General features: G+C 26.6%; 4 protein-coding genes across 5 annotated transcripts; 1 reads left to right on the top strand and 3 right to left on the bottom strand.

Annotated features, from left to right (window-relative positions):
• Positions 1 to 26,325: 26,325 nt before the first annotated feature.
• On the bottom strand, positions 26,326 to 30,976 carry LOC145834803 (uncharacterized). The gene is made up of 6 exons (XM_082942314.1): positions 30,714 to 30,976; positions 30,226 to 30,411; positions 29,676 to 29,776; positions 28,483 to 28,617; positions 27,707 to 27,802; positions 26,326 to 27,328 (listed from the first exon to the last, which is right to left on the bottom strand). The coding sequence occupies exons 1-6, from the start codon at positions 30,961 to 30,963 to the stop codon at positions 27,128 to 27,130; spliced, it is 969 nt and encodes a 322-aa protein (XP_082798440.1). The 5' UTR covers positions 30,964 to 30,976; the 3' UTR covers positions 26,326 to 27,127.
• Positions 30,977 to 31,668: 692 nt separating this feature from the next.
• LOC145834504 (uncharacterized) lies at positions 31,669 to 33,247 on the bottom strand. The gene has a single exon (XM_082941949.1). It carries the CDS (start codon positions 33,227 to 33,229, stop codon positions 32,012 to 32,014), a length of 1,218 nt encoding a protein of 405 aa, XP_082798075.1. The 5' UTR covers positions 33,230 to 33,247; the 3' UTR covers positions 31,669 to 32,011.
• Positions 33,248 to 33,605: 358 nt separating this feature from the next.
• LOC145834383 (uncharacterized) lies at positions 33,606 to 34,386 on the bottom strand. Its single transcript, XM_082941800.1, has one exon. It carries the CDS (start codon positions 34,369 to 34,371, stop codon positions 34,024 to 34,026), a length of 348 nt encoding a protein of 115 aa, XP_082797926.1. The 5' UTR covers positions 34,372 to 34,386; the 3' UTR covers positions 33,606 to 34,023.
• Positions 34,387 to 48,698: 14,312 nt separating this feature from the next.
• On the top strand, positions 48,699 to 64,693 carry LOC145834568 (exocyst complex component 3-like). Of its 2 annotated transcripts, XM_082942024.1 has the most exons (20): positions 48,699 to 48,874; positions 50,546 to 50,715; positions 54,213 to 54,342; positions 54,686 to 54,817; positions 56,026 to 56,135; positions 56,412 to 56,525; positions 57,694 to 57,883; positions 58,230 to 58,305; positions 58,462 to 58,555; positions 58,835 to 59,003; positions 59,394 to 59,481; positions 59,729 to 59,853; positions 60,112 to 60,203; positions 60,572 to 60,647; positions 61,214 to 61,398; positions 62,271 to 62,379; positions 62,667 to 62,750; positions 63,169 to 63,261; positions 63,577 to 63,710; positions 64,129 to 64,255. In XM_082942024.1, the coding sequence occupies exons 1-19, from the start codon at positions 48,740 to 48,742 to the stop codon at positions 63,682 to 63,684; spliced, it is 2,280 nt and encodes a 759-aa protein (XP_082798150.1). In that variant the 5' UTR covers positions 48,699 to 48,739; the 3' UTR covers positions 63,685 to 63,710; positions 64,129 to 64,255. The 2 variants fall into 2 exon arrangements, with proteins under 2 accessions (XP_082798150.1, XP_082798149.1); XM_082942023.1 differs by lacking the exon at positions 63,577 to 63,710 and having other exon boundaries at positions 64,129 to 64,693.
• The last annotated feature ends 7,396 nt before the right edge of the window (positions 64,694 to 72,089 follow it).

Genomic DNA, 72,089 nt, shown 5'->3' with positions numbered 1-72,089 from the left:
AGTGACCGTAGTAAAACATTTAGAACTTTTAATTACTATGTAGCTTTCGATGCGTACTTAAAAAAATTATACAAGTTTCTGATTAATGGTTGTATTTTAACCGTTATAATCCTTTAATTATTACATAAACAACTTTTATTTTATAAAATGTTGACTATTTTTTGAGATATACCTTTAAAAAGTTTCAAAAGTTACTAAAATGGAGTTATTTTTAGTAGATATCAGTTCTCTACTTTTATCTATATGTTTTTGATTTTTTTTCGCCATCATAATATTATTTTTTAAATCTAAAGGAGTGTTTTTATTTTTCATTATATATTACTTTTTTAGTTGTGGCCCTTCAAACACTGTTTTAAGAATTTGAATTATTGAAATTTGAAACTTCACGTAACTGCTTTCATCAGATACGCAGTAAACAATATGTCTTCTTCTATACCCATATCTACCTGCATTTTAGTGTTTATAATTTTAAATTCACTTTTGTTTAGATATTTCAACTGTTTGTAAGCTTACCTAATAGTACACTGACATAAAGTTGTGAAATGTTGTAGACAAAGTAAAAGATCTACAGTTTTTGTTATGAGTTTAAAATGCTTTGATAAAAAGTTGTTTAACCTTATTATAAGGTTTGGAACTAGAATGTTACAAACCAAAAATATAATAAATATCAATATAGAATTTAGCATTTCACTATACTTTTCTTTACTGATTTTTTTTCTAATTGTAGTACTATTAAGCTTGATTTAAAATCTCTTTAACTAGATGTTATTATAGATAAACTTCTTCTAAATCCATATCTCTCTCCACTTACACAAGCCTTTTCACTCTAAAATCACTTTTGTTTTTATCGTAAACTTACATAAAGTACACCAACATAAAGTTTAAAAAGTACTGCTAATTGTAGTAGTGTTAAATTGTTTTTAGAAACTCTTAATTTAAAATTTAGATGTTGTCATAGATGAAATAATAGAAGCAGTATTAATTTTTATATAATTTTGATCATTGCCTAATTAAAATAAAAGAAAAGAAACAAATACCAGTTGTATAAATTTTATTAAGAAATGCATTATATTACAAATGCATGAAAAACAAAGGTAAAGGACATAAAACCATCAAATTTAATCGTCTTCTGCTTTTGTAAGCTTTCCTTACATTATTGAATGAAATTCTCAGTCCTTTAGCAAAACTCGAAGCCAGCCTCTTTGCCTTTGACTTAGTTTTAACTTCTGGTTGCAGCTGGTCGGGAGAAACTCGATTTGATCTAAACCACCTGAACTTTTTAGATTTAGGTTTTATCTTCCGTTCATTGCTAACTTCCAAAGTCTTCGATGTTTTGCTGTTGATATTTTACTGAGCTACAGCTTTTAATGTCTGGTAGTAACTTTCAATACCAGGACTTTTCGTGAGAAAAAACTCACTATCATCAGACAAGCTTTCGTAATCTGGCGTCAGTTCTATTTCGAGTGAGCTAAAACTAAACACTTCCTTAATATTTTTGTCTTTTTCAGATAATTTATTATCAGTTAACATTTCTTTTCCAAGTTTCATTACCTCATTATTTTTCTTTACAGAAACTTGTGCATCGTTATCTCCCATGTCAAAGTTTCTTTGCTTTCCCAGCTTCGTAGAGACTTTAATGCTTTTTTCTGTTTTAAAAGTCATTTGACAGTCTTTTGCTGCATCAATAGAAACAATGTCATATTGTTGCTCTTTTTCAGGAATGTTGCTTTCCACTTCATTGTTTTCAGTGGAGTAAATCACCATATTGAAAGAAGCATCATCATAATTAACTTCATCAAAGTTCTCCGTTATAAGGCTCACTTTCCTTTCGTTTTGTACCAACGATGGAATATTTAAAAACTCAAACTCATTTTTTAAGTTAGACTCAGTTTTGTTTCCACTACAAAGCTCAGAAGTTTGAATTGGTACATCATTATTATGTACAACAATCTCATTCGCTTTTTCAAAGCTAGTTTGCTGCTGAATAGCATTGAAACTGTCAGCTGACAAGTTTTCTTCTACTGCAGTCAGCATTGTATTCATAAGATCATTTATAATAAATGCGTTTTCCATTGCGTTTTCTAAAACGTGATGTTTTGAAAAAAGATAGTTTGAAATTAATTAAAAATTATACATCAAAATTTTATTGACGTAATAATTGGTTTAAAATTTTATTCTTTTTTTCCTCATAAAAATCATTAAATTATTATTTAAGATTAAAGGCAAATACTTTGCATTTTTTATTTAAGTAAAAAGTTTGAATCACATTTTTTAACTGTCTTTGTGTACAATTAAAGCTAAAATAAAGAATTTAAAATTAACGTTTATGAAAGCTTGATAAAAGATATGTCATAACTAGTTTAAATTATTAAAATGTGAAATAACTACTGTTTAGTTGATAAATCGGTAAGATTAAGTAAACTATACTTTTTTATGCATAAATATGTAAATAGAAACTTAAGATTGTTAAAGGATTTAACGATAATATATATAAATATATGCTTAAAAATTTTATAAATTAAAATTAAAAATCTGCTATGAAAACGTTTGAAGTAATATATTACTATCAGAATTTAGTTGATGTACACATAAAAAGTAATAAAGCTGTAAATATAAAAAACTTAAAATTTCTGATCAACTACAATAAAATATGCTTACGCATTTAAAAAAACCGTTTTTAAACTAAACTAACAATAAAGTTTATAATATATTAAAATTGAAAAAATTAATATAAATATATTACAATTTATGCAACTCAGTGGTTTAAAATTAAACAAAGTTTTGTTAACACAACTTTGTCTTAAATGTTTTGATAAAAAGGGATTCTTATAACTGAAGTGAAATATAATACTTACTTTAGTTAAAGTTTTAAATATATTATCATTATAATGTTTTGAGCATTCCGTATACTTAAGTAAATGATCTCCAATTGCCGAAGGAATTTTGGTAGGCTTACTAGCAGAAGTAGCACAAAAAAAATAACAAAAATATAACATATGTTTCTATATTTTTATTATTATTGTAAGTTTATTGTCCATATGATGGACCTATGCATCAAAATCTAGGCCCTTAAAACAGAAAAAAGACACATAACGAAAAAATTTAGAAATTAAACCACAAAAATAACACAACATGTTCATTGTGTTTAAAACAAAGAAAAAACATGTTTTAATATAATGTATACAAAATTTATACATTAATATATAAAGCAAAATTTAAAAAAACAAATTTATAGTTATTTATTACTACTTATTGTTAATTGACTAATAACAACATAAACAAAAACCTAAAGACCCAAGCACTATCAATAGACTGGCCTGATAAAAAATCATTAAACTCATTGAAAAAGTACTCATGATTAATAGAGGAAAGGTACTGCTTTAAAAATTGAACTATGGACGAAGCTAAATCTCAAAATTAAACCAACGGTTGATTAAATTACTTATTAGTTTTACCAACAAACGTTTACCAAAGTTTCTTCTAAATTTCAACTGACCTATAAAAAAAGAGATGTGTCAAACCTCATTATTAAATTGATATGATTTATAAAAAAATATAGTTAGTAAAATACAGTAAAAATGTTTTGTGATGTTTTTTAAACTGTCATCAGATAAATAAAGAATCAATGATTGTTATTAAAAATATCCAAAGCTATTTTTATACTTTAAAGTTTATAGTACTTTCGAAAATTTTACTCCAGGTTAATTGAGGATTAGAGTAATACAGTAACCTCTCACTTAGGTACTCATTTTGTACACAGCGCAAAAGTGCGTACCCAACCGGCAATGCCTACTGCTTACCCAATAAACTTTGGTCTTTAATTACCTTTAATTAACCTAACACAAAAATATTAAAAGCCACTAAAGTTTACAGTTGACTATTACTTCAAAATCCTCCGAAACAAAAACTTTCAGCATAATTTAAAGATTTAGAAGATTTGTTTAAAGATTTAGCAGTTTTCAGACTTTATGTATGTAATTTTAAGTGTATATTTGTATTTTAATCACAAATTTTTTTAGTGTATCTTTTATTTCCTTGTACCTTTAACAATTGCATAGTATAATTAGTTATAATTCTTGAATAAATAAAGATTTCTGAAAATATTGATTATGTTTTTGTTAACTTGTGTTTACTCAAAAAGATAATTTGAGGTATTACAGTTTTACTCCTACCTACTTATCATTATTAGTATTTTGCGTCTAAACTGTTTGTCTAAATTGTCTACACAATAGTAAAGGATAAAATGGTGGTTGCTCTGAAGAAGAAAAGGTGATTATTGTATATTGTGATTCCCATAGCGAGCAACAAAAAAATTCTGCTAAACCAAACGACAAGCTAAAATAATATACATGTTTTAAAAGCACTTAGTTTTAAACAAACTTTAGTTGCTGTAGTCTTTATTTTCATAAATATCGTTTTTCATATGCTTTTTACATTTTTTTTTCAATCATTGGGTATTTAAAAATTATTTAATCATTTTTAAATCTAAATTTTGTACGATCTTTAAAAAACAACTTTTTCATGGTTTAATCATGGGGTGTGCAAATTTAAGTTGCACTGTTCCTCATTTTCCTTAAATAAACTGCACTAATTTTGTTTTAAATGTTTGATTTAGTATAAACTTTGTAAGTTCATGACTTTTTTCTCGCTCCTTTTCTCGCTTTCTACAGTATAATTAATTTTACAGTATAATACTTTTAGATTTGTTTTTTAATTTGAAAGTAAAAATATTGCATTTTGAACACAGCAGTTTCAGCTAAAAAGTGCGTACCCAAGTTATTCGTACCTAAGTGGAAGGTTAGTGTATTAGTTTATAACAAGCTATTTCTAACTGAGTTTAACAATATAATTTATTGTTGTACTTTTGTGTAAAATAAGTATGATTATTAAGCTTCATACTTAATTATGTTAAATATCAATGCTTGATTATGTTCAAATTTAGTAGTTAAAAAGCTCTTAGAAAATGTTTGTTTTTAAGTAATGAGCAAAATTATAATACAGTGTTAGAAGAATGTTTTTGTTTTAGATTTCAGCATTAATAAAGATTCTAAAAAAATTATATGTTTTACATTTTTAAATCTTTTTAATAAAGCTTTATAAAATTTCAAAACAGCTGTTATGTTTATAAAAATAAATATATCAAACTACGTAAAAATTTTAATTGCACCAACAAGTTAGTTAGTTAAGAGATTTTCAAAAATAGTCAAGCACTAACTTAAATTAGTTATTTGCAATTAGTCATGAATTTCATAAGTTATATTGTATAATAAAAATTGAATTATTATTTATTGAACGACAAAAAATACGCTTAAAAATTTTGGTCCAAGGACTTGATGTACAAAAACTTGTGCAGTTTAAAGAATCTAAATAGAATGAAAAGTATAAAAACACTTTCATTTATCTAAAGTTTTTAGCATATTTTTCGCAATTTAGCTTAAAAATTTTTTATTTGCTTTGAAAACTCGCAGTTCTTTTTATTGTAGAATATATTTTTGTGTTTTTTATAACCGTATGTAATATAAAAACATTGTTAAAGCAAAATTAGCACTTAAATAAGCTTATTAAATTTATTATATGACTAAGAGTATAAAATATAACACTTTAAGATGTTACATAACAAACTAATAACAAACTATGTAAACATTTTTGTCATTTTACTTTTTCAATTTAAGTTTTGTTTAAGACTAGGTTGCGGTCCTCTGCCCATTAAGGGTTAAATGCGGTCCACATAAACGTAAATTTTTAAAGTTTAAACTAGGTATAATTAAAAAAAAAATCAGAAACCCAAGGTTAGTGTAAGTTAATCAAATCTTATTCAGGAATAATTTAACTCGTTTTAATACATGACTATTTAACCAAGGTTTAAGTTGTTCGATAAATTATTCAATTTACATTTAAATTTTTGTACATAATAATTTTGAAACATATAATTATTAAATCTTTTCTAATAAAACACTAATAATATGGAAAAGAACTAATTAAAATTAAAATTAAATATAAAAATGATAAAAAAGTGAAGCATAAAATAAAACATAAAAGAAGTAAAGATATGATACAAAAATTCTATTTTTACAACATTTAAATATCATTTTTAGTAAAAAAATAATAATAATAATTTTTGTGTTAAAAAAACAAAAAGACCGGACATGTTTTGAAATTTATAAGTTGCTTAAAAATTAAATATACTGCTAAAAAAACCTCTAAATCAAAACATTACATTTTTTCTACTTATGACTTAATTCTATTATAAAAATTTATAATTATCCAAATGTTTTTATTAACATTTTTAACTGTATTCTAAAAAAATGTTAACTAAAACTTAAAAAAAAATTAAATGATAGTATACAAATTGATTAAAGTTTATATTTTAAAATATACTCTTTATTTAAAAACTTCTAAACACTTTAAATTTTATTATGTCATCAACAAAAATCTCAATCATAAATTACTGACAAAGATAAAGTTTATTTAATGTACTTTCTACTTAATTTTTCACTTAAATTTCACTAATGAGAAACACTCATTTAAAAACTTTTCCTAATCGTATATAATCACAAATTGTCAATAGGTAGGTCATTTCCGAGTTCACTCTGAAAAAAAAAAACAACCGAAAAGAAAATATTTTATCTATTGACAAACATTCTGATCGTGATTTATAAACTTCTACTTTAACAGTTCACACCATCCAAGAGTCAGTCGGTTGCCAACAATAAAACAGAGAAAATCAATATGAATACTTAATAAAGCCAAGACAAGTCTTTGCCTCAACATGCAAGAAAATTCACGTCTTCACACTTTTGTTTGTTTACCTTAATCAGTTGGAAAAAAGAAAAAAAAAAACAGCGTGTTTTAAATTTCAACACGCTTTTTTTGTTCGTTTTAATTATTTTTTGTTTAAACTTTTATCACGCTTTATTTGTTCGGTTTAATGATTCTTTTTAGGCGAGAATTTACTTTAGAGTAAAACTGGGTATAGAAAGTTTTGTGTTTTAGTACCGATATTTTTTGATCGCATGAGCTCAGTTTCTTTTTACTAACAAACTGGTAATGAATTACAAGAATTGAAAATTGTTTTATCTGAATATTGAAATATAATCATTCTAATACTAGCTTTTACGTTAATTTCAAAACTTTTTGAAGTTTATGATTATTTTTTGTATACAGACTTATGCTTTATATACAAAATAAAACTACAAAATAAAACTTAGACTACAAAAAAATCAAAATTACGCTACTAAACATTATTGAAAATGTTTATAAAAGTAAGCAAAACTTAACTGTGTTAGTTTTTAGCTGTAATATTACTTATCTATACAAAAACTTTTGTTTTAAGAATACTTTTTTCAAATCAAATCTTAGTTTGTAAACAAACATCAAAAATTCAACAACAAGAACCAAAAAGTTATCGTTACAGAGAATATAGTTTATAAATTTGTTCACTACTTCAATTAAACTACTAATATTTACAGCATATTTATTTCGGTGATTAGTTTTTTAAAATTAAAATTTTAAGTCAGTGAAGATTTAGAACATTTTAGAATTAAGCTTGCTAAGAAAACATCATTTAAAGCGTATAACTTAAAAAAAGGGATTTAAATAAGCCGCTACGTTACTTCTTGTAAAATCAATAGTTTAAACTCTCAAGTATTTTGATGTGTTTACAAAATCACAAGTTGATCTGTCTTGCAATGTTTAGAAGCATTTATGTTAGTTAAAACTATTTGTTCAAAGCTATGAAGTGTTTATTTTTTTCATTTGAGGTAAATTGAGTACATTCTCAGAAAAGTAGTTATTTTTTATGGTTCTATTCAGATTGAAAAAACTTCAAAATTTAAACTTAGTTTGAAATATGTTATAGCGGAATGCATATAAAAACCTTAATTATTAAAGGTATAGTTTTCAAAATTATCTAAAGTAAAAACTGCTTATTACAGCTTAGAATACATTCTCTTAAACATGAAGTTATTTGATTATCATGTGCTGTTCATTTTAACAAACTTGTATGTAAAGTTTTGTGAATCTTGCTTAACAAACTGCAGGTAACTTTTTATTTAGTTTAACTGTTTTTATTTATCTGTTTATTTTAAGCGTATTTGGATATTTTTAGACAGTTTTGAAGTCATATTAAATATTTATACAAATTTCCCGCCAAGTAGAAAGATATATCGATTATTTTATTTTTTTAACAGTTGTAAGAACTATTCAGAAACGGATACAGAAAAAGGATTTTATGTCAGTTGCTCTGGTTACAAAAGCACAAACTATCTTAAAGATGTTCCGTCAAATGTGACAATGTTCAGACTGAGACAAGAAAATATGAGAAATTTAACTGCAAATGTAAGTATTTTTTTACTTGATCAAGTTTTATTTACTCTAAGAAGCTTCTTTTTTAAAGACTTTCTGTTAGATCAAAAATTTGTTCGAATAAACTTTATCTTTAAACATGAAATAAAATCTCAATTTCAAAGCGATTTATATGTAATCAGAATTAGTTTATGCCCGCAAATAGCATATGATTAAAGTTTTTTTAAATAAGAAAACTCGATGATAAAATAAATAAAAACTATTAGTTTAGTTTTGCCAAATATAATGTTAAAAAGAAGTATGTGTACAAAATCGTAAAAATAATAGCTTTACCGAAGAAATAATAAGTAAATCCTGTTTAGACAAAAAATAGCGTTATTTTGGCTATTCATATATTGTTTATTGAAGGACAAAAAAGGAACCGCTCAAAATGTTTGGTCCTTGGACCTGATGTTCGAAAAAACCATTCGCTAATCGAGTCGCACACCGCGGATACTTTATAACGTCATGTCCAGGATATTTATTATTACTTGTTAACTCGATTATTTTTAATAGAATGGAGTGTTATTTTTTACATAAATTTCACTAAAAAAAAATATTTTAAATAAATTAGATACAAATTAAGTGTAACAGTAAAATAAAAATTACAGATGTTTAAAGATCTGCCAAATGTTCTTATTTTGAAACTAGAAGACAATCAAATAGTCAGCATAAATGAAAGTGCATTTAAAAATCTTGGCTTATTAAAAAAGTTGGTTAGAAGGCTTGAATTTAAAAACAGTGAAAAATAGATATAATATTTGAAAATTAATGATATCAAATTCATTTAAAATAACTAGCTGAATCTTATTTATGTTCTCTGGATTAGTAATTTTTCTAAATCTAAGTTTTAATAAACTTAATTTTAATACATACATTATTTGATATTTTATCAATACCGACTCAGTTTCAGTTGGTTAAAATTTTATCCAAGTCTACAAATTTATTGTTTAGGTTGTACCTCACCGACAACTTAATCGAACATTTTCCTTGGAGCTGCCTCGAAGACCTCCCCAATCTCACCCACCTCAGCCTCAACAACAACCGCCTCCTGACGTTGCCCGGCAACGATGACGTCGTCATGACGCGGCTGAGTCACCTCACCGATCTCGGGCTGCACCCAAACGACAACCTTCGTTGTGATTGTGACGTCATTGCGTTTGCCCGTTACCTAGCAACGAGCGACGAGGAGTTCGTCGCCAGGTGGACGAAACTGGGGTGCAAGAGCAAAAACGAGAATCTCCACCCCGAATTCCCGTCTCTCAACCACTCAGACGTGTACGAGAACGGTGTTTGCTACCGCCCCCGAGTGTACGTAATATTCAAGAAGGGGGAGAGCTTGGAGGGGTGGGGGATCGTGAACCAGACCCTGGTTGCCAACAGCAGCGTGACCTTCAACTGCCTGGTTGACAGGAGGCCCCGGATGGCCGATACCACTTATCTGAAAATATCCGTGTTCGGTTGGTTTTGAAAAATGTTTAAAGTTATCATTAATTGTTTAAAAGTAATAATTGTATGAAAAGTTAGTTTTTAGTTTGATTTCAATTATCAAAAAAAGTTAAATATTTTGTTATTTTGCACCATGAAGCTTAATAATTTTTACAATACAATTTTATTACAACAATTTTTTCACTGCTTTCAATTCTTAAAACTAAGCTGACCCCTGTAATAATTAATTGAAAAAGGTGTTTCGTTCTCGATTGGAGTCACTGAAAACTACACGATTTCAAAATCTACTGTGACAGTTGAAGAAGAAAATTTGAAAAATGGAACAATATCTTGTTATGTTGAAGATTTTACAGGCACTTACTATGCTAGTATTCAATTGGTAAAACGTTAGTTACTAATTTTATACGTTTTAGTAATTAAATTGTTATAAACACTATAAGAACATCGCTGTGGTATAAATCTTTGTAGTCTGTTTTTGCAAGTTATGTTTAAACAAACTAAAAGTATTTAAAATATACAAAGTCTTTTTTTGCTTCTTAGACTTACGTATTTAAAACATTTTGTTTTATGAGATTTATATATGTTTAATTATTTTGCAGAGGCCTAAACACAAAAGAAAGAGCTAGTTAACTATGATTCAATTGTTAATAAAAGTTTTGTTTATTTAGCATTAAAATCAAAGCGGGTAAATTTTAACGTTAATCAAGTAATTAGTAAAGCAGTTTTATGCAAAAACCTTATGGCTTTGAGGTTTTCAATAAGTATCTATATGCTGCATTGAGCTAAGATTGTAATCAATATTTACTAAATTCCTATTTTAATAAAATTGTAGTTTTAAAGTTTTTAATGAATCATTCAATAGAATTTTTATTAATTTTTATTTTCTATTTATGTGCAATTTCAATTTGTTGATTTTATAAACGATTTACATTCATATTTATAACATTTCAGCTGTCAAACTGTCAAAGAAATGTAAAAATTAGTTTTAAATTCTAAAGCTAAAAAGCTTTTGTTGTTTATTGTCTTCAAACTTATTAATTATTCATTTTGTTTAAAAAACCAAAGATGATTTATTCTATTTGCTTTGAAGCATTTCAATTTCATGTGATATGAATTAATCCTTTAATGCACAGACATCATAGATTCTCAAACCAAAGCCACTTATTATAAATAGTTAAATGAATTTGGTTAGAAAAATTGACGCTTAATTTAATCTTTTCACAAAAGCAACGACTAACACTGATATGAAAATAATAAAGTCAACGAACGTCATCGAATTTACAACGGAAAACACAACTTCATCCAATGCTGATTGCGTTGAAAGTTCAAAATCCATTGACGTCGATGTTCTTGCTAACATTGTGAGACTCGATTAGCATGATTCGATTTAATTTTACAATACATAAGTATTTTACTCTGTTTTGAAACTATTTATTTATAACATCAGTTATTTTAAATCAAAATAAGTTTACATATTAGAATTTATAAGAAAATAATTTTTGAATACAAAAAATTAATCTTTCAAAACGTTAAAACAATTTATTTTATATAATGAAACTAATTAAAACAACAATTTTTTTTTCGAATTAATCATGCATTAAAGTTTAAATTGTGTAGGTATTTATTTTTTTGTATACTTCTATCTACTTAACAAATCGTTTTAATTTTGAACCAATGTAAAATAAAACACTAAAAAAGACTCAGACCTCAAAGAAGTTGGCTGAAGAGCATGATGATAGAAATAAAAAAGACAAGGCTGGCCATGCGGTGAAACCAAAGTACACAAATTTTTTCAACAAAGCTTGTGGGGCCGAGGACGATTTCAAAATGGCTCTTTATAAACAGACAAACACAACTCATTTCTCGTAAGTTATTTGAAAAGAAAAGTATTATCATGTATGAATATTATTTTTAATATGTTTTAATTACGTATAACCAAATAAAGTTTGTTATAAGCTAAAGATAAAACTATGCTATAACTTTAATTTTAATTTTAATATTATTAAGAATTTTTATATTTTGAGACAAAAGACCATATATTGATGTACTTTTTTTACATAGCTAAAAGTTGTAACAACAATAAAAAAAATATTTTGTTTCAACCTCAAGAAAACAGTTAATCGAATTTTTATACTCGTTTACTTACTGTTTGAGAGAGTAGTATTTATCTCAAAATGTAGTAGAACAAAATATTATTAAATTTTACAACTTTTAATTGATAAATAGTTAAAAATTGTTTGCAATAACACATCTAATAATTTTAAAATGTTTTAATAAACATACATCAGCTATATCACCTTCGAAACAAGTTTAAACTACATTTAATTGAAACAATGTTTGTTACCACAATTAATATAAAAATTTATACACAACTAAAAAACTTATAGTAACTCGTTTTTATTTTAAAGCATATAACAATTATTTACTAGGTCTCTTACATTTTTACTATCGTCAACGACCTTAATTGATTTTTTCTAGTTTGTTCAACTTCGTTAGCTAATATTTAATCAAATTCATTTTAAACAGTTACAAGTTGGATGAATATTTAAAAGTTTCCATGCAACTTCATAATGAGCACAATGCAGTAGATGTTGATTTTTTCAGATCAAAAGTTTTAAAAAGAGAGGTTAAATTATTAATATTTTGTTTTTAAGGTAATAAAAAATAATTTTAAGCCAATAACTTGAGTTTAATTTGATAAAATATGAGTTTAATATGAAAAATATTTCTAAGACACATTAGTAAATAAGAAAGGCTCTAATAATTTTTTTTTTGTTTTTTTTTTTATACATTAGAGTAGAACCGCAGCATTGAGCTTTAAAAGGTTCTTATTCCCAGATGGTTTATAACTACTTGAGTATTTTCTTAAAACCATACTATAAGACACATACACTAGTCATATTTTAACATAAGTGTTAAAATCTTATCTTTTGAATTTTTATTTACTGTGGGCGACTTTTTTGTTTACAAATAACTTAAGCTTAATGATACAAAAATAAGTTTATATTCAAACAATTAAATTGTTTTTGACCTTTTGACAACGTTTAAGAAATTCATATTAGCTAGTTTTCTAGTAAGTAAACTACATATTTGTCAAAATAGAAGTTATTTTGTTTTAAAAATAAAAACAATAAAGTACTAAAGCCGGGCGGAATCAACCTAACCTTTTGATCTTGTTTAATATACACTTGAATTAGTTACTATGGTAACTAACATTAAAAAAGAGAAAATCATTAAAAAATTTACGTAGCGTATAAATCATTCATAACTATCATTCCTTTTACCGGTAAATTTTCTCCATAGTGTTTATTTTCTTATATAAATAACGTACTAATTTTAACCACTCGTTGAAGCAAACATCGATAAAAGTCTTTACAACTAATTACAGGTCGAAAAAACTTTTCGTGCCATTTTTCACAAGATTTTTACTTCTATTTACAGATTTTGAAAAGTAAATTATGTATATAAAGATGGATGTACTCTAAAATATTCGTTCAAGTGTAACTTTTAAATAAGGTGTTACAAATATAACAAATGTTACAACTTACTTTAATATTACATCTACTTAAGGATTTTATTAGAACTTTTTCTATGGCAGCTTAGTATAGTTTGTAACTTTATTTTTATTGACTAATTAAAGCTAAACGCACCAGATTTTTGAATTTACAACTACTAGTTAATAAAAAATGCAAAATGTATTTAGGTTTACATAAACGTTTATTAGACCAACTATCATCCAAATTTAGCTTAGATTTTTAAATTCGATAACTATTTATAAAAACGATTATTGTACTGTAACTAAGTACAACACATTTTCTATACTTGTTTATCAATTCTTTGATCTTTTTAGCAAATTAAACATCTGCTCGGTCCAATTTTTTTCCAAGCAATCAGTTCAAGCAGTTTACCATTTTCTAAACCAAAACAAATCCCATTAAAGAGATTGAAAAGTGAATTCAAACTAGAAACAAATGTCTGCAGCAAAGTTAACTCGGGGTAAAAATCAATCGATGTTTTTTGCGTTTTAATTTTCAACTAGCAACTTAAATTCCCTAGACGTTTTAGAAACAAAACTGCTGACGCTTGAATATTGGAAACGCTATTCAAAAAAAAACTATTATCGTTAAGTTGACGAAATTTAAGGCATGAATAACCACTAAGTGCAACACTAAAAGCGTTTTAGACAAGTAAAACACTGGAAATAAATATTTGTCGCTGAACAAACTTTTAACCTCGGCAATTGTTTGAAAGTTTTGTTTTTTAAAATTATTCTAGGGTTTAGTTTTAGTTAGTGGAATTTATATATTTATTTATATATATATAATTTAATTTATATAATTTATATGTTTTTTTTTTCGTTTAGTTTATATGTATAGTGTACTGTAAATATTCACAAACTTTCTAAATTACTATTGTTAGTTACATATAGTGAGAAGTAATGTAGTAATTTAACTTAAAAACAATATTTTAAAAACGTTACCAGATTAAAAAAAAAGCTTCAAAACTATTTGTACTTTTCAAAAAAAAAATTTATAATATTTTTTTTAATTACTTGTTTTTAATTTTATGTACATACTTATGTATTAAAAATTGATATTAAAAAAAACTAAATCCAAGAAACTAAAAGATTTTTTATAAAAAGTAAAACTTTTAGTCAATTTTTCTTTCTTTTTACTACCTTAAAGACGTTTTACTAATAAATTTTTACGTCAATTGCATTTAACATTAAAAATTTATAATTTAGCTGGGAAAGATATTTACTGATCAATATAAATATTTCAGTGCCTAGAGACTTACATAGGTTTTGTCTAGCCTGAAAGGAAAATACTTTTACTTAATTAAATATTGATATTTTTTAATCATTAAAATGCATGTTGAAAGCTAAAAACCTCAAAATATTTTTTAAAACAAAGCTAAACTAAAAAGATATGTAACTTAAATATTTAAAGATAACGGATTATGTTTAAACATTTAGTTAACTTACTTATATAAACATAACGGATAATGTTTGTTTTCACAATGAAAGTGACTCGAAGAAAAACTTCTACCCAAATAACTTTTCTGAACTATATTAATAATTAACAAGTATTAAAAAACACACTATCTATTAAAATAGTTTTTATCCAGCCAAACCTTTTTTAATATAATTTTATACCTTGTTTGAACATTAAAAGTAGGTATGGTGTCATAATGTACGTAATGTTACAGATGACAGTTTGCCACACATTCGGATCTAAGATGATGAGAGTGAACCTGAAAAAAAGGAAGAAAAGACAAATTTATTCAATAATGATCAATTCTCACTCATCTTCGTTCATTTGTTGCGTCTTATTACCTGAAAAGAAAAGAGGGGTATTTTTGTTAAATTTTATGCCAATCGTTATTATGTATTCTAGCAATTATTAAAGACCCAGTGTAAGGCTTTAATATCTGTCCATGATTTCGAACCATGTTGTTAAGTATAAAAATATTTTTATGTGAAAAACCTATAGTGAAATTTTGTACATCTTAAGTTAGTGAAGACTAGCATTTTAAATTTTACAGTTATAGAACTTTATTGTTCATTACTGTTTATTAAAGTTAATAAATTAAACATTTAAATTTATTTCATTCTTTTTTGTTTTTAAAGGTTTTAAAGAATGAATTTCTTGTTGAATAAACCCTTAAAATCTAAAAAAGCAGTCAAGAAGCACGATTAAATGTTTTTAACATAACAATGCTTTTCTTTTTTAAGTTGTTTAGACCTATTTATGTAACAAACTAGCACTAATGAGTAGAAAAAAATAGTTCATTTCTTCAAATATTGCCGTGATGAAAAAGATATACATTTATTCGATCAAAACCGAATTTTATCTTAAAGGTTTGCGGCCAGTTCAAAGTGCAAAAGACTTCGACCCACGACAGCGTCTTCGTCATGTTCGTAGTAGGGGGTTTTTTGTTGGGTCTCGGGGTTGTGCCGCTGGCCGTCGCAACTTCCTACCACGTGTGGGACAAGAGGCAGCAAAGAGCCAAGACTGCAAGGTTGTTGTAAATAATTAAAAAAATAAATATTGAAGAATATATAAGGTTGCTGAGTTTCAGCGCGAACGGATTTTCTAATTGTGACTCTTGTTCAAATAGATTGTAGATAATAGTCATAAAATATCAATAAAAGTAAAAAATTATTAAGTGATAAAAAGTTTAAACTAATTGGAAATGTTGTGTTTTAAATTCTTGCTAATGACGTTCATATTTTCTAGCTAACACTTGAGCTTCATTCTCCATAAATTTACTTGCATTGGAACAAATAATCATACTCGAACATAGCAAGTATTTAAACAAAAGTATTAAAAAAGATCGCTTATAACTTTGTTATTTATATAGATATAGAAAACTTACAGTACAATTGTAAAAACCAAAAACTAAGAATTAAGTTATTTTTAAATTGCTAGTTCTCAAGTCCGCTTAAAAACTAAATCGTAACTCTGCAGAGCCTACGAAAGAAAGAAAACTGAACTGAAGAAAACTCAAAGTCTAGGAACGAGATCCAATCTGCAAATATCTTCATGCAGCTCCAATGAAGAATTGGAAAAACTTCATCAGTCTTTTTGAGTCTTTAAAACAACTACAAAAATGTAAAAATACTGCCCATATTAGCTTTAAAGTACAAAATTTCGCTCTATCTTACATTTTTAGGTTGTAAAAAATATTTTTGTCAAAATTTTTTTCTTTGTTTTTCAAAAGTTTTAAATTTTATTAATATTTTCCATAATTTTTGTATAACTTTACTACTAAAACATATAAAAAGATTAAAGTTATTTATTATAATCAAAACTTTTTTTATATTTTCATTCAAATTGTTTTGATATTATTTTTAGAAAATATATAGATTTCAAATGTTTAAGTTGTTGTTCTTATCCAGGGGTCGGCAAACTACAGCCCGCGGGCCGATTATGCGGCCCGCAAGGTATTTTTTAGCCAAAAAAATCCCTATTTTTAAATATAAAAGTAAACGGTTTCGCAATAAAAACTTACAGTTAGGCTATTAATTTAATAAATAATCTTTAAAAGTAATATTTTACTGCTTATTTTGTTATATTTTTGGTTAAAAATAGTATTTTTCTACTAATTACTATATTTGTATTTTAATAACTGCGGCTCTCTACGACTTTTTTTCAAAAAGTGCGGCCCGCGAGCAATTTTAAAGTTACAAAAGACTGACGACCCCTGTTCTTATCAAACAATTTTAAACCTATTAAGTTGCACAATTTTTTATGGATAAACTAATAAAAACCAAATTTTATTGCTTTTTGACTTAAAAATATTATAATTAATAATAGGCTTAATTTGTTTATAAGCTTAAAAACTAAAACTTAAACTTCAAAAACTATATTGTGCCAAGGCATGCATTATTTTAAAGTTTTGAGAAAGAACTTATTTTAGAACTAAAAACAGCTATAAAAATTAATATTCTTTAAGCGTTTACTAAACACTTTTCCCAATACCCAAAACAACATTGTTCACTCGAAGGAGTTAATTTCTTTCCTATACGTATATATCGGCGTTTGTCTTCAAATACGCGTTATAGTTTTAAATTATATTAAGCTACGATGAAATTGCATGATCAACGAATCATCAAGACAAATTCAAAATCTAAAACGAGTTTAAAAACATCGAGCATCTAGTTTCGAGATGAAGAATATCAAAAAGCGAACATTAATTATTCTAAACTGACAGTATTCATAAGCTTTATGATTTTTGTTACAATTCATATTTTTTTACTGTGTAGTGGTTAAAACAGTCCTTCAGACTTGTTATAATTAATGTGTTAATTATAAAGTTTTTTTTTAATGATTTAAAGTGTGTTATAATTTATAACTTGGGAATAAGTTACTTTAAGTATTATTAAATTATTTGTAACTTTAGCATTGTAAGCTACTCGTAAGTAAGTAAGACACGTAGTTTATCTTAAGTACTTAGAGACCACATTTTTTAGACCTAAGTACACTTAACCCCATAAACACAAACAAGTGTATACAAATATATCTTGGTGGTTGTAATATAACTAATGTAAAGTTGAGCTTTTAGAAGCTTGATAGTAAAATACATTTATGTTGTTTTATAAGTATATGGGTAAGATCGTTTAACGTTTTACTATTTTTATCATATACAACAACAAAAAGTCCGTTAATATAAAATATTGTAAATAGGCTTATCGATATAACCAAAATGACATACATCACGTTAACAGAGTTAAAATTTGAGTTGATACTAAAGATTACAATGCTAAGCAATAAGTGTTTTAAGCTTAAAATATCTAAGAGATTTCTTTTTTTTTAAGGCCGACAAACTGCGGAACATTGTGTAAATTTCAGTTAAAACCATATATATTTTAAGATGTGCTCCGCAGGTCTTTTTTTTTTCATATATGTACTGCGGCCAACGTGCGAGTTTCCCTAAAAAAATGGTCCTGTTTATAAAAGGCTGCAGACCTGTGGCTTAAAAGAATAAAAAAACCCAAAGTAATAATATATAACTAGCATGCTGAATTTAGTTTTCTTTAAGTGCAATGTAACAAAACATTAAATTTTTACTAAATAACAAATTTTCTTTTCTATATATTTTTATTGAACGAAAAAAAAAGCGCTCAAAAATTTTGACCAAAGACCTGGTGTACGAAAAGAACCTTTTGGTTATGGAGTCATACACCAGGATACAGTTTAAGTCCAGGACAAGTATCAGTACTAACAAATAAAAAGGTACTACAAATTACTGCAAATTCGAAGTTGGAGTAACAATTTTTTTTAAATATATTGGGCTTAATAATTATATAGAAAACGAATAATTGTATAAAACAGTTTAGTAGTTCTTTGTTAGGAGAGTAGTAAAATAAAGTCAAATTACGGTCGAATCTCATAAAGTATTGTAGTATTTGTTGTAAACCTGCTAATGTTTAGTTGACTTTTTTTTTAATCTAATTTTTTAAAGTAAACGTGAGTTTTGAGATATTTTGAAACATGTTTATGAGTTAAAGTAGCTTTATTAGTTTGACAGTTAATATAGTAAGAAAATTTCAAATATATTTTTGATACATAAAAAAAACACTGCGTTTTTAAAACCAGCAAGAATACAATTAGGTTGAAAGTTGTTTGATCAATGTTTTGTACAAAGCGTGTTTTTATCTATTTAAGTTTACCAACTAAGATTTGTAGTCAGATAAGTCCTTTTTATTTTTTGTAAACATGTATTTCATTTTAAAACATTCATACAACTACAGAATTCTTATATTCTCCAAAAAATAAGTTTTAAGTAATGCTGCAGTAAACACATGACCTGCAAAGCTGTAAACAAAATTTGTTTGCTTTTTAAACTTATTTGCTCAACTACACATTCATGTTTACATAAGTTTTGTTTTACGTGGGTTGATTTTGTGTTTTAAAGCAGTTGAATTGAAGTTTTTATCTTAAGTTTTTGAAAGTGTTTAACTGAATAATTCCTTTTTTAAGTAATTTTCAAATGAGTATTTGTTAATCAAAAAACTAATTGCTTTGTTTACTTAACTTATTTACAATGCAGTGCAGACATATATTTTTACTATTTTATACAATATCAAAATTTTAGTTTAGTTTTTTGATTAGAAAGTTTAAAATTTTTTACAATAATATGGCTACAAACTTTGCTGAGAACTGTATTTTAGATAACATGAACCCTACTAAAGACGATGTAAATCAAAAACTAGAAGATAAGCGGTATCTTTCAAAATTGAAACGTTAGTTTAAAAACTTAGAAACATTCTGTAATTTTCAAAACTTCAGTTTGAATTAGTAAAAATGTTACTACTTTTTAAACACCTTAACCGTATAAAACTGTTTTCAGAAGAAAAAATTCACCGAGAGCATAAAGCAAACAAAACAAGAAAAGATTATTTTATCATTAAGGTATCACATTGTTTTGGCAGTTTATTCTGAAAAAGAGAGAATGACAACTTTTCAAAAATAAAAACAAAGGTTTTACTTTTCTAAAGTTTGTCTTTTAAACAAAGTTTATTATCTGTAATACTTTAGTCTCAGTTATCAAACACAATTCATTAGGCTTAGTTTTTTTCTTTTATTTTATTGAAACATCTTTAGAATTATTTAGTTATTTTTGAAATTTTTTTTTTGACAATGAATACCTTATTAATCTTATTCTTTAAATACCTGTTTTACTTTTTATTTAATTATTTAATACTGTTTAAAACTAATATTGAACTGTAATAAGTTTATGAAGTTTTATTGTAAACAAATGTTATCTTTTTTTTATATTGTTTCAGAATTGTAAAGTTTAAAGAAATTTGAACTTTAGTAAAAAATGTATAATTTTTAAGTTTTAGCTTAAACAAATCTTTTAAACTTTTACTTGGTTTATACTAGAAAATATGTTCAATATCTGAAACAGCTAGAACACCGTGTTATTAGAATATATTAGAAATATAAAAAACTTTATTTGTACAAAATAAATTTTGATAAAGACACATATAATAAGATGCTCAAACATTTACTAAAAATAACAATGAATATGATAAATATCAATACTTACTATTAGAAAAGTTGGGTTAATATAATAATTAAAATGTGATAATTTTATATATTTAAAATTATTTTATCAGTTGTAAGATAAAGCATATCAGAAATTTTATGAGCTTTTCATTATTTTTTTATTCTAATACATGACCGGTTAGACACTAATTCTTTTTATTTATTCATTCATTAGTTTATTAGTTTTATTTAATTGCTTTTTTATAGCTTATATCTTGTTTAGCTTCGTAACATTTAAAGTTTTTTGTACAAAACCAGCGTTAAATTTATTCTTTTAATTTGTGTACTACTGTTTTAAAGCTTAAGTTAAGTTTTTGAATTTTATTTGATAAATCGATATTAATTTGAAAGCATTTTTTTAAGATAGTATTTTTGTTTTTATACAAAAGTCAATAAAATAAAGTGCAAAGATAACGAAACTATCTTTTTTTAAATACACAAATATAATACACTAACAGTTTGATATTAGTTGTAAATTTAAAACAAAAAAATTATAGTTTTTAATTTAAAGTTTTTAAACTGTATTTGTATAATCAAAATAACTTTAGAAGAAATTGCACAATTTATAGTACCGTACCAGTAAACAATTTTTTTAAAGTTGCGAACTTTTATTAAATAATAAAATAGCTAAACATTAACTTTATCCTCTGCCTAAATCAAGTATTAAATTTTGTTTTAGTTTGTTGTTTACTAAATATAGTTCTGTTATTGTTTTTTTTTTAAATTTTGTAAACTTTATAGAGTCTTTATTTGTTGTTTTAAACTAAAATTAATAACAAACATTTAAGAAATTTAAATTAAATTTGTTGTCAACTTTTTTCGTGATATCTTTTAACTAAAATACTAATAAATTACCGAAATTTTAAAACTAAAATCGGACAAAAATAGTTATACTTGGATGATTCAAGGTTCTTTTAGTTGGTAATTTACAATACAAAATATCGAAAATATCGGCCATGAAAAATGTTACATTTATACCTTTGTAACAGTCGCTATTACAATATTAACTATTCTATTACTTTATTCTGAAAATATTTCTTTGCGTTAGTATATAAACTTCTAAGATAAGATCTAAATTTAATTACTGTATAGGTAAGTATTACAACTTATGGTCTTAAATAACTTTTCTTTTCGATAATACGTTATGCAAAGTTTTTCATCATCTATGAATTAAGTAAATAATAATTTAATTTTTGTGATAATAAACTAAGTAAATGTATGTTAAACGACGTTAAATTTTTTATTTAAATGTTGCTCAGCTTAAAAAGTTTCTTCCCTCATATAAAAGTTAATTTTTAACAACATAATTGTAAAAAAGTGTACTAGAAAATAGTTTACTTAAATTTTTATCAAATTTCAAATTGATATAATATTTTTCGTTTGGTCATTGGATTTTATTTTTAACCTTAATGCCTTAATAAAAATCTTAGCTACTTTCTTTAGTCAAAAAATACTATGAAGAATTCAATGTATTAGCTTTGATAAATAAAATTCAAACTATTTTTTTAACAAAATGTTAACAGTAAAGAACATTTAAATAACAAACAAAACAATGTATATACTATATACATTGATAATATATAACAAAAACGGTTCTATATTTAATTATATAATAAATAAATTGTTTTTTTAAAGTTTATAAGTTTAAATGAATTAATTTTTGTTTAAATAAAAACATTAAAATTTCTAATAAAGGTATATGCCTGGATAATTAGAATTACTCAAGTATAAGTTAGCAAATGTATTGTGTCTATACAAAACAGTTCTACTTTATACGGACTTTATTAGTTTTAAATATAACCATACAATTTATAGACTTTTTATACAAAACACAATGATAAAAATTAAACGACACTCTAGGTGAATAAATTTATATATATTAAACTTCAAACTGAACTCAAATATATAAAAAAAAGTTAAAATGTTGTACAACTTCAATTGAAGTGTAAAAACATGATTGTTGTATGCTTTTTGAACAAGTCACAACCTTACTAAAGTTAAAGACAAACGTTCGTCTGAACTTAAATTAAAACATACCTTGATAGAAACATACACACATGCAAACTAAAACAAACAAACAAAACAACGTACAGCGTGCTAAAGTTCCTCAGCACTGATGAGGCGTGGCAAACAGGTTGGGTTGAGGGTAAACTGGCACGAACCCGAACCCGTTGTACATATACAACTGGTTCATAACTGGCTTATTTGGTGGTACAGCACCAGGGCAGGGAGCTACTGGGAAGTTGCTTCCTTCTTTTGGGTTGCACGAACCACAATAAGCGTCCGAGCTGCCAATTGAACTTTTCTTTTTCTGCTTGAAAAACGCGTGGTCGATCAGAAGGTTGCAATTTTTAAATTTGAACTCCACGTTTCCGTACCGAAAATCCCACACCAGTTTTCTGACCGTGATGGAGCCGTTCTTCTGGTGGAAAGTCACAAAGCCGTACGAACGCTCCTTGCTCGATCTTTTTACATCCGGGATGTTGCAGTCTATCACTTTACCGTGCCGGCTGAAGAACTCTTTTAGCTCGCTGGCGGTCGTGCCCTCCGGAAAGCCTTTGACGAACAGCCGGTTTCTGATTTCGTGCGATTTGTTTTCAATGGGCAGCGCAACATGCTTGGATGTGACGCACGAACTGACTGAGTAGCTGTTCTCAAAAACGCACGAGTTCGGATAAACGAGGTTGTTCATTTTTACAAAAAAAAACTGAGTGGACAAAATAAAAAGTTTTGCTGTTGTAAGTTTTATTTAGTTAAAATTGTGTTTCTAAAAGCAGAATATTTTAGAATAGAAGAAAACTTTTTGTTTAAGCTAGATTTATATGATCAAAATAAAAACTCTATACCAAGAAATATTTTACACACAAAACTTTAGAAACAAATATTTTATAATTCAATTTTTTTAAGTAGTAAGAATTACTTGTACTTTAACTCAAACAAATTAGAAAATAATTATGTATTTAATATTTTTAATCAACATTTATTACTATGAGTCTACTTGACTATTTCTCAAAATCTTAATGTAATAACTTAAAACATATTGTTACAACTTGTAGGAATACTGTAACTACTGTTAGTTTTGAAATACATTTTAAAAATCTATAATATTTCTATCTACTTTGTGTTGTCTTTCTTTATTTTATGCAGAACTTTGGTTACACACTAAGAACTTTTGACAAAAATTTTAACAAAGAAAATTCAGCTACTTTTTATTTAGTAAACTAGTTTTTCTTTTTCATTTTTAGAAAAAAGTGATTAACGGCAATTTTACATGTAAGTAAAAGATACTTTATTTTGCTCTGTGTTTCTATTAACGAAGAATGGTTTTCTCTGTACAGCCTAATAATTAAAAGTGATTTTAATCAAGACTATTTCAAATTTTATTTATATTTTAACAAGTTTAAACTATAATTGTTTTTGAAGTCAAATTACTTTATATTTTATATTAATAAAACATACAATTTGTTAGTACTATAAATAAGTATTAGATTAAATACATTTAAATTTATAATAAAACTTCAAATTTTTTCAATATTATACAAAACATATATATAAAATATTTTCAATACTATAAATGCAGTTTTTAATTTCATTGATTTTTAAATCATCAACTGTAAATAGAAATAAATTTATTTAGTTTTTATATAATACTTTGCTAATACGGAGTTAATTTAAATAATTATAATTTTGTTTTTATTTTTAAATTTAAAAGTATAGAGACTAATTTGAAGATCTTTATAACAAAATGTCTTTTTAAACATCTGCTTTTCATATATTAGATAAATTAACTTCAATTATGTACTGATATTTTTGCATTAAGTAGGTAAAAACGTATTATATTTTATTTGAATACAACTCCAAGTTAATTATCATAAAAGCAAATTACTACTCAACCAAAAATACCATAGTTTGGTATGACGAAAATTGAGTTTAATATTTGGCTCAAAATACAAAACTATCAAATCATTTACTACCAAAATAACTTTTTGGTATTTTACGTAAATAAACTCAAGTTGAACTAATAATTAAAGTTTGATACTTTTTTGTTTCTTTTTATGCTTAATTTAGGTAGTGATATAAAGTACATTTTACTTTTTTAAATAGTAGTTTAATATTAAGAACATTTAAATTTAACATTTGTCAGTTTTTTACAACAATAATAAAATATATAGTTTTATATCGATAATTTAACATCTAAAAGAGAATTAGTATGTTCAATTATTTACAAAATCATAACTTTAGTGAAAATATCTAAACAATGTAAGCTATTATTTATTAACATTTTGCAGCTACACAATTTCTATATAAACACACCTTTACAAATAGATAAAATTTATCTTTACGTAGATTACTAATGAAACATTTTATTTGGGAAACAAATTTTTTAACTTGTAATTTTATTAGTAGAATGTAAATCAGGGTTTCTTTAACTTTTTTTCTAAATTGCTCCCTTCAACAACACTACTCAAAAAAAAGACCATTTAAAACACCTAAGATCTTTTTTTTTTGGTCTTCATCTGCAATTGAAGAATATCTAATGTAATTTTAAAAACTACTAATGAATACACCTAGACCTTTTTTTATCTTTATCTGCAACTCAGAATGTTAGTATATGTTTCGAAATTTTTAAATCGTCCCACCCTCCTTACTAATTATTTCCCCCCAACTTACTAAAATCGCCCACTTTGGGAAACCCTGAGGTAAAGCTGGTAAAAAATAAAGTCTAAATAAGGTAATGTTTAAAATGTGTAAACATGTAAAACCTAAAAGTTTTAGCCAGTGAATCAAAATAGTATAAAGTGCTAAAAGAAAAACTCTATTTATCAGCAGCTTAATAGCATCAAAAGTACTAAGTATTTAAAAGTGTTAGAAAGAATTGTTGCTGACAAAAACCTGTTAAACTTAAAGATTATTAAATGTGAATTAAACAAATTTTAGAAACAACCGTAATTTTAAAATTTTTAATTCAACTGGTTCAGAAGTTTTTAGTCAATATAGTTTAAGATATACTTTTGATATACTGAACACAATAAGTTTAATATATTGTTTGATGTAGACCAGTGGTCTTCAGTCTTTTTGAAAGCTGTGCACAGTTAAACAATTTAGAAAACAAATGTTGCACTGCTTTATTAAATGGTTATATTTAAGTTAAAATGACGTGCTAAGTTATAAATAGCCTTTTGTAATATAACAAGACAAATCAAGCGGCATTAAAAAACCTCATTACTGAACATTCTGTGCACATGAAAAAAATAGCTATTCAAACTAGTGTGCACACCGATCACTGGTCTACAGGATGTTTTTAATATAAATTGCACTTTTCTATGATTCGAAAATGCACTATTTGCAAAAATACTTTTGATGATTATGAAGTTGTTATAATCAGCCTTATCTTTGCCGCTATGTTTCATAAACTTGAATTATTTTATTATCATAATGGTAACAATACTTTTTATTTTAGAACAAAAAAAAATAGTTTTAAATTTAGTTTTAAACTTAGTTTTTAAGACTTTGTTTTAATTGTTTATTTTTAAAAGATATTTTAAGCATGTTTCTATTGCTACTAATTTTGTTTTTGAAATTATAAATAATAGAGTGTGCTATGCTAACCTTTTTAAATACTTTATTTGTTTATTCTTATTAAGTTTATCAAATGTTTACTAACAAAAATCATACAACTTTTAGCTTTTCAAAAAAAAAAAACTTTATGTAACACAGCATACGCTTTTTTATTATAAAAAATCTATTTAAAACTTTTTGTAAAGTAAAATATCTAAAATAACATTTAAAAATAGATTAATGCGCAAACTTGGACTTGTTTGACGCATACTTTATTCATTTCTTTTAAAACGCATATTATATATTCATATATTTGTATATGTATCATAAAAACAGTTTAAAAACATTGTAAATATAAATTTCGGGTAACTATGTATACATATTCCAATACAAATAAGTAGCAAAGTACGTAGCAACAGCATTGAACACAACAATCTCAATTTATATGAATAAAACAAACTTTCACTAAAGCAATATTTTGGAACTAAAATGAAGTTTTAAAGCAAGCCAAGCTTTTATATAACAATTAAATATGTTAAAAAATTTATAAGTTAGATCAAAATAAATAACTTTACAAACAAATAAATAACAGCTTTTTAATGCCACTGCAAAAACTTTAAAAACAAAACAAGCAAAAATTAGTGTTTTTTTTTTTTGCTATGATTCTGGTAACTGCTTGCAACGTAAAATTTAAACTATATATAAATAATTGCTTAAATCACAATAATAACCTATATAAAACTTAAACATATAATATACATAAATGTGCAATTTACAAGGTTGCCAAAGGTTTTAGAGAAATTTCTTCCAGGTTTTCTAAAATACATGTTTTTGGGTCTATTTTTAGTACAAAATTAAGTTTAAGGTATAAACTGTCTTAATTAGTATATAAATTATTGAAAAATAATGTTAAGCTACTTCAAATGCGTTTTTTAACCAAAAATTATCAAATAATTACAAAAGTTTTTATCTATATAACAGATTTTTGTGTCAAATCAAAATTTCATTACTTTACATGTAAAAATTCCAAGTTTTTTAGTGATATATGTTAAAAATTTAAGTGTTTTTTTTTTCAAATTTCAGGTTTTTTGGCAACCCTGAACTTATGGCTTTTGAAAAACACAACAAAAACGGAACACAACAACTCAGTATATTTAGTATCTTTCTTATTAATTTGAATAAGAACCTAGGAAATTAAACAAAAGTCCCATCATCGAAACTCAAACCAACGCGAGCGAGTGGTTGTCGAACTCAGTCTCAAAAACTTTCTCGTCTTGGGGAATTTTCCCGCCATCTTCCTGAGACAGGTCGTCCTGGGGCTTGCTGGAAAAGTAGGGGATTTTTTTGGGGACGACCGAGTACTTGAATGCGGACCACAGAGCGTCCCCGGCTTGCTTCTTAATGTCCTCGTCGTTGAGAAGCTGGGATTAGTTGATTAGTTTGTATAATTTACAAATGTTTTGCATTTTATGGGGTCAGCTGCAGTTGTAAGGTTTTAGAAATATTTTCATTCATAAAATATGATGCAAACGGGGTCAAGTAATAACACAGCAATATACTTATAACATCTAAACCTCTATCACTAGCCATTTTTACCCAAAATTTTTGATCAATTCCCTCAACCTAAACCCGTCTTACTCAAATATTGAAAATAAATATTTTCGATTAAAACTTGAAAAATAGATAAGCAAACTATAAGCGCCTTGGATCTGCAGCTGACGCGTTTCAACTTTTTTAATAAAGACTGATGTGAATTAATGAAAAAAAAAAGAGTTATTCATTCGTTTATTCAGATTTACCTGGGACGTAATGTCGGTGGCAAGGTTGGACGCGCGGTCCACGACTTGCTGGCTGCTGACCACTTCCTCCACAAACCTGCTGCTGAACTCCTTCACCTTTTGATTGGTTTATTAACAGTAATGAATTTAATTCCTTGAAATAAATGATAATAACGAAATATTAGCATAGTCTACTGAATGACAACAAAAAAAGCGCTAAAAAATGTTTGTTCTAGGACCTGGTGCACGAAAAACCTTTCGGTTATCGAATCGCACACCCGGGATACCTTAAAAGTCTTGTATGAAAAATTAAAACATGTATACACCTACTCTATTCGATTCTTCTATTCTTTCATGACAGTAATTATTTTTTTACAGAACTCAGTTGAAGTGTGTTGATTCATTAACACACAGAAACATATGTTGGTATAATAAAGGAAGATTACTGTACAACTTGTTTTATTTATGGTTATTTACTTTTATTTTATTTCAAAAGTAAAAATCAATATTCTCGATTAAATACCAAATGAAAAAACTACAAGTTTACTGATTTATTTTTTAATATTATTTAATCGTTAAAACAAGTTGCAGTTTATTTATTGTATATTTATGATCACACTGATAGAGTTTTTGAAATAGTTTGAGTGTTGTGTTTTTTTTAATGTAAAACTTAAGAATGTAACAAACACGAAACGGAGTGGTAAACTGTTAAAGCAAAAGTTTTGTAGATTTGTAGTATAAAATTTTTTAACAGTTACAAAACATACGGTTAAAATTAACTAAACAAAAAACAAAACCTGATCTTGTTCGAGGACGTTTTGAAACAAGCTTTCGACAATTTTCTGGGTGCTTTCGCAAGCAAATATGCTGTGAAGTTGGCTTTTAACAATTTCTCTCGTGTAATCCGCTTGCAGTATGTCCACCGTTATGTTCTGTTTCCATTTATTAAGCTAGGAGTGTATACTTCAAGAAACAAATTAAAATTATAAACATTATTTCTGATCAAATCCGGATTTTTTAGTAGTTAAAGGACATAACCTTTACAAAAATTGCCAGTGTGGCCATGAGTGTCTAGCCAAAAATTAGCCGACATTTTGAGTTAATACAAACGTTCATTCTTTATTCCTTATTTCTGACAACCCTTCTCTTTACTGATACATCAAAGTTAAAACTTGTTAACATAGGTAGTTTATACTATTAACACCGGTATGCACTCAAAACAGAGTTGATTATAACACCTTAATACGTATTTTATACTATTCTGGCAAATCAACTGTATTGAAATGTTTAAACCGTAGGTATTCATGTTTAACGAACGTTAATTAGTTTCAGAGTATTATAGCTTCTGACTTATTGCTCCTAAATAATGATTTAAAACTTATAAAAAAAGAAAACGCAAAACTATCAACTCACTATATTTATCAGCTTAAGCCGGTTTTGAAATAAAGCTTTTGTTGTGTTTTTAATAAATCTAAAAGAAATATTTTAAAAAACTACTTATGAACTTGAAAAATTATTATCACTAACTTATTTTATGAACTTAAAATAAAACTTACAGTCATAATATATGCGGCTTTTATTTTCTTAAATGATGAAATAAATCAATTTAAAAAACTTCACCAGAATTATTTGTCTACAGTTAATCTCTTTTCTATGAAAACTCTTTAAAACAATATCAAAAAGTTTTTATTTTGAGTACAAAACTTACACTGTTAAATATAGTTGACTTCTTTTTTTCCTAATTGATTGTTCAAAACAAATAAATACACTTCAATAAAAATTAAAAAAATATCAAAAAGTATTTGAAATTTGTAAATTTAAGAAATAAAAGTGTTCTAAGTCAACATCATAGTAAAACATAACCTATGAATAGTTAAAAAATTACTAAGCTTTATAATAAGATGCTAATTAAATTTTGAAGCACAACACTGAAGACTGAAAAAAAATAAATTATAAACTTGACCTTTAGTAATATGCAAAATGTTATTACCTTCAATTTTTCAGCAACAATATTGTAGAAATGTTCACTTTCGACAACGCTTATCAACAAGCTCTTAGTTGCTTCTCTCGTACTTTCTTGTTCAATCACACCTTGAAGTTGATAAAAGTTGTTGAAATTAAATGTAAAACAATGTATAATTGACATAAACAAGTAGTTTTTATACACATAAGATGATTTAATGCAATAAAATGTAATTATAATTAAGAAAATCTGACTAAATACTAGAATTAAATCAAATTATAAGAAACAATTTCATACAAAACATATTTTTTAAAGTACTTAATTTAGAAAAAAAAAAAAAAACTTTAACATACAAAACCATAAATAGTATGCATAAACAATACAAAAACCTAAAACTTTCAAAACAAAAACTTGTGTGCTCTTTTATACATACTTACAGTTAAAAACCAAAAAAAAAAAGACCAACAAAATTTTTCCTTAAAAACCCCAAAAAATATGCAGAAGTAACACCTCAACTTGAAACGTTCGACAGACAAACAACACTAAAAACCTGCTATTTATTTTAACAACAACAAACGTTTCACGAAGCTCTCCGCTCGCTCCTGCACGTCGCCGTCGTTCAGCAGGTCCGTGAGCAGCTTCTTGGTGTGCATGGCGGCGCTCGTCCGCAGCTCGTCGTCGCCGAGCGACTTGGTGGCCACCTGCGACACCGTGTCGGCCACCACCCCCTGCACCTCCTCCTTGAAGAAGTACAGGTAGCAGCCTGTGTGAATTGATGTTGCATATCAAAATGAAATGTATTAATTATGAGTTTTAAAGACAAAAAAAGAAGCCTGATCTGCAAGATAGTAGCCAGTGTGAAATTGTAAGTTAGATGTAAACGTAGCGTGAGAAATGGTGACAGCACAACAAAATATAATAATGTATATTAAAGAGTTAATCATAAAACACAAGTCGCTCAAATAATCAAATACTTTACTAAACAATTCTATGATTATAGTTCTGTTTCTTACCCAATTAAAAGTTGACTTGTCAACTTTTCAAATACGATCAAACTTTACAAACCTGTGCCGGTCACCAGTCCAGTAAATGCGCCGAGCAAAACTTTATTTCTCAACGACTGCTTCCTCAGCAATTTGTGCAGCCTGTGAGCCGTCGACACGTCTATGGGTTGCGGGTGGTGCGGGTGCTTTTTTATCGACAGAAATCGTTTGAAGTGGTCGTTACAATGTTTCTTGGGTAGCGCGGTACACCCGCAAGACTTTATTGGGACGACTGTTCGGTTGATGCAACTTCCCAGTAACCTCCCGAGCATTTTAAACTTGCTTTTTTATCTGTATGAAGTTTTTTTTACTGTTTTTAAATATTTTTTAATTGATTTTTGTTGGGCATTAAAAGTTTTAAAATATTTAAAAAAATTAATAGATTTTTTTAAATTATAAACATTCTAGTAATCAGCATTTTTGTGAGAACGATTTATATACTAATAAAAACATCAACTCTTAAAAGACTATAAAAAAATTATCTATTTCATTTATTAAAATTTGTTAGTATTAAATAGAGATTATTTTTATTAATTTTAAAATAGTGGTTTTGAAACTAGAAAAACCGAATTTTCTAAATTATATAAACAAATAAATTATAAAAACTATTATAAAATACAACTTTTTAGTAAGATAAAAGTATATACAACAAGGGCATATGTAAAAGTACTAAAAATGTTTAAATCAAATAATTTAAGAGGCATAAAAGTACAGCTTATTAATAATATTAAGTTGCAAATATAGTTCTGTTCAGTAATTTTGAATTGCCTAACATGACTGTAAAATAATGTTTTAGATCATTGTTAAATAGATTACATCAATATGTAAAGACTTTAGAAACATTATAAAAATAAATATATAAGATATAAATAGTTGCATAAAAAGTTGGATTGTTTTCTTTTAAACTAAGAAAAACATGTTTATATTATATCATAAGATGTTAAAAACGTAGTTATTAAAATATCTATAGGACTGAATCTTTATTTTTACCAGTAATACTTAAATTCTTACAGACTTTAATTTAAAAAGCTTAATGTATTAAAAATATTAAACAATTATAAAATGTTTAGCTTTTTTAAGAAATAGAGTTTTAAATAGCCTCGAAGTTTTCTATAAGTAAAACTCTCAAAACTTGTTTTCAAATACTTTAGAGCCAAAAGTGTTTTAAATATTAAAACAATTACATAACTTAACTAACTTAAAGATCTTTTACTAAGCAAATTGGTTGTTTTTTTATAAAACTAGAACAATTTATTGACATTCATTACAAGAGTCACTTTAAAAATTAACCTAATAATCAAACTCTAAAAAAAACAAAAATCAAAACAAGGGAGGCAGCTTTTCAGCTTCTTTGACATGCTTCATCACGGTGTGCTTTAAACTTTTCGCAGGAACTTTCGTCTTCCTCATCATCATCTGCCGCATGCCGCTCACCTCCGGCGTCTTCCACAGCTGATGCACGTGGCTCACGTCCGCAGGGTTGAACACCTCGCTCCCGTACCTCTCCTCAAACAAAACCAGGTCACCAACCCCCGGGTCCTCCTCAAACACCCAGTCCCTGTCCGGGTTGCTGGGGTGCAGGTAGGGTATCTGGGTGCCGTAGCTGAGAGCCGGGCGCTCGTCGTCAACAACAACTACGCAGTTGTGGGGCAGGATTTCCAGGATGTAGGGGATGATGTCGTAGATGCCCTTGTTAGTCCTGCTCAGGTTGACCCACTTTAGGTTGGAGAAGAGCCTCAGGTAGGAGAGGCCCTCCGCTGTTATTTTCGTCCCGCTCACGTCCAGGTATTCTATGGACTCACAAATGTGGTTCAGTCTGGCCAGGCAGAAGTCATCAAACTCCTTGCAGTCGCCAACGTTCAAGTACCTGATGTAGGCGAGCTTGTCCAGGAACCTGATGCCTTCGTAGTTCAAGCAGGTGCCCCTGAAGTCAAGGGCGTCCACTTTGTGGGTCCCAAACCTCTTGGTGTCTCTGCGGCTCCTCACCCTGAACTTGTTGAAGTCGTCCACCCAGCGATCGGCGCCAACAAGCTTTATTGCTCCGCCCAGCTTCAGGACAAGTTTGGCAACTCCGAGCTCGTAGGGGCTATCCTGGATGTTGGCCTGGTCTTTGGGTGAAAGAAAACTGGGAGCTTTGTCTTTCACTTCTTCCAGGTAGAGATTGAACTCGTTGATCTTTTTCTGCCGCTTCTCCACCGAGCTCTCCCACAAGTTGTCTATTTGCTCTGGGTCCAGCGCAACCCTGCACAGTCTGCCAACTCCTTTCAACACACTGGAGGTGGACATCAGCTCCGAAAACGTTTTTGTCACTTGGTACTCTTTGATCACTTCAGGGAAGTCCGGTTTTGAGTTGCTGGACTTTTGCAAGCTGTTTTGTTTTGGCTTGACAACCAACTCTTGATTGTGTTCACTTTCTTCTTTGAAGTGGTTTGAATGTAGTTTGCGGCAACTTGCTATCAAATTTTTGGACTGGTTTGCCATTTTTATTGTTAACTGGCAAAACTGTGCTTTTTTTGTCATTAGGTTGTTCAAAATCATACTGGCAAAAGCTCAGTAAAAATCTATTATCAAAATATTTATTATGAAAAGCTTATCATTTATTTAAATTATTAATAAGATTTTTAAGTATACTACTTACAATACTCTAATTGACTTTATATGATAATTTTTTTATGAAGAAAGAAATTTATTATTTGTATATAAAGAAAAACTTATCAGAAAAACTGATGTATAATCAAATTAGATGGAAAGTTAAAAAAAACTAATCCAAAATTAAACATTTATTTCGATTATAAAAGAATAATTTCTAGTAGAAACACATTTATATTAAAATTTTCAAGTAACAATTAGAACAACATGAAATTGTTAGAAACAAATTACTGCTTTTAAGTATTCTTCAAAGATATTTGTGCTTTTAAAGTTGTAAGCTAATTTTTTTTTTGAAGTAAGAATTAAAAAACATGCTAGTTTTCTAAGAAAGTATCTTAAAACAAAAAAGTTAATTACTATTTAAAATTCAGGGTATATTGTAGTACACATGAAACATTTTTAAGCCTCAATATAATGTAATGTTTTAGAATGAAAATAATTATAATTTAGTGGGCAGGTGAAAAAACCCCATAAACCTAATGTATTTTGAAATCAAAACAAGAAAATTCTGTACTCATTTAACATACATTCATTAAAAACTCTAGTACTAAGTATCACTTTCACAATTACAGTGAAGTAATAATTATAAATAAACGTATAACTAAAGAACATTTATCAACGTTGTTAGAAGAGTTTATTAAAAATAAGACAAAACTGTTGTAAACACAAGTCACATTTTAAAGTTATTTTTCACTTCCACACTTCTCCCCTTCCTTGTGCACGTGCTTCTTCTTCTTCTTGATCTTCTTCTTTTTCTGCTTCTCATAAGCGTTGGTGTCCGAATCATCCGAGCTGGAGGTCTCATCGGAAGAACTCTCTCCAATTTGCTTGGGCTTGTGATAGATGCAGCAGCACTTGGAGGACTTTCGGCCCAGCCCCTCATTGTCAACAACGTCAGCCGCCCATGTCAGCCCTCTCCTCGGCATTGTAAGCGTCTGATTGGTTGTTTGAGGCTGTTGGCTTGGTTCTTGACGGTTTTCTTCATCCTGATTGGACGAAACTTGCTCCACAACAGTTCTAGTTGCAGACATATTTAAAATAGTAAGGTACCTGAAATTTTACAATTGAATATTTTAGTCAGTTTTGACTGAAGCATACAATATCTAACATAATTTCTCTTTTAATTTGTCTTATTGAAAACTATTAAACAATAACAGTTTAGAATTTTCTAAAAAATTTAAGCACAGACTCAAGAGAATATTAGATAACTTTAGTCTTTTATTAAGTTATTTTTATTAATACTGTAACTTTCTTAAACACTTAAAAATGATAATTTGTTCTTGGCTAAAAAGGTAAAAATGTTGTAAAAGACAATGGTGTAAAACAAGTATAAAACTATTTAAGCAAAAACAAGTGATACTTAGTTTATAAAAAAAAAGTTTTTGTAGGCCCAAAATTCAAAAATATAAATACTTTAAAGCTTAAATACTTGATAGGGTTGGTACATAAAACTTTGCAACTTTAGAATGAAGTTTTCTCTGAACCCTTAATAATCTGCGCCCAGTTAGGCTTATAAAAAGATGAAACAAAGCAGTTTATTAATAAAAATAGAATTCTTAATAATAAAATAGATTATATGTCAAAAAACCAGCCTAAGATTTAAGTAAATTTCTAACTTAGCCCAAACTTTTATAAAAGTTTGAACTAGCTAGACATAGCCTTAGTAGCCTGAATGTGTAGCAACCCTTTTAAATACAATAAATTTGTTTTTACAAAAACTAATAAGTTGCATATATAAAATCAAGCAAGTTATTCATAAAATAAAAATGTTTTTGATGAAAAATATTTTAAATCTATGAAAGATAACAGAAACTAAACTAAACCAATGAAGATCAAAAAGGTTGCCTCTGTTTGAATTTATGAAAATTAACTATTTTATTTAATCAAAGCTTTAATTCTTTACAACTTTACATGTTTTGTAAAAATATATTATGATTTTGTACTTAAATTTTTTAGTAAATATTTTCTAGACTATGTACCCTTAAGCTCTTACTGCTTAACTTTCTTTTTTTAATTGATCTTTTAAAACAAAAATTGTAATCTTGTATAAAAATTAATAAAATTTATGTTTACATATACATTAATTTTTTTAAATTTTAACTAACATAATAGACAAATTCTTAAGCTTCAATATCGATTTTATTAAGTAAAAACTTAATGTAACAACAGGTTTGCCATTTTTGATGCAAAAAAGCCAGTCTGAGTGACCAAAAACTTGTCTGAGTTTAAGGGTAGGGATTACAGCACATTTTTTAGTCACATTTTAAAATTGACATTTAAACATATGATTCAGATGTATTTTGGCTCCATCAAAATGAATTTGAAAACAAAAAAAAATGCAAAAAAAAGTATGCACCCAAAAAACCACATATTATTTTATTTTTCAACTTGAATAGTAATAAAGTTAGTTATACATATCCTAGACTTGAAATTTATACCTTACAATACATTTTAACTGCTTTTGATGCATCATGACGTCATAATTAGAGAAAGTTCAAGATGGAAGAAATAGGAAGTGGAAACACCCACCTAAACGTGGTTTGCTGAACTTGCATTTAAAATCTATTCTTTATTGTAAAATTAATGGGGAATGGAAAGTTTCTAATGAAAGATATTTTACTTTTCAATAAAAAATCATATCTAATAAGTATTATTAGTAGAACAGGTGTCTTTTAAAGACACTTAAATGATAGTTTTTTGTATATTTATGGGTATTATGTTTACCTAATTATTTCAAACCAATAGTCAATTAGATTTCAGCAACCATGTAACAGTTACTTTATAGTATTTTTTTGAGTATCAACCTTTTTGCAGTAATCAAGTGTTAATACTAAACAATACAGTGCAATATTTGTTTTATTTCAAAATATTTTTTTTTCTTTATATAGTTTTTATTCTGAAATCATTAAATTAATGTTTAATTGTCATACATGACTATCTTGCATCGAATAAATTTTATCTCTTTAACATTTTGTTATTTTACTGTAATGCAAATTGAATAATTGTTTGGCGTTTTTTTTTTTTAAAGCTAGTAAACTATGACATCAAATATCCTGGTAATTATACATACTGCATCACCTTAATTTTAAAGGTATGTATGTATACCTACAAATTTTTATTTTACAATAAAATTTTCAACTAGATTAAACAACCAGCTATGCTTTTAAATTTTTTAAAAAGAACCATTTTTCAGACAAATTTGCATATTTTTTGTGATTATGATGTTGTATTAATCAAAAACTGTTGAAATTTCTTTATATATATGTCTTAAAGTATAAGCTTTCATAAGCTTTCATTTAAAGCATAAATTACAAATCTAGGAAATGTAGAAGTAAGTTCATAACTATTTAATTCAAAAAATTAGAAATGAATAATTTTTAGGGTGCAACATATTTTTTTGCAATTTTTTTTTGTTTTTAAATTATTTTTGATGGAGCCATAAACATCTGAATCATATGTTTAAATGTGTTCAGTAAATACAACTCCATCAAACAAGCCTCCTGCCCTAGTTTCATTCAGCTATCCTGAATTTACTTAAAATGAAAGAAATGTAAATGAATCAAAAACTAAAAAATACCATAATCAAGCTTATATATGTAAATACACTAAAACAACATAACCACCTTAAAGAAATACAATTTCTAAGAATTAAAAAGATTTAAACCCAAAAAAAGCTTGATGTTTAAGAAAAAAGTATCTAAATTTTTGCAAAAAAAAATCAAACAAACTTCAGTTTTTCATTAAAATTAAAACTACTCTGAGTCACTTTGAAGTTTTCAATAAAGTACATAACAGTCTGAGTTGTCCTAAATGTGTGGCAACCTTAGTAACAAGAATTTATATTGAAGCAACATATAACAAGAAAACTATTTAACAACTTTATCACATGACATTTTCTTATACATAAGTTTACATAACAAAGACAGGTAGTTGTTTAAAATGTTTACTTAAAAAGATTGTTTTGCATTTGAAAATATATTTTTAAGATTTTTTGGAATTTAAAACACCAAGTAGAAGGTAAAATTAATAAATAAGAATAACTACTTTAAGTAAACTACGTCACTATGAGCATTATAATATCATCAAGTTTTTATTTTATGTGTTATTTACTCATGGTTGCCACTGGTTTTTTTTTAATTTTTAGAGGTTTTCCAAATATCTTCCAGGTTTTTAAAAGTACACAATTTTGGGTCTATTTAAGCTAATTTCTATTCAAGAAACTGTGTTAAATAGTTTAAAAACATAGAAAAGATACTGTAAAGTTACTTTTAAAATGTTTTTTATTAAAAAATTTTTTGATGATGACAAAAAAATCTTATTTATATGATAGATTTTTTGTTTCAAATCAAAATTTTACTACTGAAAATGTTAAAATTATTAAAAATTCCAGGTTTTTCCAGATTTATTTCAAAATTTCTCAAATTCCAGGTTTTTCCAGGTAATTTTTGCCTAAATTGGCGAAATCCAGGTTTTTCCAGGTAAAGTGGCAACCCTGTGTACTCTTAAACTTTGTTTAGAATTCTTCTTATTTTAAATGTTCATCAACTATTAGCTATACCAAATTTTAAAACAAACAAATACAAACATCTTTTAAAATTAGTTGTTTAGTACTGTTATTTAGTAAGGAAGGACTTATATGCTGTAAGTATCATTTTTGATTAAATCAGGGTTGCCAATCTTTGAGTCAAAATTTCTTTCCTGATTGACCAAAAACTTCCCTGAATTTTTTTCTAATTAAAAAAAAATTCTAAAGCTATCCAAGAAGCTGTAGCTGTTAAAGATTATTAATGAACTAGCTGCAAGGCTAAAATATTTCTATATAAGCACTAAAAAACAAATAAAATTAATTTTTTTGAACAAAATACTGAAACTGGATTAAATAAATCTCATTCTAGATCTTAAATAAAAATTCCTGGAGATTTTTTAAAAATCTTAAAACTTCACTGAAATTTTTAGAAAAATTCAAAACTGCCCTAACTTTTAGAAAAAATCCTGAGTTTCCTTGAGTCTCCTTGAGATTTGATTTTCTACAATTTGAAAATTCCTTGAGTTTTCCTGAGTTCCCTGAGTGTGTGGCACACTGTTAAGTTAAATAACTCAAAAAAGTGATCTTTTAAATGTGACTCAATTATTGTTTTCCTCAAAGACTTGTTGTCAAAAGAAATGATACTAAAAGTTATAACTCAGGGTTGGCAAATTTACTCTATGTTTTCAAAATTACATGTTTTAGGGTCTATTTTAAGTTTTTTAGGTAAAATACTGTGCTAAATAGTATAAGGATATTAAAGGTTATCTTAAGCATCTTTTATGTGTTTTATATTAAAAAAAAACTTTGATGATGACAAAAAATTTTGTCTATATGGTAGAATTTTAGTGTCAAATTGTAATTTTACTACTTAACATTTAAAATTTGTTTAAAATTTAAGGTTTTTCCAGTTTTTTTTGGTGATTTTTATTCAAAATTTCAGGTTTTTTAGTTATTTTTGGTAAAAATTCCAGTTTTTTTTCAAATTTCTCAAACTCCAGGTTTTTTTAGCCTAATATGTCAAAATCCAGTTTTTTCCAGGATTCAACGTTTTTTGGCAACCCTAAATTAAGAGCTTTAAGGGCATAAGGGGGTCCACCTTAATTTTTACAAGTTGATCTTATTTTATAGAGTTTTATCTGAGCTATCAGACATATTTACTGCTAGATAAAATTCAAAGTATTATATGAAATATGAGGGATCAAAGTTGGTGACCTCTATAGGTTCCAAATGGAAGGCACAAACTAAAAAACACAAAAAAAAAACATTTTACTAAAAATCTATCTCCTCCTTCATTTTTTAAGCAATCTTCTCAAATTTTCACAGAAGGTGTATCTTTAAATTTTAAATAGATTTAATGGAGGATTATTTTTATTTTGTAAGATAAAGTTTTTATTAAAAAAAAACTACCAATTTTTTTTGTTTTTATTATCTTAAATTCTTATTTTTAAGTATTTTTTAAATTCCAACATTTTAAGTCTGTTAAAATATAAAAGAAAAATTTCCTGAAAGTTTGAGGTCTCTAGCTCAAAAAATGAAGAAAATAGAGTTAGTAATTTTTTTAATTTCTAAGAAAATTGATCCGAAAATTTGGCATTCCGTACGTTTGTATCAGAAACTTTTTATAGAAATAACAATATCTCAAAAATTAAATAAGATTCTTTAGTTCTATTAAAACTGGCTTGTAGATTGTACTTCAAGCTTTTATATAAGATATAATGTTATTTGTGGTAAAAAAAATGTCAGACCCTCTATGCCCTTAAAATTTTATCAAAACAAGTAAGTAAATCTATCCTGAACAAGAAATTAAACTGTATCTGTGGTGTATGACTCAATAACTGAAAAATTTTGAATAGCAAGCTTTTTGAGTGCTTTTTTTTTTCATTTAATTAACAATAATATCTTAAAAGTTTTTAAGCATTGCAAATGATTTATTTTGCTTTCAAACATAGTAGTTGCTACTTGCTACTGTTAGTGGCAGAAAAAAACTAGCCAGAGTGACTATAAACTAGCCTGAGTTTTTTTTTCCAATATTTTTTGTTTGTTTCATCTTTAAACGTATATTGTGTAGTTTTGTTTACATAAATAAATTTTATGTAAAAAATATTCTTATAACTTATATATTATCAACATTGTTCTATCTTTCAATGTTAAGCTAAGTACAGGATTAGCAGCCTTTAAAAGGTTAACTGAAAATTTAATAGACAGAATTTAAAAAGACTTTTAGAAAACTGTCTCCAGGTTTTGAAAGTACAAGTATTTTGTCCATGTTTAATAGAAAACTAACTATAAGGTAAAAACTGGGTTTTATGCACGAATCGGGCACACTATATTCAACAAAATTTAAAGGAACTTTTTTTCTATTTTTTATTGATATTCAATATATATTTACTACCAGGTCCAAATATCCTTTTTTTAAAGCAAAGACATCGGTAAGGTACGCACTTTGAGAGGTACGCACCCAAGTAAAGTACGCACTATTTTTTTTTTTAAATTAAATATTTATAAACTTTTTATAGGTGTTATCAGAGAAGAAGACAAGCTTTTTAAAGCAAAGAAAGAAAACTGTAACTACTAATGACATTTCAACTTCGCTTGACATTTTTATTTAAACTTTATCGTCTGACAAATAAAATATATGTAAAAAATGTACTTGACTAAAACCAAAAAAAATAACAGTTAGATTTAAATTAAGTTTTTTTTAAACCAAGTTTAATTAAACTTGTACAAGAACTTTTTTATATAAAAAAAAACTAGTTGTATTTATCAGTATATAAAATTACGAATGCAACTATTTCAAAGAAATGAAAAACCTTTTTTAATAATTAAACAACTTGTATTTAACTTGCAAATTTCATTCATCAATTTTTGTCACGAAAAAAACTTGATCATAGCGGCACAAGATTTAACTAAACAACTATATTACAAAAACTAATCTAATAATTAAATACATGCTTAATTAACAAAAGTATGTTTTAAATTAACACAAAATGAGTTTAATTAATGTTTTTCGTTTTTACACAATTAAAGTTTTATATTTTCAACCACTGAATCGTAAAACAAGTGATATTAATTAATAATGAAAACAATATATAGCATAAATTGCAATACAAAGCAATATATTGCACGCAGACATTTTTGCACGGGTTTTATTTATCAATGTTTCCCCTAAACCTTCCCTCGGTTGATAACCTTTTTGTTTTTTAATAATGTTTTTGCCCTCGTGCAATTTCGTCTTAGTGCAATTTAGACCCGTACCCGATTTATATACGTATGTATAAGACTGTTATTGTTAAATGTTTTATTTATGTTTTCCTAAAACTATCAACAAATTTTCCTAAAAATTACAAAACATCATGTATTGCAATACTAACACCAATAAGTTAAATATGGTTCATAATTTTAAGGTATGTGTAGATGCAATCGAAGACCAACAAGTTATTGGAGGGGTAGGTGTGGTCGTCGAAATTGACGAAACCCACCTTACCTCTAAAGCCAAGTACCATGTTGGAAGAGATGTAGTAAGGGAACATATGTGGGCGTTTGGGGGCATCGAGAGACACACGGGCCGAAGGTTTTGTGTGTCTCTCGGGCTTGGCGGTAGCCGAAACATGCCAAACCTCGAGCCCCTCATAAAAAACATATAAGACGAGGGTCAATAATAATGAGTGACTGCTGGCCCGCCTATAACAACATAAGTAATCTTGTTGACGCCAACGGGGCGTCGATGGATTACTGTCACTATACAGTAAACCACAGTGTAAGCTTCGTTAATCCTTCCAACCGTTGGGTTCATACCCAAACGGTTGAAAGATTTTGGGGCGATCTGAAGGACCACATAAGTGGTCGCGGCAAAGGGTTAAAAATAGAGCAAAATGTTATGAGATACTTGTTTATGAAAAAGCACAAAATAAACAAGTTTCACTACTTGTTAATCGAGTGCGGTAAGTCATTCCCGTACGAAGAAAAGGAAGAATAATTTTTCAACTAACTAAATGTAATATGCTTGTATATTTTTGTTTATAATTCGTTATGTAGTTGAATTATTAGTTAAGTGCTAGTTTAGTGATGTTTTTAGTATTTAATTTAAAGCAATTAGTTAAAAGTTCTAAATTTTTTCTTTATTGTTCATTTTAAAATATTTCTTTATAGTTAAGTCGTTAGTATTGTTGAAATGTTTTTTGTAAGTAATAAAAAGCGTTGATATAAAAACAGCATAATTAGTTTTATACTTAAACATGTTTAAAGAATGAAAAAGTAGATTTCTGAATAAGAGTTTATGCAACTATTTATGTTTTATAGCAATTTTAACTACATTAGAACAAATATTATGTTTTGCTGAAGTCAAGTCAGTCATACAATGCAGTAGTAACGCTTAAAAAAAAATTTAGTTTCAAAATCAAGTATGAGTCATGAGTAGCGGCTGTTTTTAAACAAAAAAGGTAAAAGTTAAGATATTTTCAAGGCTAAGTTTTTAATACAAATAATAGTTCTTTTTAGTATAAACTAAGAGCGGTTTATTATAGATTGTTTGTTAGTTTTTTATTAAGCTTATAAATTCGGCGAAATTTATACTTAATAATATTTTGATCAAACGATATAAAACGCTAAAAAAACTTGGTTTAAAGACCTCATGAAAGATCAAAACTTTTGCTTATCGAGTCGTACACAACATGCTTATACAACCTATTGCGATTTAATAATATAAGTTTTTTTTATATCTTCAAGAAATAACTCAACCAAAAAAAAAAGTAAGTAAGATTAAAATTCTTAATAGTATATTTACTTCGAAAATTGTAACTTTTCTAACAAAATTAAAATAAAATAAAAAAGTTTAAAAAAACAGTCGTGCCAAAATAATTGTATATATTGTCTGATTGAGTATGTTTGCCCCGACGGGAGTCTTGATACAGATGTACAGTTGACTAAGCTAAACTTAATGTTACTGGTTTAGAACAAATATTTAAATTATCACTTAAGTTAATATCATTACCTTTAAGTAGATTTATCTGTTTAATTCGATTAAATATATTCTATACTCGTTTACTTTTACACTTTTTAATAATTTTAAGTGGAGTTTCATATTAAAAAAATAAGTTATTCTCATAGAGCATTAATTGGGCTTAATCGTGGTTTAAAATTAAAATGGCATTATCAAAACTTTATGTTAACTTGAACTGGTCTCTAAGCTCACAAAAATCCAGATTTTGGCATTGTAAGAAAATTTCCTTGACATTTTTTGATTTAGACTGTAACATTAAAAAGAATAGCTCAAACATAGTTCTAAACAACTTATGCTATATATTGTTTTCATTATTAATTAATATCACTTGTTTTACGATTCAGTGGTTAAAAATATAAAACCTTAATTGTGTAAAAACGAAAAACATTAATTAAACTCATTTTGTGTTAATTTAAAATATACTTTTGTTAATTAAGCATGTGTTTAATTATTAGATTAGTTTTTGTATTATAGTTGTTTAGTTAAATCTTGTGCCGCTATGATCAAGTTTTTTTCGTGACAAAAATTGATGAATAAAATTTGCAAGTTAAATACAAGTTGTTTAATTATTAAAAAAGGTTTTTCATTTCTAGTTTTTTTTTCTAGTTGAAAGTTGAAATAGTTGCATTCGTAATTTTATATACTGATAAATACAACTAGTTTTTTTTTATATAAAACAGTTCTTGTACAAGTTTAATTAAACTTGGTTTAAAAAAAACTTAATTTAAATCTAACTGTTATTTTTTTTGGTTTTAGTCAAGTACATTTTTTACATATATTTTATTTGTCAGACGATAAAGTTTAAATAAAAATGTCAAGCGAAGTTGAAATGTCATTAGTAGTTACAGTTTTCTTTCTTTGCTTTAAAAAGCTTGTCTTCTTCTCTGATAACACCTATAAAAAGTTTATAAATATTTAGTTCTAAATAAAAAAAAATAGTGCGTACTTTACTTGGGTGCGTACCTCTCAAAGTGCGTACCTTACCGATGTCTTTGCTTTAAAAAAAGGATATTTGGACCTGGTAGTAAATATGTATTGAATATCAATAAAAAATAAGAAAAAGTTCCTTTAAATATTGTTGAATATCGTGTGCCCCGATTCGTGCGTATAACCAAAAACTGTCTTAAACAGTATAAAAACTTTAAAAAGATACTGTAACAGTACTATAAGTGTGTTTATTACAAAAAATAAATTGTAGACCTTAAAAATTGTATACAACAGATTTTTAAAATCTAATTTAAATAATGCTATTCTACAGTATAAATTGTTTGTTTTTCATAGTTTTTTTAGTGATTTTTGTTCAAAATTTCAGGATTTCAACAAATTTATCAAATTTAAAGTTTACCTTGACTAACTTGGGTTGGACTCTTTGAGTCAAAAAACAGGGTAATTACCTAGTATGATATCAATGTTTTTACTTTGATATTAAAAAGCTCTAAATCTAAACTGAACCCTAATTTTAGATTCTAAAATTACAGTTTAGCACTAAAAATTTCAGCAATTAAAAACAAACAATTTAGATTAAAAAAAATCACATTTTAAAATTAAGAACGTTCTTATAACACAAACATCGATAAGACATTTACGAAGTACGCATCAGCTTAACGTATGCCCCGGCCCCGGCGTAAGGTAAGCAAAGCACTAAGTTTTTAATGAATTTTAAAAAAGTTTGAGTTTTTATATTATGTATGTAAATCAATTTTATTTACTACAAAGTTTAAAAAATTCACGAAAACTTACTATTTATCTGCGGTGTTTTTAGAACTTTTATTAAATACAAATAAACTAAAATTATTTACAGATAAAAATGAAGACAAGCTGTTTAGAGCAAAGATGGAAAACTGCAATTTCTGCTGACCTTTCAACTTCTTTTAATATTTTAACTAAATGCAAAACTATATCGTGTTATAAAAAAAAATCTCACTGTAAAATTTTGTGTTTATTTTAAACTAGAGTTCAACAACAAAACTAAGTTTGTAATTTTGATAACTTGAACAGTATATATGTTACTATTTAAATAAAAATTACTTATCTAAAACTTAAATAAATAAAGTTAAACCACTAAAATAAACAAACTTTCTATTAAAACCGTTTTACTAATAATTAAAACAAAATAAGATACCTAACTAATATCATTCATGACCATGAACTATTATTTTAAGATAAATTTATTTATTTAATAGAAATATTAATCAATGCTTTTCAAAGTTTTTTTTGTTTTACTTGTAAGAAGAAATAACGTGTAAAGAAGTAATTTAGGAGAATTCTTAAAAATAAAAAAAATAAAAAATCATGTTATTAGAAAAAACTAAGATGGACGAACTTATTGTTTATTTTATGTAAATGATTTGTTTTTTAGCTAAGTTAAGTTAAACTATAATTAAACAATATATATAAGACGAAGAAATATTACAATTACAGTAGAGTCTTTTTTTATTGATTTAATTATCATTCATAAGCCAACTTTAACGGTAAGAACATCAATTCTTGGTAAAAATTAGATACATGTATACACTAGTATAGACATATAGACAAGTCCTGGACAAGACATTAAAAGGTATCCGTGATGTGCGACTTGATAACCGAAAGGTTCTTTGTGCACCAGGTCCTAGGACCAAATATTTTGAGAGTCTTTTTTTGTCGTTCAATAAAGTATAATATTCAATAAAGCAAGTTTATTTAAGTTTTTTTATGTTAAATGAAGCACAAGAATTGTGCGTGCAAAAAGTTATAGCCAGTAAAAGATTGTTATTGTTTATTCAACAATAAAAAAACTTTAAAAAAGTTTGGTCTAAGAATTTTGTGTACAAACAAACCATTTAAGTCTAAAAACAGAATAATAATTTATTTTCATCACTAAACTTCAATAACCTAAAAATGATTAAACTTCAAAGGAGGTAGGTTATTATATGTGAATTTTTTGTTAAGTGAAAGTTATTTTATTTTTCAATATATATACTGTCTATTGAACAATAAAAAAGCGCTCAAAAAGTTTGGTCTAAGGACCTGGTTTACGAAAAAACTTTACGTTTATCGAGTCGTACTTTGATAATATTACATATTTTAATTAAAATTATAATTTATTTATCTAGTAGACTTTTTAAGACATATTAAATTACTAGTTATAGGTAAGTTAATAATGTGCTGATTTTGTTTTTGTTATCCTTGCTTATGTCATAAAATAAGTTTATACTATAATTCTTATTTATATTTTTGATTACTTCTTTACACTTTATTTCTTTTTTTAATTACAACGATAGAACTTTGAAAAGCATTAATCCATGTGCTTATTAACTTTTAAAATAATTAAAAAACTTTATCTTAGTCTAAAGAATTCTAGTTTTAGTTTGGGACCTATTTTTATTAAAAAAACGATTTATATATAAAGTTTGTTTGTTTTAGTTGTTTAAGTTTATTTACTTAAGTGTTAGATAAATAATTTTTATTTAAATAGTAACATATATACTGTTCAAGTTATCAAAGTTACAAACTTTGTTTTGTTATTGAACTCTAGTTTAAAATAAACACAAAATTTTACAGTGAGATTTTTTTTCATAACACGATAAAGTTTTGCATTTAGTTAAAGTATTAAAAGAAGTTGAAAGGTCAGCAGAAATTGCAGTATTCCATCTTTGCTGTAAACAGCTCGTCTTCATTTCTATCTGTAAATATTTATAGTTATTTGTATTTAATAGATATCCTAAAAACACCGCAGATAAATAATAAGTGTGCGTGAATTTTTTAAACTTTGTAGTAAATAAAATTTTGTTTGCACATATAAAATAATATTTATATGTGCAAATAATTCAAACCCCAAACCAATTTTTTTTTTAATTAAAGACAAAGGTACGTTCTCTAAAAAAAAATTTTTAGATAGCTTTTAAGATAAGGAAAATAATTGACATTAAAGTTATATGTTTTTTTTGAAAAATTAATAAATTTGCCTATAAAATTAACTTTATGCTCGTAATAAATATTTAAATTAAAAGAAAAAAAAATTACTGCGTATCTTACGCGGGTGCGTACGTTAAGCTGATGCGTACTTCATAAATGTCTTATCTTATTGATGTGTTTATTTTGTTATAAGCACATTCTAAAATTAGGGTTTAGTTCAGATTTATTTAGAGCATTTCAATATCAAAATAAAACTATTTTTTACTTTGATATTGGTGTGACATCATCCTTGGGAATTACCGCAACTTAGCTGCATCTACATCTGGTGTTGAATATTAAAAATTTATTTAAGATCAATTAATAGGCATCTTTAATACTAATCACTTCAAATATGTTAATAATAAATATTTTTTCTATTAATAACAGTTTACTTAACTAACACAATAATAACTATTATCTGTAAACAAAATAATTATAATAACTATCATGATGTATACACTTAGTATATATGCAAGGTGTAATGAAGTGCTGACAGACAGTCAACCAGACCCACCTGAGACTTTGGATGTTGGCTAACCAACATCTCTAGCTCATAAAGGCCAACTATTTTACCAACCCATGACTTGATGGTATAGGGGTCCTATAGTAGCTTTGGAAACTTGCTTAAATAAATGTTGTAATAAAACTTTTTTGTTGTCACATAAAAAAAATCATAATAAAATAACTAAACTTTCAGTTTAGGGTTATACACTCATAAATACCTCATAAAGTGTACCTTACCCAGTCATAAAATGTCTTTACTTTTTTAAAAGCACATTGTAGAATTTTTGACCTGGTAGTAAATAAATATTGAATATCATATAAAATTAGAAAGAGTTCCTGCAAATAATGTAGAATATGATTAGTCCCAATTCTTACTTCTAACCTAACCAAATTTAGATCCTAAGCTTCACTACAGGGTTGCCACACACTCAGGGAATTCAGGAAAACTCAAGGAATTTTTAAGATAATGAAAATCTCAGAGAAACTCAGGGATTTTCGATTCTTTTTTTTTAACTCAGGGAAACGCAGGGCAGTTTTGTTTTTTTTCTTAAAATTTCAGGGAAATTTTTAGATTTGTTAAAAGATCTCAGGGAAAGTTTTTTCTAGATCTAGAATGAGATTTAGATAATCCAGTTTAAATATTTTGTTCAAAATAGTTAATTTTAATTAATTTTAAGTGCTTATATAGAAATTTTTAGCCTTGCGGCTAGTTCTTCAATATTCTTTGAACTAACATTGTAATATTTTAATAAATAATAAAATTTTTAACGATTTGAAAAAAACTCAGGGAAGTTTCTGGTCACTCAGAGAAGATTGTTTAACTATTAAGGTGGCAACCCTGTTCATTAGTGTTCGAGAGAAATTTAAAACTTTAAGAAAAGTTATTAATTAGAAAATGTAATTGAAATACTTCAAAGTATATTACACCACATAAATTTATGTGATGTAAAAGAAACTATTATTAAAAATATTAAATCTTTTTTAAGTCTAAAAGGTCAACAAATCAAACAACAGATGATAAAAAGTCTGTAGTAATGATGTTAAACTGTATCTAAGTGGTGTGCAACTAGATAAGCAAAAGGTTCTTATGTACACCAGGTTTTTGTACCAAATATTTTAAGAAATATTTTTTGTTGTTCAATAAACAATATTAGTTATAAAATGCATCAAAGACAAAAAAAATAAACAGACAATATAAAATAGATGTAATTGAAGTTTTGAATTTTCTTATAGCAGTTCAGATACATATTTTGTTGGCTTTGAGTCATGCAGATTATTTTAAAATCTGATAAAAAAAATTATAGTTAACTTTTTCAGTTTAGTTACTTATTTCCAAAGCTTGGTTTATTTGTTTAAAATAATTTTTTTTAATTATTATTTAAAATTTAGAAATGTTTTTGTTTGAATATATTGAATGTTAGTTTAAAAAGTTAACATGGAGCAAACATTTATTAAAAAAGCGGAAAAAGAGGCACAGGAAAAGGCAATAAAACAAATTGCAAGCATGCTTTCACGAGCTGATCAACTAGATAAAGTTGAACAATATCAAAGAAGGATTGCTAGAAAAAAAGTTAGTTTAATTTTTTTGTGTGCAATGTCTGTATCATTAACCAAAATTTTTATTAATTTTTCTTTTATTAGAAACTAGTAGTATTTTATTAAAACCATTTTTAAATACTACCTTAAAGTAACTGCTGTGCCTAATAATTGAGTTTAAAAATCTAAATGGAGTACTTTTCTGGTTGTTTTTTATAACTTTTTTAAAGCCATAGCTACCAAGAATAATTTTCTGAACAATAGTTTTTTCTCATATCTACATGTTTAATTAATATTGATAATTCACTTTTGGAATTGAAAAGATGTAATGAGTTTTGACTTATAGAGTTTTATAAAAAATATGTTACAAATGTATACAGTACAATTCTTCAATCTAAAGTTTCTCAGAAACCTACAAATTCACTAAAAATTTATCTCCTATTTTCTTTTTTGAACTAATGTTTAAAGTTTTCAGATAGTATTTATATCAGCTAGTTTTAAACATACAAACATAAACATGTTGGAATGAATAAAACTATTGACCACAACTTTTCTAAAAGAAAACAAAATTAGTATGCAACTTTGAGAATAATTACCTTTATTTTAAAAATTTAATTTTTTACATTATTGATAAACTACTTCTTACTTCATATTTCACCGCTTGTTAAAATTATAAGTAACTTTTGAGATATAGGCATTTAAAGTAAAAGCATTCAATAGGTTCTTTATGGGATGCGGAAACTTAAAGGGCAAAAATAGATCATTTCACTTAAAATCTATCTCCTCTTTCAGTTTTTGAGCAATTAAAAAAAAAACTTTTTCAGAGTAATCTTTAATAAATTTTACCCAATTTGTTGGATATGTTTTAATTTAATAAAAAAAAATTAAAGAATAAAAACAAAAAATAAAAGATTTATATTTTTATTTAGTTCAAAAATTTATATATATTAATTTCTAAAAAACCGCTTCCTGCAAATTATTTGTAATATTAGAAAGTACATTTCCTAAAAGTTTGGATAAGTTGATTTAAAAATGAAGGAGAAGATAGATTTTAAGTAAATTTTTCAAAATTCTGAGAAAATTGGCTTTGAAAATTTTTGTTTTCATATGGTTATAACTTAGTTTTTTTTAAAAACGTGTTATATCTTTAAAGTTAATTATTATTTTTTGTTCTATTAAAATTATTGTATATTATGAACTCTAAGCTTTAAAGTAAGAGCAAATGTTAATTTTTCTAAAAATAAATGTTGAACCCCTCTATGCCCTTAAAACGTAGAGGAGAAAGTACATTTTAAATATTTTTTTTTGTCTTAGCATACACTTACTATAAAGTATTTGTTTAATTTGATCCCTTATATCTCAGAAACTACTTTGGATATTGTTAAGCTCTACAAAGTATCTGGTAATTGTGATTAAATCTCAAAAAAATAAAATTGTAAATACAACTTTATGACTTTAGTTAGTGTTTTTTATCAATTAGCTGCAAAAGTATTAATAAACATTTCAATTTTGAGCACCTCTCATTTCAACCAATTTTTCCTATCAGTAACAAGTCAAAACTTGATTTTGATTGTTTCAAAAGTATATTATTAGAATAAACTTATTAAGAAAAATGTTGTTATGCTGTTTTGGAGAAAGTAGTATAAAAGTATTAGTAATCTTTACTATTAATTTAATTTTATAAGATATGTTTTTTGTTTCCCAGGCCTCTGTTGAAGCCCGGCTGAAAGCAGCTGTCCAGTCTCAACTTGATGGGGTTAAAACAGGTCTCAACCAGATGAAACAAGCACTACAAGAAGTTAAAGAAATAAAAGAAAGCATGTCGGATGTCAACAGAATGTATACGTCTGTTGGCACCTTAAGTGTTAAAATGAGGTGAGTTTGCTTACAAGCTAGATAAAAATTAGTTAATTGGTAATAATGATTGTAGTCATACTTTTTATGATTTTATGACTTAACTTAGTTTTTTATTATTATAAACAAAATAGTAATTTTGGCCATTAATATAATGGCTAAGATATAAAATATCTATTTACTCAACTATTAGACTTCGACAAAAACCAAAATTAAACTATAAAAGTTATGGAATATATTTTGCTCAGTGTTCAATATGCAAAGAAATCTATGTAAGTCAGACTAAAAATAGTTTTAGTGTAAGATAGAATGCACATAGAAATAACTGGAAAAAATTCCAAAGAAGTTTTAACTCTATTGGTAAAGGAGATGAATCAGCATTATTTAAATACTACTTTGAGAATAATCATACTGATATTGAAAATTTAGGATTGGACAGTGCCTACAAGATAATGTTTTTATAACAACCTGAATTTAAAAGTTTAGACTACAAAGAAAATTTATGGATAAAAAGATTAAATGCAAAAGTTAACTTAAATAAAACATTTTATGAGGATTTAATGTTTTAGAGCTTGATATTTTATGATTTTTATGAATGAGCATTATTGTACATTGTGTTTTAGCTTGTTTACTTGTATGTGTTTATGAGTTGTTAGTTGTTAAAACCTTAGTTTTGAAAATTATATATATGATAATTAGTTGTGTTTTTATTATGGAATCGTTTAATAATTTTATGTAGCCTAAAAAGTTAAATTTAAAAGCTTTAAATTTTGTTTACTTTATAAATTTGTTACTATTAAGGGCATAGAGGGGGGGGGGTAAACATCTTTTTTTCAAGTTTTATCTTATTTTATATAGTGTTTACTAAGCTACAAGATGCTTTTTACATATTTAAAAAATTCAAAATAATTTTTGAGATATAGCCGGTCAAAGTCGGAGGCAACAATAGGTTCCTTATGGGAGGCGGAAACTAAAACAGCAAAAATAGACTATTTCACTAAAAATATATCTTCTCCTACGTTTTTTTGAGATAACTACCTCAAACTTTTAAGAAATGTTCCTTGATATATTTAGAAAATTTTGTTGGAAAGAATTTTATAAAAACTAAAAATTATATATAAAACACAAACAAAATAACAGTTTTTTTTTGTTTTTTTGTTATAAAATTTATACTTTTTAAATTTTATTCCAACAGAATTATCTAAATATTGCAAGGGTCATTTCCTGAAAGTTTGAGGTAGTTATCTCAAAAAACGTAGGAAAAGATAGATTTTTAGTGATTTCTAGTTATATGCTGTTTTAGTTTGCGCCTCCCATAATGATCCTATTGTTGCCTCCGACTTTGACGGACTATATCTCAAAAATTATTTTGAATTTTCAAAATCTGTAAAAAGCATCTTGTAGCTTAGTAAAAACTATATAAAATAAGACTTAATTTGAATAAAAGTGTTTACCCCCCTATACCCTTAATTGTGTATATAATTTCAGCCGTTTATCACTTAAAAATGTTTAAATAAACAACAGTACTCTACTAGTGAAACAAAAGCGTGTATTTTTTTAATTTTTCAAAGACAGTAGAAGCAATCTTGTATTTTTACAATAACTTAGTTGTTAATAAATTTTGAGTAAGTAATGTACTTTCAATTATTTTTTCTTTGATTAAAATAATCAGCTGTACCTTGAAAATTTAGTATATAGTTTTGAACGTGAATAAGTTTAAAATTTATATAAATCATATTGTTTTTGTTGATTTTTTACATTTATCTTATGTTTATTATTGTTTGAATAGATTTGTTTATCATATCAAAACTACGTAACAAAATAAAACAGTATGCAATTTGTTTTATTCACTGTTTACTAAACACTATCAGAAAGAAAACAATTATAAACTATGAATAATTAACAATAATGATTACATCTTTGTTATAAGTAGTTATTGTTTAAGTATAAGTAGTTTTGTTAACTTAGTTTTGTAGAGTTATTTATTTATTGAACATTGCTAAATAAATGAAACACTGTGTTTAAGTTTCATAATTATAAATGTGTGTCCTTTGGCTTCTATTATTGCTAAAGCTTCCTCTGTAGACATAGCTAATTTTATAAAGTTATTCAGTCTAATCAAAATAATCAAATTATTGTGGCCTGTTATGTATAAAAATTGCCGCATCTGGCCCACCTACTAGACAAAACTCCACAACTTTCTTTGAAAATATTGACAAAGTTTAGAAAAAGTATTTTAATTTTAAGTTTGAAATAATTAAAAATTTCATACAAATCATCAAAAGTATGTATCGAAATAAAATGAAGAAAGTAGAGTTACTATGATTCGATCAACATGCTTTTATTAATACAGTTAAGGTAAATATATACCAATAAAAAGAAAGTAAAACATTTACCTTCATGTTTTTTATAAAGAATTTAAAATATTTCATAGAAACGAAATGAGACTTATGAGTATTTGTAAATTCTTAAAAAATGCATCAAATAAAATTTGTAAAACAACTAATATTGTACAGTTTTTTCCGGTACATAAATTATTAAAAAAATATAACACAATTTATTTCATTTTTCTTAAATTTATTTTAGTTCTTTCGTTGTAAGACTCATCAGAAATTGTATCTTACTAAGTTAGAATGAATTGAAATTGAAATAAAATCATAAGTTTAAAGTTTTAAAATATAAAATGACATAATAATCGAATGTTAAAAATTAAGTAAATGCTTATGCTGAATACATTTGATATACTAATGAAATTTAATCTAAAGAGTTTTGAATTAATTTAATCTAACGAGTTTTATTAGTATATCAAATGTATACAGCATAAACATTTAGTTAATTTTTAAAACTCGATTATTACGTCATTTTATATTTTAAAAATTTAAGCTACAATATGATTTTATTTCAATTTCAATTCACTCTAACTTAGTAAAATTTAATTTCTGATGAGCCTTTCTACGAAAGTAGTAAAATAAACTTAAGAAAAATGAAATGTATTTTTTTATATTTTTAAAGTAATATTGTGAACTTTTTTATGCATTATGGTTTACTTTTGTCTTTTTGTGAGAATTTTTGTTATAAATTTAGTGTGATTGTTATTTTAAATATACAAATATTTTTTAATGAAAAAAAAACTTTTTAAATTGTTTAGTTCCAAACTATAAACGGTTTGCTTAAATAATTCAATTTTGTTTTTATTTTGCCAGAGGTTTTACTATTGAGTTTAACTTAAAAGTACACTAGAATAAGTTTTTATAAGTAGGCAATATGTTGTTTTTAGTGTTTTGTTTAAGTTTTTCACCTAAAATTTTTTATATGTTTATTTATCATAAAGTTATATCAATGTCTGAGAATTGACAAACTTGGTATCACTGATTGACTTTAGTTTTTTTTAATGCAAGTATGTTTAAATTATATCATAATTTGAAATACAGTGACCAACATTATTTTGATATGAACCAATAACAATAAAAATAGCCTAAACATGTTTTAATGTTTCTTGATTATATATTTATCATCAGAGACATCAAGGACATCACATCTCAGCACAGCCAACTTGCCACTGCAATGGAAAATTTAAAAAACATATTTGAAGTGCCCGATGAAGTTGAAAAAGCCAGAGCAATGCTGAAAGATGGAAAACTTTTACTGGTTATTTTGACTATTAAGTTTTGTCATTTATACATTTTTGAGTATTTTTCCAAAGATAAGTTAAATCAAATAGCAGTTTAGCATAACCTGATACTTCTCATATAGCCTTATTTTTTATAAATTAATATAAAATATATATAATATGCCATATTTCACTAACTACATTTAAAGGTTTTGTATAAAATTAATTTTCCTCTTTAATGATCTTTCAATAAACTGTTTTTGTTTTAGTTTACATTTTCTTTTTATGTTACAAGCATTCCAAACCAATTACAGTCACTTTGAATTGTGTTAGCTCTGAAGCGAGAAGTGATATTATTGAATATAATTTTTTTTTGTGCAGGCACACAAAGTTCTAACTGACCTGGAAAACTCCCGGGACGACCTGCTTTACGAGCAGCACAAACTTGCGAACCACAGCGAGTCGGACGTCAGGCAGCTCCAAACTTACTTTTCAGAAGCAGAAAATTTGTCTGTTAGTTGAGTAGACATTTGTGTTCAAAGTATTCAAATCAACAAGTTTTGAAAAGTAGTTTGTATGAGTTTAAATAAAAACTTTTGACATCTAATTATTTTTTTGAAAAATACTTATAGTTGGTTCTTTAAGTCTATTTTTGTATTTATTTCTTTAAACTAGTTTCACGAAATTAATTTTGTGTCGTTAAAACATTAGGTTTGACAAAAACCTAACTATTTTATTTACTCAATAACTACAATGTTTTATAATACCTGACACTATTACAATTTTTTTATTATTACATTTTATGTATTACTTTTCTGTTAACACATAGTAAAATTAATTGAGTTTTATTTTACCAAACAAAATAACCACAAAATATAAAAGTCTGGGATGTTTTAAAATATAGTGTTTCAGTTTAGTACAAATAACAGATTTATTTATAAAATATAGAACTGAAGTTTTACCTTAACTCATTTATAACAATCAACAAAAATAGTCACTAATCATTGCCAGCAAATGGTTGCTTCATGTGAAAGCATGATAATTTGTAGATTGACGACTACAAGTTTTTCGGTTGTGACTGACTGATGAGTCCTAATAAGGACGAAACCGGTCTCAGTCTACCGAAACTTGTGGTCTGATGATCGAATTGGCATGATCAACCCTTTTGTTAAATTTCTCATTTATAACAGTAAAGTTTTAAAGGTTTTAAGAAGGAATAATAGTATTTTGATTTATTTTTAGTCTTAAATAGTGAATTTTAAACAGTTTTGAAACCTTTACAAAATTCTTTAAAGTTAAAGATATATTACCTTAAAATAAAAACTGCACGTGTAGACCATAAGTGTGGATTTAACAATGTTATAGAATTTTCACTGGGCTGAAAACTTATAACTTTTTTTATAGTTCATTATAAATTTAATGTTTTAAGTTACAATCATGTTTCAGTTTTTTTTATCCAGTCTTAAAGTTATTATTAAAAAAAACACTTGAAGTAGTTTTGAAGTTTTATTTTTGTTTTATCTGATTACTTTTTTAGCTAATTCAGACTAGTTATTTAAAAAGATTTTTATTTCTCTTCTAAAAGGTAGCAACACTGCTTTTAACTATTTAATTATTTGAATACAAACTAAAATATAGCAAAACATTTTTTTATAGAAAGTATCAACTAAAGAGTAAAAGCAAATAGTGTTATTGGACTTAATCAAATAAACTTTTGGCAGACCGAGCTGGCCAACCAACTTTGGCGCGTTCTGGCGAAAACGATACAAACGGTGAAGAAGGATCCCACAAACATAACCACCGCTCTGAGAATAGTCGAAAGAGAGGAAAGGTGACAGTTTGAATGCTTCAGTGTTTTGTGAGCAATAAAAATACTCTTGAGCTGAATGCCAATAAAAGAGAGTTTTTCAATACAACTTTTAATGCTTTGCATTCGGTTTTTCTCTTTTTTAGTGTATAGCTGTCAATAATACTTAAAAGAAATTCAAATACAACAACAAGAATATCATAGTAAAATTGATGTTAGCTTTAGTTTTGAAGCTAATAAAACAAGTGTGCTAGTTTTAAATAAATCGATTTCTCGTATTTACAGAAATATTTTTTACAGAACGGACATGAAACTGCTGCAAAACAAGGAAGCGAACGGGTTTCTGCCTCCGGGAAGACCCAAGAGATGGGGAGTGAAGTGTTTGGAAGTTCTCAAGGAGGCCGTCGAGGCCAGGTTCAAATTGTTTACTAAATTTTTCTTTCAAAGCTTCATAAAACGCTTATAGCTTATAAAAGGTTTAGGTTGTGTGCAGGTTTAGTTACAAGTTTGTTTTAGTTGAGCTGGTCACCATGGGGACGGGTCAAATATGCTTGAAGACATTTTGCACAAAGGTTCATTTTCGCACAGGGAGTCAATTTTGCTTGTAACATAAAGTTATGAAAAAAAGAAAAAAAAAGTTAATACAACAAAAATACTGACAAAAGATAAGGGTTGGGGGTGACAGTGATAGTAAAAAAAATAAAATAAAAAGGGTCAACCCGTGCAAAAAGTATCTTTGCGGAAAAGTGTCCCTTCGTTTGGTTGATATCATCATGTGTAAAGCTGTTTTTAAGCAAAAGTTATGCTGTATGACATTGTTTTTGCACTGGTTAACTTAATTATTACTAATAACACACTAATACCTTATAGCTACTACAATCATAAATATATACTACGATATACTATACTAATAAATATAAACTACTACAATAATACTTTATACCATACTGATAACAACTTGAATTAAAATAATAGTCCTTAAATGAATATACATTACAAAACCTTAACGTTACACTTTGTGCGTAATAGTCATCCAAAATCTGTATGTTTAATGGTTAGTGCATTTGTGTAAAATTCTAACACTATGTGGTAAAAAATTCCCGTATAAAATTAAAAAAAAAAATTAACTAAGACGAGGACTTTTGTTTTAAAGACACTACAAAGATTTTTTATTGTCATTTAATAAGTATAATTAAGTAAGTTTGTTAACACATGTTTGCTGTGAATGGTTTTAGTAAATAAGAGGCAACTGATATTAAGCAACAGCTATGAAAAAGGGTAATTAGTGATGTAAATTTTGTCTAAGGCCTTAAGTAGTTATGATAGTATAATCACTTTAATTACAATTAATCACGAAAACATAATTAACTTTTTTACACTAAACATTACTTTTTCTAAGTTTACTTAACCTTAATATTAAAAAAAAACTGGTGTAAACAAAGTACCCATTAGCCTTGTAGAAACCTGTAAATAATATTTGAAAAAAAATTCCTTGAAAAATGCGATTTCGCCCACTTTAAGAGATCCTGGCCTAAAGCCACCCGACAATCATCAAACTCACGCGGATAATTTTCACCAACAGAGTTGAGAGCGACGTGCACGAGAGTCGCGAGGAGAGCAACATGTGGCTGGTGAGGCACTTGGAAATACTGAGGCAGGTGGTAGTGGAGGACCTGCTGGTCGCCAAGTTCGTCTGCAGGTACTCCTTCCCGCCGTCCTACAACATTTTCGACAAGTACGTCATTTGGTACCACGAGGCGCTGTCGCTGCACGTCAGTTTGATTTTATAATTTTGATAAATTGAATTTTTCACAACATGTTTAAGGTAAGATAAATGATTTTGTTCAATTAAAACTTCTAAAACAGTTATGTTTACAGTAAACAAAAAGGTTTTTTAAATAGCTAGTATTTTTAAACCGGGCACACTCCTAACTCAACTCAAATTTGCTTTAGTGGTTCGGACATACCAACTATTAAATATAATTTGTTGTTATCTTTTGAAACGTTTTCTTAATTATTTTTTGTTTTAAAGTCGCTTCGCTGCACGTCAGTTTGATTTTATTAAACGAAATGTGTTGGTTTCTTATTAAGCGTTTTGTTATATTTTCCGTTTTACAGTTGCAAACACTCATCGACATAAATTTAGAAGGCAACGAAATAATTTCTCTCTTGAGATGGCTCAATGAATACCATGGTTAGCAGTTAATAAGTATAAACATTATCATAGGTAAAATGATATATTTTTTATATCGGTAATTGCATAGTAAGGTTTTGGTAGTGGAATGTTTTTTTTTTAGTTTTAGTTGTTGAACTTAACACAATAAAATTATTAAATTTCAAACATTTAAAGGGTCACAAATGATGGGCAGACTGGAATTTCGGTTGGATGTCGACAACTTGCCGCCTTTACTCGACGAAGACACCCGCACACAGTTGATCGAAAAGTTACTTTTTTGTATACTTACAAAAAATTGATAATAGTTTTTGCTCAATTATGAATTTTGATTATCCAATTCAAGTTTTAACAATTAAATATTCGTTATGTTATTTTTACTTTGTTGCTAAATAAAGATCTACTACTTCATAATTATTTGTTTTTCAAAAGCTTCTTTTTCAAAGTACTGTTTTTGACACCACACAATAACGAGCCATCACAATTTGAACTAACTCACACCAACAAACATCACGTAAAACGTTTTCACACTCTTTGTTACGTCACACAGCTACTACTCGACGACTTGCGCGAACCTGAGGTCGTGGATCGACAACTCGCTGCAGAAGGACGTCGCCGACTGGTCGTCCAGCCAGAAGGAACCGGAGACCGACCAGGAAGGGTACAAGAGAACCGACCTGCCCGTTATATTCTTCCAAATGATCCAGCAAACCATCGAAGTCTGTTGTTTTTTAATGATTAATAAAGATATTTTGAATTTAATTTTGTTTGTGTTCATTTCTTATTTTAATTTGTTGAGTACGAATTAATTTCTTTTTTTTTGTGTGTCTTTTTTAAGTGGCCTTTTAAGTAGTTTTGATGTCTGATTCCAACATTGCACAATAAAAAAAATATATGTGTATTGATATATTGTGTTTTAAATAGTTTACCTCACTTTTTGTATTTTACCTTCAACTTTCGATAATGTTTTTTTTTTTTACAACAAGTCTCGTATACGCATTTAAATGAACAAAAAGTATTATTTTGTTTTTAAATGTGGTTGAATTGTAGTTGAGAAAAGTTAATTTTTACCATTAGAAATAATTAATTCACAAAAATATTTTTATCAGGTTGCTAAAACAATCTCCAAAGAATTAACGAAAAAAGTTGTAGCAGCTTGTGTTGATCAGATGAAAGAATTTCTCCATACTTACGCAGGTGTTATTTTAACTGTTTTAATAAACAAAATTCAGCATATAATTTTTTAACACATTTTATTGTATGAAGTCTAATCAAAATAAATTATTGTGATAAGGCATGTTCAATAAGGCTAAAACTTTACCTATTTAAAAAATCAACAATAGAAAACTACGTATAAATGAGATAAAATGAAGATATTATAATGATAAATTATGATTGACAATTTTAAAACTTTATTTAATATATATACAATGACTCGTAACAGACGCTATGACGTCATACAAGGAAGAGCACTTCCGTGACAGAACTCAGCCGGCCAACTACTACACTTTCATGGTGGCCATCATCAACAACTGCCTCGCCTTCATCAAGTACGCCACCAAGTTCGAGGTTGGCTGACTTGTACCATGAAGTTTTTTTTTATAGAATTAAATTTTACGTATGGTTTGTTCTTTTAAAGCATTGTTTTATGTGACAACTCAAAAGTTATGCAAACTTCCATTTAACATTTATAACATAAATATTATTGTTTTCTAAAAGCTGAAGTTTCACGCAACGCTTTTAATTTGCAACAACTTCAATGTTACACTCCCATGTAGTTTATTTGAAATGTGTATTTCATAAAAGTTATGTTTTGTTTTTTTACAGAACGAGCTGCAAGACGTGATGACCGATGAAGTGAAAGTTGAAAGCAGCAATCCGTTTGGTGAGGAGGAAAGCAATGTGCAGTTTCTATTAGAGTTTGTTTATTCGTTTCAATATGTTGGTATAAACTGCTGTAACCAGCAGTCGAACATTCTAACTTGTCTTTAACAATTATCTGATCCTGTTAAAAAGTATAAGATTGCAACTTTGCAATTTACTTAAATTGATAATTTCAAATTTTGTTTTAAATTATAAATACATATACTTATAAAACTGTTATATATAGGTTTTATGCGAATTTATCTTTTTATTAATTTTACGGTAAAAGTAAAAAAAAATACTATGTAGTTTATAAATCTTGATATTATGCTAACTTACTCGAAGATTAATTAATTGTAATGTGTAGTCAAAAAATTTTAATATATCACTAATTTCTTAAATAAACTTAAAATAATTTTATTAGCTTCAAAACGGATATGCTGCAATTCGGCAAAGTTGGATGCGATTATCTGTTGGATGAAGTTTTTCTTGATGTTAAAGTACGTTTTTATCTGTTATTTTTTCAGCCTAATAAAAAATGTTTATTAAATAATTATTCAAATTTACTTTAAGTAATGATTGTTTTTAGAAAATTAATTTTTTTTTTTGGTTTATACTTCCACTTGATAAGTTAATAATTGGAATTAAACTATATATTACACAGCTTTTTTAACTCACTAAGATTATTTACAATATTTGATGTGTTGCCAAAGTATTTAATTGCCTTGAAAATTTATTTGAAAACAATTTTATGGACAGTAGATATCTTAATATTTCTTAAAGCAGGATTTGAAGAATCTTGACTTAAATCATTGTTAATAAGGTAGTACTTAGATATGTTTTATTTTTTTATAAAAGCTAAAGAAAATCAGTTGCAGAAAATATTCACCAGAAGATTATAGTCTGTAAATTTAATGTTTATTATTTTCTTGCAAATAAAAGTACATCAGTAAATAAGTTTATTTTTTCTAAAAACCTATTTTTCACTCAAAATATCAACTATTTAACCAAGTTCATCGAAGTGTTCTTTTTCATAGGAACATTTAAAAACTTTCTATTTTCGCAGGAACATTTCGACAAGCTGCTGACGAGGGGCACTGTGGGCAACGGGGAGTGCGTGGAGACGTTCTGCGCCACGCTGGAGGACTACTACAACGACTTCTGCTCGTTGGAGCCTCAGTACTTGAGCTACCTGCTCGTCGAAGCGGAGCGCAGGGCCATCGTCGAATACCTAAAAGTCATCTTGGACAGGTCGGTCTGAGGGTATAGAGCAGAGTTTCCAAAACTTTTTTTTATAAGGAACCCTATGAAGAAGTTAAAAAAAAAGACCTCTTCTCTCAAAAAATAATGTTAAGTACGCCTAAGACTTTTTTCTGCTCATCATCATCAACTTCAGAATATCTAGTTTAAGTTTTAAACTATTGCCGCGTGTCCCCCTTTGGCCTCTTAATTATTCAAGACCCCCTTTGGCCCCCTTTTGATATGGCCCACTTTTGAAATCCTTTTTAGAGTATAATGATTGTTTAATAAAAAAAATTAAGTTTTACTATAAAAGTGTGTTTGATGTGAAACAGTTCTTGAATTGTGTACTTATTGTTGTTTTATATGGTTTACTGTGGTTTGTTTATTCTTGGTGTTTACTCTTGGTGTTTTGTTTAGTAGAACGATCTCACTGTTTAGAACAGTTTTTCCCTAGCTTTTTTCAAATGGCCCCCTCTTTAAAGAAATAAAAAAAGCTATGGCCCCTCCAACAAGATTACTCAAAAAACTGCCATTAAGAACACCTAAAATCTTTTTTTGCTCTTCATATGCAACTCCACAAAGTCTAGTGGAAGTTTCAAATTATGGCCTCATGGCCCCCCACTGGCTCCTTTACTGCTCATGCCCCCTCCCTCCTTTGCTGCTCATGGCCCCCTGAATATCTGTCATAGCTTACCCTGGGAAACCTTGGTTTAGAACAACAACAATTTTATAAGAAAAAAGTGGTTTAAAATAAAATCTTTAATTGTTTTCCATATATTTTTTTACATTTCTTAATATTCTCAGTAGTTTTGTTATGTTTAATGACTGCACATACTATTATAACCAAACAAACAAAATGTTACACGCTAATTATTTTATAGACGGATGAGATGCAACAACGACGATGAGAGGGGACTGGTCGCAGAAAGGTTGAACCAGGACAAGGACTATTTGACCGCCTGGTTCGACAGGTACACCAGCAAAAACTGCGTCAGTTTTTTATTTATTTATCTAGTTTTTTACATGTCTGAGAAAAACATTTGTACAGTTTTGCGAACATTATAGTAATAATTATTTTTATTTTGTTGATAAATTTTTTGTAATGTAGTGTTGTTAGCTTGGTACAAGTAAACAGCTTATATGCTAAAGTTGTTTAAACAGCCTCAGCAAAGATAAAACATTTTGTCTTAATTTTTCAACAAGCTTTTTGCATTTAGTAAAACAAACTTTTCATCAGTTAGACAACAAATATTTATTTTCACAATTACAACTTGCAGGAACGAGAAAGCTGCGACTTGCTCAGGTTCGTATCCGAAGTGGTCAAGCTGCAAGACAAAAGCATGATGACCTTGGAACTGTCGGTTAGTTCGCACGTAGCTTGGTACATTGCTGCGAATCTGCATTGAGATACCTTACAGTTGTTGTTTACAACCTTTTTTATGTTACTTACTTAAAAAATTTCAAATTTCCGAAAATAAAGAATTTTTAAGCTTTATGCTGTTAAATTGTTAACTTTTTAAAGTTGATAGCTTTATATAATAAAAAATAGATAAATAAACTTATTACAGAACAACGTACACTAAACGTCTGTAAAGTTTGTAAAAATATTTTGTTTGCAAACTATTTATATAAATTTAATTTACAAAATATCATAAAAATATAAGTTTTTTCACAAAATTCTTAGTTTAAAAAAATCATACTTATATATGAATTAAATGAAAAAAAATTAAAAGACTCAAGCTTTGCTCATCAAAAAGTTATTTGAATTTTTGATAACAGGGGTTAGTTTCCAAATACAAGGACGCGACAAGCGAACAATTGCAAGCGATACTGGCCATCAGGGGCGATTATTCCGGATCTGAATCGAAAGAGGTTTGAGTTTATTGTTTAAAACAGGCATGCCTTGTTTGTTTGTTAGTTCATGATATCATTTTATGTTTACCTCAAAATAGTATGTTTAATAAAATGTTTTTTTTTTCATTTAAATAAGCCATTTGAAATTTTTAAAAGTACATTAAGATTTTGTACTATCATAACATTAAAAGAAATCGTAATCTTTATTTTTATTCAAGTTTAAAAAAGTTTCAGCGAAACCAAGTCAGTTTTATTTTGTTTTGAATTAAGTTTTGTTCTAACCAACCATACTTTATGTTGTTATTACGTTCTGCATGATTTTTATTGTGAAAGGTTTCCGACGAGGTGACGTTGGAAATGAAGAAATCTTCCAAGCCAATCAGATCCGTGTTTTCATCAGTGCGGTCCAACCGCAGGGCCGGATTCTTCAACAGAAACTAATCCTCCATTTGTTGAGGCATGAATTTGTTCGTTTCGTTATTGTTTCAGTTGCATCTCTCGTTAATTTTTTTTTACGTTATTTCTTAACATGTACTGTAATTTCGTTAACATTAAGTGTGCAATTAGACTGAAAGATTACGTTTTTTTTTTACTTTTTAAAATGTAAAAACTCAAATACGTTTGTATTGATAAACATTTCAAATAGCTCTAAAATTTGTATTTTAAGTTACGAGTAAACTTCCCTATAAAAAATATTTCCTCAAAACTTTTTCATTTTCACAGTAATAATGTTATAAAATTTAAGTTACTCAAATGGTCCCCCTGTCATTAAATTCAAACTTAAAACCATAGTAATGAGATTTAAATAAAACTTTGTTGATTTTTGAAGTATAATTTTTATATGTGGTCATTAGTAACTAAAATTTAATTTAAAAAAAACATCAGCTGTCGACCACCGCAATATCGGCGTTCAAACGGAGCCACCAGTCTGCGAGGAGAACTCCAGATACAATATTTTCCGAAGTTTCGCGCGCGATACGCTTCAACGCACAGCAAGGCGCCAGGCAGCGGAAAGTTTCAAATTTCCTCAACATCTACAAGTACTGATGTTGTTGTTATGTTTGTGCCTACTTTAAATTTTTATTTGTTTACTGTCGAAACTGCAATCGAGTTTTTTTCATGTCGTATACTTTTTTTTTAAATTGTAAATACTTTTATAAAAGTGATTTTATTGAAATGATTTTATTGAAACGCCTTAAATGTGCTTGAAAATATGAAGTACTTTAAATTAAAACAAATCTTATTACACGTCAGTGTTTCAGCTAAAGTTTTTTACTCCAGTTTAAACCTTTAGTTTGCTGTTATTTTTCATGTGCAATTTTTTAATTAAATCAAAAATGCTCTAAGAAGATGTTTTAGTAATTCTAAGTTTAGACCCAAACTTTTGTAACATGCATTTTTCTTAAATTAAAATAGATTTTTCATTCTTTGATTATGCTTATTAAAAATTTTCCAGTATAAATACGTTTTACAAGTTGTTTTTAATTCGAGAAATTTTAATGTTTACCATGTTTTATTGAATTTAAAAAAATTTATTTCAAACAATTCTAGTGTAGTTTGTGTATTTTCAGGTTGCAAAATTTAGCATACTTTTTCATCAAAAATAAAATTAAGTTCAGGGCCAAATCAGTTTTTTTTGCAATTCAGTGCTAATTCAATTATCCGGACGCTCACTTGTCTGTACTTCGAGAAGAAAGTTCACAGCATTTTTAATATTAAACACGGATATTTTGTGTCATACAAATATTTAAGATTTCATGCTGTAAGAAAGTTATTTTATAAAGTCTGAAATATAGTATAAGTACTGTAAAATTACTTTGTTTAAAATTAGTTTAGTTATCAAAAACTTTTGTATGTATGGTTAATCAGTTTTTAAAGTATTTTTAAACAATGTAATTTAAAATATGATTAAGAGCATTTCATTTAAACTTTTAAAGTTTATTTAATAGTTGATTACATACCAAGTTTTTTTTTAGAAAATCAATGTGTTTTATGTTTGATTTTTAATTCACACTAAAGTTGCTTATTGGATCACTTTTTGCTTAAGATAAAGTGTATGAAAATTTCTATTGATAAGTTGTATAATTTTGACACACCTAACATACCAGGATTTAGAAATTAAAAACACACAAAAAAAACGAATAACACTAATCATTGAAAATAAACTAGAAGTTTGTAAAATAATAAAAATCAATGTGCCAAAGTCTTTAATAATGAAGCAGTTCAGCATAGGCACGTCGACTTACTTTGTACAACATTTTGAAAAGTGTAGCTTTTTTTATTCTTATTGCATAAGATACAGCAGTAGTATTATTTTGTTAAAAAAAGATTTTGATTACTTATCCGGACATGTAACAGTAAAATATTGCCTAACATTTTCGGATAAGTGAATAAGAACTGAATTGGCAAAATTTCAGTTAAAATACTTGAAAATTTGTGAATTAATATTAAGTTAAGTTCTTTTTTGTTATAGATTTTGAATTTTTTACTCAATAAAATGTTGTTTCATAGTAAAAAGTAACTTTATATAAAATCAAGGCAATGTTGAAAAAAATCAGGGTTGTTTGTCAGTGCAAATAATTTAAGAATAAGTTTTGACGAATTTAAAACTTTAAATTTAATTAATGTCCATTCGGGACCAGATAGGACCACCTTAATCAAAATTCGTAACGGGCACAAATCTTTTTTTTTCAAATAAAGTTTTGGTCAGATTCAAATATGATTTTGGTTAAATTTTGGCAAGTTGTAGACAGATCTGGTGTTAGAATCCATTAAAACACTAGTACGAGTGCTTGAAAATGTCTGAGATTCAAATCGTAATTTGGGAATCAAATAATTATTCAGTCTATGTAACTTTGTTTTAAAACAAAAGTTATTAGACTTGAATTGGTAGCTTTAAAAATGCATTTGCTTTATGTTCTTTTATACTAAAAATTTAGTTTGTTTTAAACTTTAAAATTTTCAGTAGTTAAGTTGTTTTAATACTAAATAATTGAATGAGCTAACGTGCTGAATGCGAAATGTCTGTAGAATGGTTAAATGAATTCAATTTCGGACAACTGGAATTGTTATGATAAATGTTCAGTTTCTATTAAGTTTGTTGAAGTGGAGCATCTGCTTCACCTAACCAGACGCCCCTGCTGTAATTTATTTGTCGGTCTAGTTAAACGGTCAGCCAAATGCGGCTCACGAACGGTAAATCTGCGTCTTGCAAGCCCCTTTTTACTTTGAATAGAATGCGGCCTTCGAAATAAAAACCCGTGGCCCGCCGAACAAAATATTTTTAGTTGCTTTTTTTTCGGTAAATTGATGTTATTAATTATTTTTTCTTTTAAGTCACTGAAAAAAGTTTATAAACTGTTAGAAAAATTTACTACTAGGGCTTAAAAATGTGAAAAAGACATACTGACTTTATTGCAGTATTTTTTCTCAGTTTAGATAAGAACTTTCTTTTTTCAACAGCAACTGGTGAACTAAAAATAATATTTTAAAGTGTTTGGATTCAGTAAGTTTTTTATGAAATAAATGTTAAATAAATTAGCTAAATGCAAAAGTTTTATATTTCGTACAAAATTAATGCACAGTAATGAATATAAGTTTGTTTTCTGTAAGACTTAGGTGTTTTTTGAATATAATTTGTACCTAAGTTTTTATAACAGATATTTCCACTATGTACTATAATTAAATGTACACAAAAAATTTAAAATATCATAACAAAAAGACATAAGCTAAAATTGTTTGTTTTTTGATTTTGAGTCGTTTTGATTTTTTACATAAGATTTCTATGTACTTTTAACTAACTTTTATGAACACTAAGGTGCTTATGAATACGGTGGCGGAACCTTTGAGTTTTCAGCTAATTTTTTTAAAGAATAAATGTTATAAAACACCACGTGTAAAATTTAAGGTGATTTAAGATACTTTTATCTTGGCGGAACTCGATTTAAAAAAAAACCACCCCAATGCAAACTGTATAGGACCCAAAAAATGCAACTTTAGAGTTTTTAGTTGGTTTTTATTTACATGTGGTAATTATCACATAAACACATGTGCCTAATTTAAAACGCGTTAAAGAAAGTTTTATGGTGGCACTATTTGAGTTAAAAAAAAACTTAGTTGAATTCTTTTATTTCTAAAATCTACGACTTGGTTTTAATCATCAGGCTGAATTTTTTGCTTTGAAGTTTGGGAAAGAAAACTTATAATGTATGACTTTTTAAACTTGCAGTTTTGGTTTTTTATTTGTAAAACTATAAGTCCTGAAGGTGCTATGAATTAAAATAATATTTATACTAACTGTATACATATAAGTTCAAAAAATGCACACTGGCTTTAAAGACAACTGCATATAAGCCTGAAAACTTTTATTGAAGTATTACAATAAATCCATGCTGATTTAAGCTAGCTTTTAATCACTATTACTAATTTTACTTTTTCTTAAAAGAAAGTAACTCTGATCCTTATAAACTTGAAAAGCAATTTAAACATACTTTTCTACATTTAAACTTTATTTTACACAACAACATTGTACTTATCATTGCTTTGCTTTGTAAAAATGTATACGAAACTAAATTTACTAAGAATAAGAATATATATTAACACAGTATAAACGGCCTGTTTTTATGTTTACATTCTTTCAAATGGTTAAAAATCGCACAAAAAATCAAAGAAAATTTTATATTTATTATGCATACGCCATAGTTATCACACAGAAAAAACGAGCTTTCACAAAGTAAACCAGTAAAAAAAATGATAAAAAACAAACGTAAAAGCTATTTATTTCTATGGTTAAAACTTATACACTTATAAGTTTGTTTTATCTGTATTATTATGTTAAAACGATTTTTGTTTAGTTTAACTGTTTAATAGATTTAGTATTTAATAAATTTTTTTAGTGTTGCTATAAAGTTAGATTTCAGACTTGTGTAAAATTTTGTAAAAATCAAGCTAGCTAATACTTGTTTTGTTTTTTTTTTAAAGACTCTGGCTGTTTTACTAGTCTTAGTTAAAGTAAATTAACAAAATTAGTTTTCAACTGATTAGTTATTAGGAGTATAAAACAAATCATGCTTTTATCTTTTTTTACTTAATAAAGCATTAATATTTTGTCATAGGGTTGCCAGGTAGTGTTAAATGTATTAAGTTTTCAAAACGGTAAATAAATAATTAATACTCAAGTATATAAATCAAAGTAAATTTTAGTTAAATAAGTATGTAAAATTAAAAAAAAGCCTTCTGTCATTTAAAATAATGATGTTAATAAAAATAAGACCTTCGATAAAACTAAAATAATTTTCTGTTGTGTGTGACTAAAACAAAAACCTAAAGATTAACAAAATGTGGCTAAAACTAAAAATCGACCCTCGAAGATTTTGAAACTTTAAATTTGGCCCGCGAGCACCAATTACCTGCCGACCCCTGATTTAGATAATACTTGTAAAAATTTCAAAAAGTGCAGTATTGAAAATTGGACTTAAAAAAAATGGCTTTTTTAAGAATTTCAATTGGAAATAATTTAAAATTAAATTAGTTAAAGTATTTTGTTGTGTCTAATTAGTTTTTAAATATTATTAAATATTGTGTTTTTTATGATGAGCTATAAAAGGTTTTACATATATTTCCATAGTAATTTGTGCTCAAAAAAACTTTGTTTTTAATTAAGTTTGTAAAGTTTTTGTAAATTTTACATTAATTTTTGTAATGAATTTAGTTGTTCCATAATGAAAAACCTTAATCTGAATATAATTTTTAATTTCTAGGTGTTTTTATAAAATTTGTTCTTTAAAGGTAATCTTACACTACAGTTGATATTACAACTTTAAAAAATTAGTCTATGCTCTATTGTATTAATTTCAAACATCAGAACTGTACATACTACATACTCTCACCTTTGGCTAGAATAATTCACAAGAAAGTATATAAATGTGAACAATGAATACTTTTTAAAACCTTAAATTTCCCTAAATTATAACTTCTAAATACTTATTATTCTAAGAAGTAACATGTGTAAAGGGAAGATTTTATAAGGAGTGTTAAGTTAGCTTGAATAAATTTAAAAAAAAAGTCCATCTAATTATTTTCCTTATCTTAATAACTAATTAAAAACTTTTTTTTAAAGAACGGCCCTTTGTCTAAAAACTAAAAAAAAATCCATTGTATTGGGTTTTTTTTTTTGAGTGGGGTCCCTTGGAAAAAATTGTTTTTTTTTAATAATTTTGTTATATTTTATTAGTTTGAGTGGAAAAAAAATATATATTTTTAAATCTTTTTAATAATATGTGTAAAAAGGGCTATAATTTATTTTTTTACTTACTGCCAATATTTTGCACAATTTGGCCTTAATAGATTTTTTTTAATGATTTTACTTTTTACTGATTTATATTTTATGAGTTTGAGTTCATAATTCATAAAATTCATAAAAAAACCAATTAAGGCCAAATTGTACAAAATGTTGACAGTTAGTAAAAAAAAAAGTTATAGCCATTTATACACATATTATTAAGAAGATTTAAAAAAAAAAAATTTTTTTTTTACTCAAACTCATAAAATAAAAAAAAATATAAAAAAATCCAATTTTTTCAAAGGTTCCCCACTCAAAAAACTAAACACCAATCCAATGGATTTTTTTTTTAAATTTTTAGACAAAGAACTGTTCTCTAGAATAAAAAAAAAGTTTTTAATTAGAAATTAAGATAAGGAAAACAATTAGATCCAAAGTTTGGACATTTAAAAAAAATATTCAAGCTAACTTTACACTCGTGATTTTATAAATCAATCTAAATACTTTTTTACAGAAGCAAGTTTTTCTTGAATAATTTTGTTGACAGTTTTCTGAAATAACAGAATGAAGGTATTTCTCACAGGTAAGTTTTATAAAAAAAGATAGCTCAAAATGTTTGCTCATTATGAAAATGAGTTGTGGATGCCAAGTATTGAGTTTTATCTGAATATAATTTTAGAAGTGTACAATGTACATTATAAAACAGCCTAACATAAAAACTACATCTAACAAAAAACCTCCAATTCAATTTTGTTGTTTTATTAACAATAAAATCTCAGAATAGTTTATTAACTTGAAGTTATTTATTTTTTATTTCTTTTTATTATTTACTTTTGTTTGAACAAGTTTAATTTAATATTTTCTGCTATATTTTTGATACAATTTTTTTTTGTGAGGTTTCAAAATTGTTACAAAATTGACAAAATGAGTTATTTCTTTAGTTAGCTGTATTACTTTTTTTATGTGAAATTTAACATCTTTAACTTCAATTATCTCTGAGAGTGACCTACCTAGTTAAAGTAATATTTTTATAAATAAAGTCTTAGTAGCTTATAGTAGGCTGTGTAAACTAATGATTTAAAATTTTCTATTTCATTAATTTAGTTTTATTTTACAACATTTAAAATTTATTATAAAATAATGAGTTATGATAATAAAATTACATCAAAATGTTGTGTTTATATTTTTTAATGCACTAAATTAATATTAATATATAAAAAAGTTTTACTGAAGTCAAAACTATGGATAAAATACATACCCATGAGATAAAGATCATAATTACTTTTGTGGTTGTATTTAAGTTATTTGCCACTTTTTTTGGTGCACAACATAGTTTAATTTTGTATTATCTAGGAATTTTACATACTAAGTATCTGAAAAGAATTTATTTGTTTAAAATTTTTTGACAAGTTTATTTTTAAGGTTTAATAAAGGAGGTATAGTTAAAAGTTGTTTAATACTATATGTTAAAAGTTATATGTGCTAAAAAATGACTATCAATTTTTAAACTTATTTCAATAATACCTTTCTTTAACAGTTTTTATGTTTGAGTGAGTTTGATAAGTTTTATTTAAAACACAATCACAACTTAAGTTATATTAACTACCAATAAAATGTTTAACATTATGTTGGGTTTGTAGAGAAGTAACTTAATATCTGGGGTACCACACACTGGACAAGTTTAATGATTTTTAAAAGCACAAGATAACTCTGTATAGATTTCTTTTTTTTTTTAGCTAGTTTTTTAACTTTGGTTGTGACAACCCTAAGTTAGTTAACATTAATTTTAATTGTTGTTTTATACTTAAAAAGTTTTTAGATTCAATTACATAGTACTTATTTTTAAATAAATTTCATATTTTTGAAACCACATAATCTTCACCAATAATTATTCTAAAGTTAAACAATTACTTATTTTATAACTGTATGATAAATTCATAAAATTATGAAAAATAAATATTAAAATAATTTATACAAAAAATTTAAATTTTTTGATATTGTTTTTTAAAATAGAACAAAAAACATTTAAGTTGACAGTAGTAGAACCTTATCACAATGATTTTATAACCGAAAAATAAGTAACTATTTAAAACCAGCAATCATTATATAGAATAGTACAAACTTATTTATTAAAGTTTATAAAGTTAGCATTAGAAATTGCAAACAACAATTTTGGTATGACTATTTGAGTAATTATGCTTTGCAAACCTGATCATATTGATTGTACTATTTTATTGTACCATTTATATTTTTTTTTAACTATATTACTTTTACTTTTTCTAAATAGTTTTATCATTTTAAATATTTCAATAAAGCACTTACTAAAGTTTTTGGATATTTAGTGTAAAAAAAAAGAAGAAATGGACTTTCATTGATTTTTGAAGTTTCTGAAAAAGCTAACAATTTAAAAGTTGAGTTTGCTAGGTTTGTATGAAATTTTTTTAAATTTCATTGTCTCACAATAAATCAAGTATTTTATGATTATAATAGCTTTTTTCTAGCCAAAACAGCTTTAATACAAGGACTACACCATGCCTTTGAACAAATGTTTGTACTATAAACAAAA

The sequence above is a fragment of the Thalia democratica genome, chromosome 4 (genome assembly GCF_965202585.1).
Source record: "Thalia democratica chromosome 4, ktThaDemo2.hap1.1, whole genome shotgun sequence".
In the NCBI taxonomy this organism is placed as follows: Eukaryota; Metazoa; Chordata; class Thaliacea; order Salpida; family Salpidae; genus Thalia; species Thalia democratica.
Note: the sequence above shows the minus strand (reverse complement) of the source record. Positions and strands in the feature narration are given on the sequence as shown.

What these genes read in the sequence shown, in the direction of transcription:
- LOC145834568 (XM_082942023.1), top strand. Translation starts at nt 48,740, where the DNA reads ATGGAGCAAACATTTATTAAAAAAGCGGAAAAAGAGGCACAGGAAAAG. An exon ending in GAAGGATTGCTAGAAAAAAA is followed by an intron (nt 48,875 to 50,545) that starts GTTAGTTTAATT and finishes TTTGTTTCCCAG; the next exon opens with GCCTCTGTTGAAGCCCGGCT. An exon ending in CAGAAGCAGAAAATTTGTCT is followed by an intron (nt 54,818 to 56,025) that starts GTTAGTTGAGTA and finishes AACTTTTGGCAG; the next exon opens with ACCGAGCTGGCCAACCAACT.
- LOC145834803 (XM_082942314.1), bottom strand. Translation starts at nt 30,963, where the DNA reads ATGCTCGGGAGGTTACTGGGAAGTTGCATCAACCGAACAGTCGTCCCA. An exon ending in AGCGGAGAGCTTCGTGAAAC is followed by an intron (nt 29,777 to 30,225) that starts GTTTGTTGTTGT and finishes ATCAACTTCAAG; the next exon opens with GTGTGATTGAACAAGAAAGT. An exon ending in CCACCGACATTACGTCCCAG is followed by an intron (nt 27,329 to 27,706) that starts GTAAATCTGAAT and finishes AACTAATCCCAG; the next exon opens with CTTCTCAACGACGAGGACAT.
- LOC145834504 (XM_082941949.1), bottom strand. Translation starts at nt 33,229, where the DNA reads ATGATTTTGAACAACCTAATGACAAAAAAAGCACAGTTTTGCCAGTTA.
- LOC145834383 (XM_082941800.1), bottom strand. Translation starts at nt 34,371, where the DNA reads ATGTCTGCAACTAGAACTGTTGTGGAGCAAGTTTCGTCCAATCAGGAT.